Source organism: Stegodyphus dumicola, chromosome 3 (assembly GCF_044657685.1).
Source record: "Stegodyphus dumicola isolate Sdum_Otavi_A_Nest chromosome 3, ASM4465768v1".
NCBI lineage: Eukaryota > Metazoa > Arthropoda > Arachnida > Araneae > Eresidae > Stegodyphus > Stegodyphus dumicola.
This window is the reverse complement of record NC_140770.1, coordinates 255,358,628-255,427,575: the sequence shown is the minus strand read 5'-3', so window position 1 is coordinate 255,427,575 and position 68,948 is coordinate 255,358,628. Positions and strand designations below refer to the sequence as shown.

At 33.6% G+C, this 68,948-nt stretch overlaps 1 long non-coding RNA gene and 3 other non-coding genes across 4 annotated transcripts; 3 read left to right on the top strand and 1 right to left on the bottom strand.

The window, feature by feature from the left end:
• Window positions 1-29,032: 29,032 nt before the first annotated feature.
• On the bottom strand, window positions 29,033-39,866 carry LOC118198269 (uncharacterized). Its single transcript, XR_015040062.1, has 3 exons — window positions 39,291-39,866; window positions 29,739-30,029; window positions 29,033-29,656 (listed from the first exon to the last, which is right to left on the bottom strand). It is a non-coding gene; the product is annotated as an uncharacterized LOC118198269 (long non-coding RNA).
• Window positions 30,952-31,023, top strand: TRNAE-CUC (transfer RNA glutamic acid (anticodon CUC)). The gene has a single exon. It is a non-coding gene; the product is annotated as a tRNA-Glu (tRNA).
• An 18,124-nt stretch (window positions 39,867-57,990) lies between the features above and the next one.
• Window positions 57,991-58,062, top strand: TRNAE-CUC (transfer RNA glutamic acid (anticodon CUC)). The gene has a single exon. It is a non-coding gene; the product is annotated as a tRNA-Glu (tRNA).
• A 2,155-nt stretch (window positions 58,063-60,217) lies between these two features.
• TRNAE-CUC (transfer RNA glutamic acid (anticodon CUC)) lies at window positions 60,218-60,289 on the top strand. The gene has a single exon. It is a non-coding gene; the product is annotated as a tRNA-Glu (tRNA).
• The last annotated feature ends 8,659 nt before the right edge of the window (window positions 60,290-68,948 follow it).

The following is a 68,948-nucleotide window of genomic DNA, read 5'->3' as shown; positions in this document are numbered from 1 at the left end:
ATACGATTTTATAGCGAAACGTACAGTAAATTCTAAGTATACAATATTCATACCCTTATTTTTTTATAACACGACAAGCATATATTTTAACATAGTTAAATAAAATAAGAATATATTCTATATCAGTGAGCTCGACCATATATAGGAGCTAAAAATATGCGAAGATACGAGGGGGAGAACTTTCCTTCTTATACTTGCAACTTATGGCAACGTTAGTGGCAAAATAAAAGCAGACAAAAAGACACCAAAATATTATGACCTCCTCATTCTGTTTCACCTTTACAAAAGGAGGCTAAAAATTTCACCTTAAATTAATAACCTCATTATCATAACTCGGCATAAATCTTAAAACACAGCACTTAAATTCCATGTAAACTGAAAAGAAAAAAATGTCATTTCTTTTGTTCCCGAGATTTGCAAACCTCATTTCTAAGCAAAGGAGCATGGTTGTTTTTGACCCCATTTTTGGGAGCTTTTTGTTCCTGCTTAAGCAGCTACTAAATGCAGAATCGAAAAGCATTCTAACGGGCCAAGGTTGCGGGAGTCCATAGAGTTCCACTTTTATTTCCTGTCTCCATGGTAATAATAATGTCGCCCGTATTTATTTGTTTATTGTTCGTCGTCAAGGTTTCTGCCATTGGTGGAGAATTTCAACTTTTTTTTTTTTTTTTTTTCTGTCGCCGTCGTCGTAAGATAATTTTATTTTAATGACATCGTAAAGCGATGTGTTTTTGGTATCTTTATTGATCTCCGGAAAAAAAGAAGTGTCTCATAAATTTTCGAAAGCAGAGATTAAGTTGATATCACAAAATTGGTCTAGTTTAAATTCGATAATGTAAATGAATTTCGGAAACGTTTATTTCTATTTTAGAAAATTAAAAAAAAAAAAAAAAATTGATAGTAATTAAAAAAAATAGAAATTTAAAATTTAAAAATTTTAGTTTACACTTTAACATCTCAAAGATTTTTCACTATTAAAGTTTCGAACAAAATTTTAAAATATAAAATTGATAAGATTTAAAAAAAACCCTGCAACCAGATCTTTGTGTACAGATTTTAATTTAATACCTGAAATAGTTTTAAGCCAACCAGTTACGCTGGGACTACTAACAAATAAATAAACAAATAAATGAAAATAAAATTAGCAAAGACATTTATAAATTATTTATTAGAAATCAAAGACATTTATAAGGTATTTCTGCCGCTTTCTTGGCATGCCTTCGTGGTGTGGTAGTCTGCACGCTCAGCGCATAATTGAGAGGTCCGCGGTTCGATTCCCGGCGAAGGCGTTGCTAATTTTTCATCTTGCCTGCTTCCATAATACCTAATGTCTCTACACATTGATCATTAAAATAAAATCATTAAAATAAATTTTAAATAAGCTGCTCAAAATGCCAAAATATAATGACAGAAAGAAAAAATTATCTTTACAAATTTGATCATAAAAAAATCTAGTATTTATTTAAGCTATTCAAATTAGCAAAATCTAATGGCAGAAAAAACTATTTGCTAAGATAGCTTTTAATCGTCACGTGTAAGCTTGACCTCATATTTAATAAAGATAAGGCGTTATAAGGTATTTTCTCCCTTCTTTTCTGCATGCCTTCGTGGTAGCACATGGTAGCACACTCGGCGCGTATTCGAGAGGTCGAGGTTTCTAGTCCCGACGAGGGTACTACTCATTTTTTACGTCTCCCCTTCTAAAAAAAAATCCGTCTTGAATATGAGCATGCCACTTTAAAGGATAAACCCGAAGAATATCTTGAAAGGAAATTATAAAATCATAAAATAGTAAACCTAGTAAGTATTTATATCAAAAACAGTAAACCTAAGAATAGCCGAGACTGTGCGAGCTCACACTATCGAAGAAAACCTTAGATTGCCAGCAGCTAAAGATATCTTTTTAACATTATTCAACGATAAATCGGCTATTGAACTTAATAATGCTTCGTTATCAAATGATACAGTAAATCGACGAATTCATGAAATGGCAAATTTCATAAAAGAGACACTTATTCAAAAAATAAAAACACACTGAGTATTTTGCATTGCAATTGGATGGAAGTACTGTAACTAATGGTAAACAATGTAACTAAAAGTATGTAAACTAATAACCGAACTTTGTTCAGTTATTAGTTTACATACGTTTCGAAGAAGATAACGAATTGCCTAAGAGTATTTATTTTTTTATTCTCTTCAGGAAAGAGCGACTGCAAATGAAATTTTCAAAGTAGTTGACAATTTTATGTTTGAAAATGATATTCCTTGGAATAATTGCAATGCCGTGTGCAGTTACGGAGCTCGGGCTTTAACAGGAAAATATTCCGGTGTTATTTCTCAAGCAGAATGTCGCACATGAAACTAAATTTACTGACTGCTCTATTCATCGTGAAGCTTCAGTAAGCAAAACAATCTCGAAGACCTGAAAATCATTTTGAATTAAGCTGTGAAAATTGTTAACTGTATTAAAAGCCGAGCTTTATATTCAAGAATATTTACGATTTTATGCCAAGAGATGGGCAGTGAACATGAAACGCTTTTGTTACGTTTCGAAGGTAGTTATCCAGAGGCAAAGTTTTAATTCGTCTTTTTGAACTTCGATCAGAAATTCAAATTTTCCTCTGTGATTCAAAATTTGAATTGCAAAAATTTTTATTTAGTGAATTATGGTTGGCGCGTTTAGCATATTTAGCTCATATTTTTAGAAAGCTAAAGCAATTAAATTTAGGGTTAAATGGACAAAGCGTTAATGTTTTTTTACCATTAGAGAAAAAAATAAATGCAATAGTAAAAAAAAAAAAAAAAAACTCGAGCTAATAGTCAAAGAATTGGATAATAAATAACATTCGAAGCTTTTTCCACTTTTATAAAGTTTCTAACTGAAAATAATTTGAAAATATAAGAAAAATTAGCATCCGACATTAAAAATCACTGTTTTTCGTTGATAAGTAATTTCTATGTGTATTTTCCCGAGGATTATGGAAAAGAAAATTGGATTAGAAATTCATTTTGTTCAAAGCGTACCTGAAATTTTATCTCGTGAAGTAAAAGAACAATTGATAGAAATTTCCTATTATCGAACTCTAACTGAAGGTTTAAGAAATTAACTCACTTGCACACTTTTGGCTGAACCGAAAAAAAGGATTTAAAGGCATTTCAAATAAAGCTATTAAATTTTTATTGCCTTTGGCACAACCTATTTCTGTGAACAAAAATTTTCTTCCATGTTATATTTGAAAAGTAAGTAAAGAATAAAATTAAAAGTGGATCCAGAATTAATGTATTATAACTTCAGTTTTGATAATTAAAACGGTAACCAATTTTTATTCTAATTTTTTTCTATTTGTGGATATTTAATACGAAAAGTTAATAGGTTGCGCAAATACATATATAATATTTCCATTGAGAAATTTAATAATAATCCTTGTAAAATGTAGTGGTGGTAGTAAAGTTTTTCATTTTTTGTTTAGGTGGTACGCCTTAGTTAAAAGGCTGAGAACCGCTGGCATATTGTTACGAAATGTCCACCCCGCGGTAAGATAGCTTCCCCGCAAAGCAGGTTTAAGGTTGCCAGTAAATGGTAAGGATTTGGCAAGAAATCGCACATTTGACAACATTTGGTGTCAAAATTGGCGATATGCCATAGATGGATGGAGAACCTTCTGGAACGAAGTCTTAGCGGTTTGCCCAGAACGTTCTCGAACGCAAGCCAAAGGCTATATAAACCCTACTGGTACGAGGAGAATCAGAAGCTAGTCGAGTCAGTTAAGAGTCGGTGAGCGAGTGTCTCAAAGTCTAGTGCCAAGCTGGTCGTCGAATGCATCGAGAGAGTCTCTTAGTGCACCACGAGTTAGTGCATCATCGAGTTTCATCTTAGAGTGGGTTAAGCTCCGAGAACGACCGAAACGAGTCGGGAGCTGTATTATAGTGTACCGTCGAGTACATTGCGAGTTGTATCGTGGAGAGTACGTAGAGTTCCGAGAATGATCGAGGAGAGTCGGGAGCTATACTCTGGTGCTTTGCCGTGAAGCTGTCTTCACCGTTATAGTCTGATAGCCTGAAGGCTGTGTCGCTGATTGTTTCAGCGTGTTTACAGTAGTTGTTCGACGACTGTAAATGTTATTTTGGAGCTTCCCTGAGTAATACTGGCTAATAAATTGTGTTTCGATACTTCATTAAGTGTCGTCGTTATTCATTTCAATTCGACGAATCCGTACGTGAAGAAAAACGTAACAATATCATAAAATACATTTTACAATAATTATGTGGTTCCGCCGCTAAAAATTCATAGGTGAAAAATAAATTTTTCATTTTTGGATTAACAGAATTCTGAAAATCATTACTTCTAGCTCATAAATAAAAACGATATGTTGAAACTTTTACATTTTTACCCTGGTTTCGCTACGATCATAATCTCAAAATACAATTATGAATACAATTATGAATATATTATGAATGTTTAGTGTGCGCCTTGACACCAAAAATGTATGCAAAAATAATAACTAATTTTGAAGAATTCTATTTCAGCGAAATTTGTAGAAAACATGAATTTAATTAAATTTCCTTTTTTAGAATCATTCCTTCTTGCACAACGAATCTTTCCGAACGGTTCTTTCCTTGGTAGCGAAATCTTTAGAAGTAAAATCTTATGTGTACCAAAGTTTTCTTTTGTTTCCTTGACAGATGTTGGGAATGACAAAAACAGACGACAAATGTCGGGAAAGAGCAACTGACTTAACAACAAGGAAAATACAAACTATCTACAGATCTTACAGAAACAGCCGCCTAGTCTACTTCTTTGAAAAGAATGATATTATATCGCCTTATCAGAGCGGTTTTCGAAAGGGAAGAACAACTGTAGATAACATGCTCCTCTTAGAGACATCTATTCGAAAAGCATTTGTAAGAAGAAGCCACCTTGTCTCGATAGTCTTCGACATTGAAAAAGCTTATGATAAGGCATGGAGATACGGTATACTCCGGGATCTTCACGAGAGTGGCTTGCGCGGCAACCTACCAATTTTCATTCAAAATTTCTTGAACACTAGAACTTTTCAAGTAAGAATTGGCTCTGTTTTTTCGAATGTTTTTGAACAGGAAGAGGGTGTGCCTCAAGGCTGTGTGCTCAGTGTAACCCTGTTTAGTTTAAAAATAAACTCTGTACTAAAAGAACTTCCTCCCACCATCTTGGGATCTCTATATGTTGATGATCTGCAGATTAGCTGTCGAGGGGCAGACATGAGATACGTACAAGATACGTACAGAGGCAATTGCAGATGGCTCTGAATAAGATACAAGAATGGTCAAACAAACAGGGATTTACTTTTTCCAAACAGAAAACTGTGTGTGTTCACTTTTGTAGGAAGCGAGGTCTCCATCCTGAGCCTGAGTTATATCTGAATGGTACAATTATTCCAGTTACGAAGTAAAATTTTTAGGAGTGACGTTCGACCGAAAATTGACTTTCCTTTCTCATGTTTTAAACCTGAGAAAGAAGTGTCTAAAAACACTAAATATTTTAAAAGTGTTGGCAAACACCTCCTGGGGTGCAGAGCGTTGCTCCATGCTTCGCATTTACAGAGCGCTCGTCCGCTCTAAACTGGACTATGCCTCAGTTGTTTATGGATCCGCTCGGCCATCAGTATTGTTAAAACTGGATCCTGTTCACCATCAAGCTCTGCGCATTTGTTCAGGAGCTTTCAGGACCTCTCCCGTCCAGAGGCTGTACGTTGACTGTAACGAACCGTCACTTTATCTGAGACGTGAGCAGATGTCCCTCTTGCAATATTTTAATATTCTATCCCAACCTGAACATCCCAATAAGCTGTGCTTACTCGATGATGCGTGTAACGTTTTATTTGAAACGCGTCCATCCTGCGTTCCTACCTTTCCTTTAAGAGTTTGCCTTGTCATTGAGGAACATTCCCTCTCTGATATGCGCCCCCAAGCAGTACAGAATTTCGAAATTCCACCTTGGGAAAATTCACGGATTCAGCTTCTTGATGTTTTCAAACATCACGTGAAGGCGAGCACTAACGAGATCGTTTACAGACAACTCTTTGCTGAGCACAGGCAGAGATATAGCAGTTATTATCCGATATACACAGATGGATCAAAGTCAAATGATCATGTCGGGATGGCTTTTGTATTTGAAGATTACATTGAGGGCAGATGCCTGCACCATGCTTGCTCAGTCATAACATCTGAATTAACTGCAATATATTATGGTCTTTTGTACATCTCGAAGCTCTGCCACAAAAAGTTCATAGTTTATACAGACTCGTATAGTGCTCTGAAATCTTTGGAAGCTTTTCCCAACACTCAGAATCCTGTGGTAGTGGATGTTCTCAAAATTCATATAAACTTAACGATTCTAGGATATGAAGTCCTGTACTGCTGGGTTCCTGGACATGCTGGAATAAAGAGAAATGAGCTTGCAGATATCGCAGCCAAATCTACTGTTGAAGTGTCTAGTCGCCTTATCCCTTTTAGAGATATCTGCTGTGTCATCAAGGGAAAGGTCCGAAAAAAATGGCAGAAAATTTGGGATGTTCAGCTTCAAAACAAGTTAAGACAAGTAAAACCTAGAATTGAACATTGGGAATCTACCAAAAATCGTAAGGAGGAAGTTCTTTTGACTCGCCTCAGAATTGGTCACACTAGAGTGACACATGGCTACCTTTTAAAAGCTGAGAATGAGCCTGTTTGTTCAAATTGTAATGTTTGTCTATCTGTCCGTCATATTTTAATTGAGTGTCCATATTTTAATAATCTTCGTCAGAAATGTTTTAATGGCTGTGACTTACCTCTCGACTGTTTAATCGGAAGAGAGGTCAATTGTAATTTATTTTATTATTTAAAAGAGATTGGCTTTTATTACCAAATGTAATTTGTTTTGAAGACTAGTGTCTTGAATTTTAATGTGTGCTTTTAACTTGTGTTTATATGACTTCATCCTCTGGATTTGATACATTTGTCTACTTGTTTTTATTTATTGAATTTTAATGTCATCAATTGTAATCATCCCATCTTGTGTTTGACGCGGTATAATCATTTTTGGTTTTTGCGCCATAATCACTCACTCACTCACTCACTCAGATATATATATATATATATTTTTAAATGCAAAAAATATCCCGCAATTACAATACAAAATTTGCTATTATAATACTTCCTTTACTTCTTTCAAAGAAGCAGAAATTTTAAGCACTGTTTAACTAAAGATGTCTGGTATTTTCCGTATAATTTCTGTAGAATTATTATTATTTTTCAAATAAACTGAAATTCTTAGCTATCAAAAAGCAATAACTGTAGAAGAATCTTTGATACAGAAATTTAAATTTGATAATTGATATTTCTGTATTTTTCTCCCTTTGTGTGTAATATTTTTTAGACAGCGCAGCTGTAAAAACAGCAGTTTTAAAATTTCCGTTTAAAATTTTCAACACTGTAAGTGGTTTTTATTTCAGAAATTTATACTCTTCCTAGTACCTGGTGTATATTTGTGTGATGAAGTTATGTCAAGGCAGATCATCTGGTGAAAAAAATTCATTTTATGAATAAACAAGTAAGTAAAAATTTCAAAAGATCTTGTATATTTTTATTTAATGTAAGCTATTATACATGCTTATTTTAATATTAATTATTTGGGAGGGAAGGCATATTACAAAACTGAATTTTAGCGTAGTTATAAAACTGAATTTTAACACAGTGTGTGTAACCGTACACCACAACTTCACAGTTGTGGTGTACGGTTTTTGCGACAAAAGTTTCGCTTTTGTTAGTCCAAACAGAAGAGGAATTAGTCTCGAAACGGCGTTTTGCGTCGGTTCCCAAGAAATGGCGTATAACTTTTTAAATTGCTGCCATCAAATTTTATCACCCTGTATTATATTTAAAGAAATTGAATAATGAAGAATTTGCATTGAATGTATGTATGTTTCCCTCAGTATGAAAAAACGACAGTAGTATTAGAGCCATCAAATTCTGAATAACGAAATCCTCCACCCGAACATGGGCACCTGGAAGCTCGAATTTTGAATTTCAAATCTATGTTATTATCCATTTCATATTTTTTAAAATTTTAATGATTTTTGATTAACAAACTCAACTTTTTCAACGTGAGCAATGGCAACATGCTCACGTTGAAAGAGTTGGGAAGGGGGAGAAAAAGGAAAAAAAAATTATCTCGATTGCGCGAGATTGTCTGATACCAAAATATTAGAGCCCTGCATTATATTTAAAGAAATTAAGTAATGAATAATCGGCATGAATGTATGTATGTATGTTTCTCGCGTTGTGAAGAAACAACGGTACCTAGAGGCATCAAATTCTGAATAACGTAGTCCTCCATTCGATTATGGGCATCATTCTAGAGATATGTTCTTTTTAAATATTTTGTGATATTGCTGTTCAATTGAATTTTATGTTTAAGTGCGAAGAACATGATATTTAATAAATAAAGATAACATACAAAATGTTAAAATACTCCTTTTGGGTGTGAAAGCTTGAATCTGAAAGCTTTCAGATTTTATATTACAACGTTTCTTTATTTTATATTATATTTTTGCATTAAAATTTATTTTTATTTTAATTAATTTTAATTTATTTTTAATTTTAATATTAATAATTCCGCTTTTAATTTTAATGCAAAAATATTAATAATTACGTTTTATTTTATATTACATTTTTGCATTAAATATATATACGATTATATATATATCGTATATTTTTTAATGCAAAAAATATCACGATTTGCATATAAATGGAATACAACAAAAGGAACACAAATGAAAATGGCAACGTGGCTTGAGTAAAGAATTGTTTATAACCATGGTTTCCTGTAAAGCAATTGCATGCGGTTGGCTGCCAGAGTTGGCCACATTTTGAAATTATATTAGCGGACCCATTCAAATCATTATATATAAATATTTTTTTATGCTAATTATTTTAACGGGTGATCTCGCGAGCGGTTATTAATCCTAAATGCCGAAGTTTAAAATTTGTGATATGAAAGTAAATTTTCAAATGAGAAATTTTAATACTTTATTCTAAGTAAAGGATTTAGCAAGTTCCTAAGTTATTGTAAGCAACAAGACGAATTATAGGGTGGACATTTTGTATACAGAATTCCTCGAGTTGGAAACTTTTTTTTTTTTTTTTTCCCCTTCGAACGAGTGCATACATAGACAGCAGATTGTCTTTTGGGTTGTGGCTGCTTTAAGACTCGAGAGAAGATTTAAGGTTATGTAAATAAATAAATAAATAAATAAGAGAAATCTCGATGCTTGCAGCAAAAATGCCATCAGATTGCATTAGGTGGTGTAACCGACCTGATAATTTTCCAGGGCGTAGTTCAGACATTGCTATTTTCTGTTATATTTTATTTAAAGACTAACTCTAATGTATGCGTTGAAGGCAAATTTGTGTAACTTCAAGGAATGACTGGATTTATTGTAAAAGTTTCATAGCATAAGTTGAAGCGTAAAAGAAAGCTTTCAAACTGAAAATTCCCGATTTTAAATGAAGCACCTTAAAAAGGCGTTTACCATTAAAAAAATGTACAAATTTTAAGTGTTTGAAAAAAAAAAAAAAAAAAAAAATACGTCAAAATGTCTGCTGTTGCCATCTCACAAAATTTAATCTTTATTGCTACATAAAACTGAAACTCAACAGGAATTTTACTTTTAAAAAATTTGATTCTGAATTTTCCTTTCGAATGTACAAGGGAGTAAACAGAAAAATCAGTGAAATATAAGAAGCATATATTGCTGTTCGAACAAAAACTTCTTGTTTGTTTAACTTCTTGTTTAACTTCTGAATTAGTATATTAATGTCATTCATGATATAAGACTTAAATGCAAAATGCTATTTAAAAAATGTAAGTTAGGTTTATTGTAATGTGGCAAAGCATACTACATTCATTTGCCTAAGAGGAGGAATGTCTTCGTGAAGGATTTTCTAAGGAAAACTGGCTCACATTCACGTTACACATGAAAAGGTCTGAAAACCAAACGTAATGCCAAACCGTTCACCTGAACTCAAACACAGTTGGAGTTATTAGTATTCAACCGTTTTAACCGCTCGGCCACTGGCAGGGTTACGGCAGAGATGCTCTGTAAGCTTATTTCGCATTATTTATGGGAAAACCTAGCTTAACGTGGTTAATTAATTCAACAATTAACATTCGCTAAACGAAATCGTGTTATAAGAATGCAAAAAAAATGATAACAATAATTATCATTTTTTGATTAATTAGCGCAGCTTTGAAGAGGAAAAAGAGTTCATTTGTTTCGGTTTCTTTAATTATGGCACGTCAAGACTCTCTGAGCTTAGAGATGTCTTCGTAGAAAACTTTCTAAGGAAAAGCGGCTCGTATCCACGTTATACACACGCATAACACACACATACACATACAAAATAAAAAATGTGTGATTAAACATAACTGAATCGCTTTTCGATAACGCTTTTAAGTATGTTGGAAGAGTGTTCGGCTCTTTAATCATGCTAGTTTTATCCAGTTTCTGGTTTTAAGCAGTCCATCAATAAAAGCATTTAACATTGGTAGTTCAACTCATGTTCAAACCTGTTTTTTCATATGTGTAACGAGCTAGATTCTTCTAAAAACTCCTCCATAAAGGCATCCTTTCCCTGAAATAATGCATAGGAATCTCGCAATTTCCTCTACACATTAACCTTTGTATTTACTAAAACTGTCCCGGGACAAATGCCTTACGTTTTGCGAAGTGGCAACACATTTCTTTTAAATTGTTAAGTTTTCTAATCAAGTGTGAAACACAAATATTGTACACCGAGTGGCAACATACTGCTTTTAAAGCGTTGAGTTTTTAGATTAGATTTGAAACATAAATATGTTACATTTTGGAGAACAAGAAAACACTGCTTTTAAATCGCCGAATATGTTAATCGAAATTTCATCAAGTTCTCGAAGAACAGCAGATAACTAAAAAATTCGGCTTTCGGCATAAATTCGAAATTCGAGCTTCGAAGTGCACATATTCCAGTGAAAGACTTCAAAATTTGGTGTCAGCAGGTGCCTGCGTTTTTCCACAGTGCAAGAAAACATGCATGCATGCATATATACATCCATATTCTTCATTATCTGATAAATAAAACAGATAAGTGTGATTGTTTTATAACTTCAAAAGTGACAGGAACTCAGTCAAGTTTCTCGTTTACATAACAAAAGGCAAATAACAACATTAGTAATGAAAAGAACTAATACTAAAACTAAAGTGTTATTCTTTTTACCCGCAAAGTAAACACATTATTGATTCGATATCTTCCCCATCTCTAGCGCATTCGAAAATGTTAATATTATTTTGTAGATTCACCTGTCAGAGTAGATGGCTATCTGTGACGTCAGTCTTTAGATTCGAAAAGAACGCACGTGCACGTAAGGAAAAGTATTTATTTTTAACTCTAGTGTACTTCTTTTCCGAAGAACTCTTTTAAGTCTATAAATAGGAAATATTGATCAAAAGTTTTGCGTCACACTTTGTAGAATAAATATCTCTTAGAAACGCAGAATCTCTTAGAAATTGATTTCTTCCTTCAAAGAAAGCCATTTCTAACGTATACTGTTTCCTTCTAAAAGAAGCAAAAATCGACGTCTGTTAGCATAGTTATTCTGAGATATAAGGTATCTTTTTGGAGGTATATTGGATACCTATCTTAATATTAGATAAATTAATTGATCACAGCTTTCCAGGATTTAATTTCTAAAGTTACAGAGATCTACGAAGGTTCCGGGACTTCAAATTTCAGTCTTAAGGCCGTCAGGAATATTCTAGAGAAATAAATAAAGAATATATAAAAATAATTAATAAATAAAATTAAATAAAATATAAAAAATAATAAAAATTCTGGAAGTTTTCAGATTTCACACTACGCCCAAAAGAGCATTTTTTTTTTTTTTTTTTTTTTTTTTTTCATTTACATACACGTACACATTTTGCCGTTTGGGCTAAAAATATTTTTTAAAAAATGTCTATCTTATACCTTGATTTAAAAAATGATTAAAATAAACTTTATAAAATGATTTTTTGCCGTACATTGTCGACATTGTTCGTTTTGAAATCATTGAGCTTGTTAATAAAAAATTCGTTAAAGTTTTACAGAATTTTAAACACACAATAAGATTATTAAAAACAGCATATCTTTAGAATTTTCGATAGACAATACCGCGCGCTGGCGACAAAAAAAAATTTTATTCCGCGCACTTCTCGCTTTGAAATCGCTGACTTTGCCACTTCTCGCTTTGAAATCGCTGACTTCCTTAATAAAAAATTCTTTAAAGTTTAAAAAAATATGAAATAGATAATAAAACAAATTCGAAATTCAAGTTTCGGGCTTCCAGGTGTCCATATTGGGGTGGAGAACTACGTTATTCATAATTTGATGGATCTAGGTACCGTTGTTTTTTCACAATGCAAAAAACATGCATACATTCATGCAAATTCTTCATTATTAAATTTCTTTACATATAATACAGGATGATAATAATTGCCGGCAACCTTTTTGGAAAAGTGGTTCAGACTTATACTGATTCAATGCAAAATCCCATTTTGAAGCTAAAAAGCTAACGCTCCTATGGGCTAGTTATACTTAAAGCAGCGATTCTCAACCGGTGGTATGCTTACCAATGGCGGTATGCAAGAAAAAAATAGGTGGTACGCAAAGAAACAAAGTATTTTTAACTATTGAATTAAAAAATAAATACTCCAACATCCTGTTCAAGTTTTTTTTTTTTTTTTTTTTTTTTTTTTTTTTGTCTAACACTCGTAAATTTATGCGATCTGAACTTTGTTCAAATCGAAAGCCGCTGTAAAGTATTTGCGTTGCTACGCTACCAACATAATTCCACTAAGAAATGTAAAGAAACCGCGCGCAAGAATATCCGTTCTGACGATATACGCGCTTAAAATGTTTTTCAGTTATTCTGTAAATTTTGGCTAATAAAGTTGGTTGTTCGTTCAAAAATGGCAAGTTTTAAAACTTCATTACACACGTATAAACGAATAAATATTATATATAAAATGTAATATTCTAATATTACACCGCTAACAGACTTCATAATAATACTAATAATGCAAAATAATCCATTTTTATTTTCACAAGTATTCTTTTAGCTATTAAAAATAACAAAAATTTTCATACAGTGTCTCACAAAAGTGATGGGACACTTGTGCTTTACACAAGGAAACTGTAATAAAATTAATTTTTCCTTTTTAAATTCTACTAGGACAATGACCCCAAGCACACTGCTTTGAACGTTAGACCCTGGCTGCTGTATAAGTGTCCTGAAATAATAAAAACACCACCACAATCTCCAGACTTAAATCCCATAGAGAATATTTGGCAAGAATTGGAATCAAGAATTCGAAACACACCATTTCTTCAAAACAGCAATTAAAATCGGTGCTTCAAGAAGAATGGGGTAAAATCACTCAAGAAATCGCAAAAAAATTAGTCGAATCCATCCCAAGAAGATTAAATCATGTTTTAAAAGTAAAAGGAAATCCAACAAAATATTAAAACCTTTTAAAAAGTAAAATTTTTGGATAAATATTTGGTGGAAAGGTAAGCGTCCCATCACTTATGTGAGCCATTTTTTGCTCCGTTCTAAACAATTGTATTTTTATTAAATTAATATTTTAATATTTTGAGAAAATGTATGTTATGTAATAATTGTTACTAAATTTAAGTATGAAACACATCCACAAAAATTTTTACATGTTTTTTTAATTTATTTTATTGCAGTTTCCTTTTGTAAAGCACAAGTGTCCCATAACTTTTGTGAGACACTGTATATGATGTTTTTAAAAGGAGTAATGAAAATGAATGTTGTATTTAATAGGAAATAAAAATAAGTTCCTATACGAATATAATAGTATCTTATTAATTCTTTTAGAGCTGATAGATTTATTAGCATGTCTTCACTTTACGTCGCCATCATTTCTGGGTTCATATTGCTCTATTTTCAATTAGAATAATTTTTTTAAGTTGATTTTCTGTCTCTAACAGCAGGTACAGTGTCTCACAAAAGTGATGGGACACTTGTGCTTTACAAAAGGAAACTGTAGTAAAATAAATTAAGAAAACATGTAAAAATTTTTTGTGGGTGTGTTTCATACTTAAATTTAGTAACAATTATTACATAACATACATTTTCTCAAAATATTCAACTATTAATTTAATAAAAATACAATTGTTTAGAACGGAGCAAAAAATGGCTCACATGAGTGATGGGACACTTACTTTTCCATCAAATAGTATTTTGTCTTCTTGTTGTTTTGTATTCTATTTTTCAACACGATTTGAGAATATCGTCGTTTGTTTTTGAAGAACTCGTAATATATTAAGCGTAAAATTTATATTTGTGAAAAAAAAAATAATAAAACAAACCTAGATTTTCAAAATGGAAAAGTGGCTAGGATTGACTAAGCGGAAAAGCAGTGATTCAAGGGATGGATCCAGGACAATATAGTAGCACTAAGAATATTGAAAACAAAAGAAAAATTGTTTGTAGATAATATTGTTACGAATTTTGTATTTAGATAGCAAGTTTTAGTAGAATTATAATTAAAATTGCGCCCCGTGCAACGCAGCGCGAAGCAAGTTTTGAGAGAAAGCTATGCCGGAAAAGTAAACATACAGGAGCATGCTGAACAAGTATTAATTTAGATGTCAAACAACAAAAATCAGCGTTACATTTGCAAATTTTCGCAGGACTAGTTTCGATGGTTTTATCGGACCAGCATCCTCAGCTGCCAAAGCGCGAAATTATCAATAGATGGCGCCAGTAGCTTGTCCAGCCATTGTTATCGTATTTAATCTAATCACTCTATCTTATCTCGTTCATTTGCTCTTTGGCAGCTGAGGATGATGGTTTTGTAAAAACAATCGAAACTAGTCCTGTGAAATTTTGCAAATACAACGCTGATTTTTGTTGTTTGACACTTAAATGAAACAGATCTCTTTATTTTGTATTGAAATTGAATAAATGTAATTGACCAATATGTTAGCTGTAACCGTAATTCCGTATTCTTTTTGCTTTCCTGAAATCTCGAGAAGTAGAAATTACTAGAAAGATCTCGCGCGGCCTATTAAAAGCTATAAAAAGCCAGAGAGAGAACACCTCAACTCAGTTGTTTAGTTAGCTGCTGTTGTTTTTGCTGCGAGTTCCGCCTGAGATCGGATTAGCTTTTTTCTTTAAATGAGCGGTGCATTACGTTTGTTTCGGCCACCAGAGCTGTCTGCCTGTCTGTGAGATATTATTTCGAAATGCGCAGATCGTATGCGCAGCTCGCATTTTGTTCTTGCAAACGCTAATTGTAACTCTCTCGCTTTGCTGTGTGCTGTGTTGTGTTTAACGGCCGAATAAAGGTTAATCTACAGTCCACTCGCACTGATGTATTCTTATGTTTATTAATTTAAATTTAGGATACCTCTACGCTACATTATTTTGGTCATCCTACGCCGGAGCTTCGAAAAAAAACCCGCGCTTGTGATAAGAATTCTACGGTTTAGAATTCTCAAGAGTTACGCAATGGATACAGTGTTCGAGGTGAGTGCAATAGTTAACGCATTTTAATTGCATTTGACATTTTGTTATTGCTACTATTTTTGTGATTAAAGTATTAGTAAAATCGAGAATTTAGAATATTTTCAAAATGTCAAATATAAAAAAAAAAAAAAAAAAAAAAATAAGAAAGAAAATTTTGAAAACACAGTTAACGAAATTCATCGAGAGAATATATTATGATAACTTGGATAATGCTGAAGCTGAATTAATCTTGGAAAAATGTAAAATCTTTAAGGAAGATTTTAAATCTCTATTTAGAGAAATTTATACAAATTGTGATGATGATAAAATAGACAATTTCGTTGAGGAAGAACAGTCGATTTTAGAGAAAATTGAGGAGGTTCACTTAAAAATTATTCGTAAGTTAAAGATCAACAAGTTCGTAAATGCAAATGGCGATAAACCTGTCATACCTGAATCAATCTCTGAAAGTTTATAAAGTTACCAAAATTATCTTTACCCACATTTAGCGGAAATTTAACAGAATGGATAACATTTAAAGATTTATTTAACGCTAGTGTTCGCAACAATCCAAATCTTTCTGGAGCTCAAAAATTACAATATTTAAAGAGTTCTTTGAAAAATGATGCTTATCGCATTATTCGGTCAATTCCCATAGCTGATCAAAATTTCAGTATTGCTTGGAATTTACTAGAAGAGAGATTTTCTAATAAAAGAGAACAGATATTTGCTTTTATTAAAAGAATTCTTAACGTTTCACAAATACAAACGGAATCTGCATCATCGATATTAAATTTAGTAGATAACGTAGACGAAATAACTCGTTCATTGGAAATATTAGATCAAAGAATAGATCATTTTAGTGATACTTTGTTGATGTATATTATTTTGAAAAAACTTGATGTTTCTACAAAGTTGTGGTGGAAGCGTCAATTAAAAAAAGATGAAATACCAAAGTTGAATGACTTGATAGAATTTTTGAAGAATTACTCTAGAACAGTACACCTTTAATTAGTAAAACGCATAAATCAGATAAACCAGTGTATAATAGGGTTACTTCTCTGATTATTAATTCTACTTGCTTATTTTGTAAAGAAGATAATTTTTTTATACAGGTGTTCTAATTTTTTTAATTTACCAGTGCAAAAACGAATAGAGTTTTTTAAGACTAATAAACTTTGTTTTAATTGCTTGTCTAATGTCCATAAAGTTAAAATGTGTAAGAGTGCAAATACCTGCAAGCATTGTTTTAAGCATCATCATAGCATTTTGCATTTAGAAAGTAATTTCAAACCAAAAAATGCATCTAGATTCCCTTCACCGGAAGCACAAGTGTTTGTTCCGAAATCACAAATTAAACCAGAAAACAGCTTGAGTGAGGTTTCTCCAACCGTTTGTGCAAACAACTACGAAAATAAACATTTTGGAGCTCATGCTAATGATAAACGTAGTCATGTACTTTTGTGTACTGCTTTAATTAAGGTTCAAAACTCAAAAAGTGAATTCATAAATTGTAGATGTTTACTAGATTCAGGTAGCGAAAAATCATTCATTGTCGGAAAACAGCTATCAATTTACGATTGAGCGTAAAGGATTCGAAGATACTAATGTCATGCTTAGGTACTTTCAATACAACTACTACTGGAGAAGTTGAATTGTTGTTTACACCTCATTTCAATACTAATTACAGAATTTCAACATCCGCTTACATAATAGACAAAATTACAGGAAACATTCCAAGTGTAAAATTACCTTTGAATTTATATGAAAGTTTCCAAGATTTAACTTTAGCAGATCCTACATTTCATGAATCGGGAGAAATTGATATTTTGCTTGGAGTTAACGTATTCCTTACTTTAATCAATGGCGAGGTAATTAAAGGGGGCAAAAATCTTCCATTTGCATGTTGTTCTAAGTTAGGATGGGTAATTGCTGGAACTACAAATTTTGAATTCCCAAATCGTAAGCAGGTTTCAGTCAATACGCTAAACGTAAACACGGAGGAATTAGTTAAATCATTTTGGGATTTGGAACAAATTCCCACATCGAAACCCTTAACTAAAGAGGAAAGATTGTGTGAAAACCATTTCGTGGAAAATCACGTCCGTTGTGAAAACGGTCGTTACTCAGTAAAATTGCCATTCAAGCCTAAAAGAAATGAATTGGGTAATTCCAGACCATCAGGCTTTCGCAACTTTCTTAGCCTGGAACAAAAACTAATAAAAACTCCTGAAGTATATCAACAATATAAAGACTTCATGTCCGAATATTTATCACACATGGAAGAATTATCCGATGATAATATAGATAAAGTAAATTTTCATTATTATATACCTCATCATCACGTGCTAAAAGAATCGAGTCTTACCACAAAACTACGCGTCGTTTTCAATGCTAGTGCCAAAACTACATCAGGGATATCGCTTAATGACACGCTAATGAATGGTCCCAAGGTGCAAGACGACTTATTTACTATTCTTTTGAGGTTTAGATGCTATCCCATAGCCATTACTAGCGACTTATTGAAAATGTATCGACAAGTTCAAATTCATGATGAAGATCGCGATTACCAAAAAATATTTTGGAGAGATGATCCATCGAAGCCGATTAAAACTTACAGGTTGTGCACAGTTACGTACGGCACTACTTCAGCTTCATACCTAGCTACTCGCGTACTCAAACAACTAACAATTGACGAAGGAGCTAAATTCCCAAAGGCAGCTGAAATAATATTACACAATTGTTATATTGATGATGTCCTATTTGGTTCAGACACAATAGAGGACGCAGTAGAGTTAATTTCACAACTGAGTGAACTTTTACAAAAAGGTGGCTTTCAATTGCATAAATGGTGTACAAATGATCGCTCGATTTTAGAAACTGCTTTGAATGCTCAGAACGCAAATTCTTCACGTACAGTAGTTGATACTAAATCAATAAAATTATTGGGTTTGGAGTGGTGTCCAACGCAAGACGAGTTTACTTGTCACTTTGGAAATCTTGAAAACAGAGAGCATTCTACTAAAAGAATAATTTTATCTTCTATTTCGAAAATCTTTGATCCACTTGGTTGGTTAGCACCTTTTATAGATGCAGCAAAAATCTTGTTTCAAGATATATGGAAATTACAAATCTCGTGGGATGATCCTTTGCCAGATGAAATCAATCAAAGATGGAAAATCTATTGTGAAGATATCGCAAATCTTGAATGCATTCGTATTCCTAGGAGAGTATTATTGCCCAAATCTACAAATATAGAACTTCATTTTTTCTGTGACGCATCAGAGAAAGCTTATGCCGCAGTGATTTATTTAAGGTCTTCAAATAATTCTTCAGCTTCGGTGCAGCTACTAACATTAAAAACTCGTGTAGCTCCCCTGAAAGTAATTTCTATTCCTCGTTTAGAACTCTGCTCTGCAGTTCTATTAGTGCATTTGGTTCAAGCTGTGCAGAATTCATTGCAAATTTATGTTGACGATATTTATGCATGGAATGATTCAATGATAGTTTTGTCATGGATACAATCAGAACCAACACGCTGGCAAACCTTCGTAGCCAACCGCGTTTCAGAAATTCAATCAGTTTTTACCATCATCGCATTGGAATCACATAAAAGGAAAGGAGAATCCAGCTGATTGCGCATCAAGAGGTGTTTTGCCTTCAGAGCTTTCTACTCATGACTTGTGGTTTACAGGTCCTCAGTGGCTTAATTCAAATAATATTCCATTCTCTATCAACTTACCATTTTCAGAAGAATCTTTAAAGGAACAACGGAAAAATATTTCTTGTTCAATTGGAACAGTCGCTTCGCAAATTCCAGTCCTTAATGAAGTTTCATCATTCTTGAAACTTAAAAGAATCATCGCATGGTGTTTTCGGTTTGCGAATAATTCAGCTAAATCTACCACAACAAGGATTAAAGGTTACCTTAAAACCGAAGAATTGCAATACGCTAGAAATGCAATTGTTAGAGTAGTTCAAATGGAGGAGTTTTTTAATGAATATAATCTTCTGAAAAAGAATCAACCGTTAAACTCAAATAGTAAGATCCTTTCTTTGAACCCCTTTATCGATAAGAATGGACTTATACGCGTCGGAGGAAGATTAAGACAATCCAACATCGCGCAGGACAGAAAATATCCTATTTTGTTGCCCAAGAAACATCACATAACACAGATTATAGTGAATCATTTTCATGAATCCCATCTTCATGCTGGCCCCCTGCTGTTGCTATCAGTAATTAGTAGAATATTGGATAATCCACGCTAGGTCAGTTATAAGACAACAGATTTGGAAATGTGTGAAATGTCATCGTGTACGAGCTAAAACATCTACTCAGATAATGTGTGATTTACCATCGTTTAGAGTCGTTCCGTCAAAGGTTTTCTCCAAAGTTGGAATTGACTACGCCGGACCATTTCAAGTGAAGCCCAGGCAAGGTCGAGGAGTAAAACCAATGAAATGCTACATTTGTGTATTCGTGTGTTTTACTACAAGAGCTATACATATTGAATTAGTAGGCAATCTAACATCAGAATCATTTATTGCCGCTTTTAAGAGCTTTGCATCTCGAAGAGGAAAGCCAATGGAAGTTTCTCCTAGATCAGGTAATATTGTGCGTATCGTGAAGCTCAAAACTGCTAATGGAGTTTTCAAAAGGCCAATTCACAAACTTAGTGTTTTGCCTATCAGTGATTACGTTTTTTTTTTTTTTTTTTCTTTTTTAGTCCAAAGGGATTTGAATCCCGAAGGACTATTAGTTTCGTTTTGGCATTTTGCGTCGAACGGATAAATGTCAGTTCACTTTTCAAACTGTTGCCATAAAATGTTAGAGTCCTGCATTATATTTGAAGAAATTAAATAATGAAAATCTGCGTAAATGTATGTATATTTCTCACATTGTCATAAAATAACGGTACATAGAGTCATCGAATTTTGAATAACGTAATCCTCCAACGAATATGAGCATGTGGAAGACCAAATTTGAAATTTGAAATTTGTTTTATGATCGATTTCCTATTTTTTAAAACTTTGACGAATTTTTGATTAACAAACTCAAGGATTTCAAAGCGAGCAATGGCAACGTTGTGCAGAAAAAACATTTTTATCTCCAGCGCGTGAGTCTCTGTATCGGAAATTCTAAAGATAGGCTCGTTTTAAAACTATTTTGCGATATTGCTGTTGCACTGGATCTTATGGTTTAAGTGCGAGGAACATGATATTTAATAAAGAAAGGTAACACACAAAATGTTAAAAAAACGCCCCTTTGGACGTAATTTAAAATCTGAAACATTTCAGTTTTTTTTTTTTTTTTTTTCTAAAGCATTATAACTTTGTACTTTGCTTTAATTAAGTTCCTGAATTGTATCAAGGCTTCTGTGCATCTGGCTTAAGAACAATTTAGTTTCATTTCATAATTTTATATTATGTTTTCTTGTGAATATTTTAATGATACATTTTTGCATAATTTAATATTGTTATGATATTTACATTTTGTAATATCATAACAATATATACATTTTGTAAAAGCTATTTAGATTTGAAACGATGTTTCAACGCCGGGTGGAGTGTTTCGGCCACCAGAGCTCTCTGCCTGTCTGTGAGATAGTATTTCGAAATACGCAGATCGTATGCGCAGCTCGCATTTTGTTCTTGCATTCTTGCAAACGCTAATTGTAACTCTCTCGCTTTGCTGTGTGCTGTGTTGTGTTCTAAAGTTAAAACTGCCAAATAAAGGTTAATCTACAGTCCACTTGCATTGATGTATTCTTATGTTTATTAATTTAAATTTAAGATACCGCTACGTTACAACGTTCTATTTATTATTTTTAGTATGATGAAGTATAACTACTGATTATTACTGCATGGTATTGTGAACACTTGTATGAATATCTCTGAGGAAAGTTCCAGCGTTCTGTTATATTTCTTTTGATAAGAACAAATTTTATTAACCTTTTATCGGATTTGTGGTATTACGAATCCGTAAGCACGCAACAATGTAATGAAAGTTATTTATCATTTGGGTTTATACTTGGAATGAAATGGACTCTCAACCTCAATGTGTTGTTTGCGGTGACGTATTATAAAAATCAAAGTATGAAACAATCGTTTCTTAAAAGACATCTTGAATATAAGCATACCAGTTTAAAGGATAAATATGAAAAGTATTTGAAGAGGAAATTATCGGAGTTAAAAATAGTAAACAAGTAATGAAAGACACAATAAATACTAATTCAGAATTAACGCCGAATAAATACTAATTCAGAAATGCGGTTTTGCAGCTGAGGATGGTGGTTCGGTAAAACCATCGAAACTAGTCCTGTGAAAACTTTGTAAATATAACGCTGATTTTTGTTGTTTGACTTCTGAATAAGTAATGAAAGGTTTTGTTACTTCAAGTGAAAAAGCTTTGCAAGCTAGTTACCTAGTAAGCCTAAGAATTGCCAAGACTGGGCAGGCTTACACTATTGAAGAAAACCTTTATATTACCAGCAGCTAAAGATATCGTTTAAAATTATTCAACGAAAAAGCGGCTTATAAGTTTAATAATATTCTCTTATCAAATGATACAGTAGGCAATTTACTCAAAAATTAAAACACAGTGAGTATTTTAATTATTAGTCTACATACGTTTCGAAGGAGATAAACGAATTGCCGAAGAGCATTTACCTTGTGAATCTCTTCGTGATAGAGCAACTGCAAAGGAAAATTATCAAAGTAATTGGCAATTTTATGTCTGAGAATGATATTCCTTGGAATGAGGGCATTGCCGTATGCAGCTCGGGTTTAAACAGGAAAATATTCCGGTGCTATTTCTCAAATAAAGATAGTGGCATCTGAAACTAAATTTACTCACTGCTTCATTTATCGTGAAGTTTTGGTAGCCAAAACAATGTCAGAAAACCTGAAAATCGTTTTGAATCAAGCTTTGAAAATTGTTAATTTTATTAAAAGCCGAGCTTTAAATTCAAGAATATTTTTATTAGACGATTTTAATATAAGACGATTAAGACGTCTTATATTAGACGATTAATATAAGACGATTTTTTGTCAAGAGATAGGAAGTGAACATGAAATGCTTTTGTTACATTCCAAAGTAAGGTTATCCAGAGGCAAAGTTTTTAAATCATCTTTTTGAATTTCGATCAGAAATTCAAATTTTAGTCTGTGATTTAAAATTTGAATATTTATTTAGTGGATTATGGTTTGCCCGTTTAGCCTATTTAGCTAATATTTTTGGAACGTTGAATGAATTACATTTAGGATTACAAGGACAGAATGTTAATTTGTTTACCATTAGAGATAAATTAACTGCAATGATAAAAATACTCGAGCTAATAATTAAAGAATTGGATAATAATATTTTAAGCTTTTGACCACTTTTAGAAAGTTTTCTATCCAAAATTAATTTGAAAAAAAAAAAAAAAAAAAAAAAAAAAAAAAAAAAATTAGCATCCGATATTAAAAATCATTGTTTTTCATTGATAAATATTTTGAACATATATTTTCACGAGGATTATGAGAAAGAAAATTGGATAAAAATTCCATTTTGTTCAAATGTATCTGAAATTTTATCTCGTGAAGAAAAAGAACTAGTAATAGAAATTACCTGTGATCGAACTTGCAGAAATAACACTTATTAAATTTTGGTTAAACAAAAAAAGAGTTTAAAGGCATTTCAGATTAAAGCTATTAAATTTTTATTGCCTTTTTGCACAACCTATTTATGCGAACAAGGATTTTCTTATGTTATATTTAAAAAAATAAATATAGAACAAAATTAAAATTAGATCCTAATTTACGGTTAAAAGTAAGTGAAATAAGACCTGACATAAAGAAACTGATCTCTCTTAAACAGGCCCAAATTTCGCACTAAATTTTAGAATTTAAGTATTAAAACTTAAATTTTGATAATTAAAATGGTAACCAGTATTTAGTTTAATATTTTTTATGTGTTCATATTTAATACAAATAGCTAATAGGTTGTGCAAATGGCAACATATATACTATATATATTAATATTTCTATTGAGAAATTTAAAATAATAATCATTGTAAAATGTAGTGGTGGTACTAAAGTTTCTCAATAATGTTACTCGTTAGTCAAACAGTTGAGAACGCTGATTTAAAGAATTATAAATTAAACTAATGCGTCAAAAAAAAAAAAAAAAAAAAGAATTAAATAAAAGAACTTTTTTTAATTAAAAAAGCCAATATTTGAAATTTATAAAGTAATTTATGAACTAAAAAAGGAAAAATAATTTAGCATCTAGTTTCATGGGAACAAGATATTAAATATTTCTCTTTACAAAATTCATCTACAATTTTATGTCAGGAATTAAAACGCTGGACACGCTTGATAAACTTATAAAGATAATGGCTTATATACTTGACAATGCAGTTCGATTGTTGGATTTCGTTACTTAGGCACCAATGCTTTTATTATTCGGGATAAAAACTTGTAGATGAATTTTGTGGAGAGAATTGCTTAACCTCTTATTCCCATTAAATTACAAGGATCACTCCGAAATTTTTTAGGTTTGGTTTTATTTGATTATGGCAAAGCACTCAAGAGCTATCTGCCTATGGGGAGGGATACCTTCATGGAAGACTTTCTAAGGGAAACTGGCTCGTACACACATTACACATCTGAAATTTGTTAAATAGAGCTAAATGGTACAAGTTAAAGTTATGAAAGCTTAAGAGTGTTCAAAGCAGTCCCCTCCAACATCAATGTATTTTTGTAGGCACATTTTTCAAATATTATTAAATGTTTCAAGACGGCCTTTTTGTTGGAGTCGACAAAAAGTATGCTTTTAATTCCACATTAATCTTATTCTCGGAAAGAAAACGACGGCTACGTAAATTTCGTTGTAGGTTAAAAAATAGCTAAAAGTCACACGGAACAAGACCACGAGAATGGGATGGATGTTCTGTCAATTTAATAGAAATTCAACTATGAATCTTACTGAGAGAGAAGATACATACATTATTAAGGTGAAGTGCGAGTCCTTCAATTTTTTCTTCTTAAAGAATCTGCGGAAGATATTTAGTGGTGAACTAGTTAACTGTAACTGTCTTCTGTTCCTCTATCATGATGGCTTTGACCAGTTCTCTACTTCTGAAGAAAACGACATGCATTTCTTCTTCCTTTGCTCGTCTTTTTTTTATGGCGTTGAACAGCTCTGTACATTTGAAAAAAACGACGTTCACTACAATTTCCATTGCTCTTGTCATTTTTTGATGGGTTAGAACAGTCTATACTTCTCATTGTTCGTTATCGTTTTTGATGTCTTTGGGAAGTTATGTACTTTTAAAGAAAACGATTTACATTTTTCATCGTTGTCATTTTTGATAGATTTGAACAGTTCAGTACTTCTAAAGAAAACGGCACACACTAATGTTGAACCAGTTAGCTGTAACTGTCTTCTGTTCCTCTAACTGGCTTTGACCAGTTCTGTACTTCTAAAGAAAATTACATGCATTACTTCTTCCATTGTTCGGTCTCTTCTCTGATAGCTTTGAACAGTTCTGTAGTTCTGAAGAAAACGGCATACTTCTACCACTGTTCTTTATCTTTTTTAATGATTTTAAACAGTTTTGTACTTCTGGAAAAAAAAAAAAAAAAAAGACTTACATTACAATTCCCATTGCTCGTTGTCATTTTTGATGGGATTTGAACAACTCGGTACTTCTAAAGGAAACGACATATATTGCATTCTCTATTACTATTTTTTACTTCCTTGTACGAAGTAAAAAGGAAGGGAAGTATTGAAACCGCAAAAATTTCGGGTATCATATTTCAACGAAAATATTCATTTTGACGGCTATCGAATGCAATTTAACGATGTTTTTGCTTGACATTCGTACGTAAGGACAGAATAAAGGACTCTTTTCCTCCAAAAAAATTATAAAACTGATTTAAAATGAATTGTGAAGAGATGTTTTCGTGGCGTCTGTACTTACGTTCGTATTCCGCATAATTCAAAAACGAGTAGCCTCAGAACGTTGAAATTTTGTACATAGGACTGCTATAACATGTAAATGTGCACCTCCCATTTTGGTTGCAATCGGAGTTACTCGGCTCAGTGAGCTCAGTTTCTTTATTCTTATATGTTCGTAAATTGTGCATTTTTTGCTTTAAAAATGATTGAATTATTTTGTTCTGGTTAGGATTTTTATGCCTTTAGTTAACCTGCATGCAATAATTGTGGAAGTATCAACAATTTAAAAGTTTTTTTTTTAAGTTCGTTAAGCCTAATTTCTGATTATCATGGCAGCCATGTTGTTTACATTTGAAACTTAGTAGAATGGTGGATTCGTTGCCCATCTAGAGAAATTAAGCTTCGCAACAACAAAGTACCGTCTTTTTTTATTATTATGAATTAAATTATGCTTAATTTATTCTGGAATTATCATTTAAGTTATTAGCTTGTTTTTGAGTAGAAAAAGTAATTTTAATTGTAAATTTTTTTTAAAATTGTTTTAACTCTATTTGGTGTTTTACGTTTTCCTATATCTTTCAAATTTTGATGAAAATATTTTGAATTTTAATGTATTTTTGCCTTGCCACGAAGTGAGAACTGAATTAATTAGGGGCGCATGCGCATTAAGTAAGCGACGCTGAATCGTCTGCGAAAAACTGATTCTTTTTTTATTTGTTTAATTTCTTTTATACATTGTTTTAGATTTTATTATAGTATTTGAATAGAGCTTATGGTAATTCTTTAGATGATATAATTTTGGACCATTCTGAGTTATAAAATGTATGTTAATGCTGTTAAGTGAACGTAGCGTCGAAGTGTCGCCATGTTAAATAAATATAGTGGACTTTAAAGAGCGCATTTATTCTATTGTGGTTTATGCGCTATGGACGAAGTAGATTTAATTCAAAATTCGTTAACTGTTAATTCAATATGTTTAAATGAAATGCAGGAAAATTGGTTATAATTTAAGTACAAGGAAGTCATGGGATGTACACATCAGATTTTTTTCTTTAGTTATAGCCTCTTTCTCACGAATGAGAGTAGCTAAAAAGTGATCGACAGCATCCCTTTCTCGGCAGTTAACTAGACCTTTATAAATTTCGGCTTTGGGTCCAATAATAATGTGACAAAGCCGGATGCTATACAGTTAGCAACAGAAGTGGTTGAGGACTTTGAGAGATCTGGCTTCATTAAAATGCATTCAAAATCGGGATAGATGACATAAAAGCCACGTAGCTGAAACTGGGCTTTGGTAAGTTTAGTCATTTTTTTTTAGGCATTTTGACCTTTCGGAGTCACTTGATAGGTCTTTTATATGAGTATCCAGGGTCTATTTTTTCTTGAATCGATGTAAGCAGAAGTCATAATAAAAGGTTGTTTTGATGCATTTAGTGAGTCTCTCAAGAAGACGAAACATGGTTTCAAGAAGATGATGTCTTCTCGTCGTGCGAAATTAATAAGAGGTTGATATGACGTTAACCTAGAAAAGAAAATTGTCATTAAACAAAATAACTGACATATCGTCAAACTTAAAAAAAAAAAAAAAAAAAAAAAAAAAAAAAAAAAAAAAAAAAAGTAGTAACTAAAATAAATACAAAACATTGAAAAATTTCCGTTTCGACGCTTGGCCATCCAAAAAGGCAATATCTCATGGTTTTCACAACCAAGCACATTAATAGATAGGTTGTTCATGTTTTTGAACTTTTCTATCGGGTGAATAGGACTGGGAAAAGACATGTTGATTTCTTCTTCATAGAGCCTTGTGGTGAGATACTCGATGTACATATTCTCCATGACCTTCGGCAGGATGAAGGGTCTCTATGCCACTCCATGTAAGACATTTGTGGTCTTCACTTCGGCTATTTAAAATAGCCTTGTGGTGTAGTGGCCAAATCCGCTAAACAAACCCCTGTTGTAACACACGGTTGAAATGAAATTCTAACTGAAGTTCTAACAGTAATATAAATTTTAATAGAAAAAAAAACAAACTTCATCAGGTGCGGTTTATGACGATGTGAGACTTGCATATATTCCAGAAATTTGTTAAACAGGAATCAACAGTACACACGAAAAGTTCTAGCGCGCACAAATGCCCGTAACCCAGAAAAAAAAGAAGCTGCTAGAAAAGTCCTAGCAGCTCTCGGCCCACCAGCGGCCGAGCGGTAAAGTCGCTGAACACTGGTAGTTCGGTCCGAGGTTCGAATCCCGCGAACGGGCTGGCTGCATGGGCGTTTTCGTGGTTTTCCCCATGTGTAACGTGTATACGAGCCAGTTTCCCTTAGAAAGTCCTCCACGAAAGGCATTCCTCCCCTTAGGCTAGATAGCCCTAGTGTGCTTTGCCATAATTAAATACACCACACCTAGCAGCTCTCAAAAAAGCCATCTGCCTTTCTCACTGGCAAAAACTTTACTAACTCATGGTCAAAGAATCTCTTCTTTGCTCACGGTGTCGTTACCTCCGCTGAATCAAAAGAATCTCTAAGGCTCTAATTCTCTAATTCTTTGGCTGAATCCCAGGGATGGGTACATAACAAAGGCGTCCACATTCCGACCTCGGTGAAAGACTTTATCTCTGGAACCGTTGGAGTGACCTTCGAGGCTGAAACCAGATAATCAAAGGGACCTCGCTACAACAAGATTTCTTCTCTGGGGAGAAAGAGGCACCATTTCGGAATTCGGTCTGCCTGGGCGAAACCAGACAAAGAACATCTATACGACCTTGTCATTGCCTTCTCGCTAACTATGGCTTTTGATAGAGGCGTGTAGGAAGAAGCAGCTAAAGGCTTGTAAGCAGCGATTTTGATCTCGAAGTATTGGATGGAGTTTAGAACTCTTCTTGAACCTGATGTAATAATATCTCCAAGGAATCCAGCACATGTAAAATAAAACATTTCATGAGTAAAAATAATACTAATTTCTATTTTAAGTGTTTTATATAAAATAAATTTGATGTAAAATCAATACCTTTTCAACAGCTGTTTGCATGTCGTCACATAGAGCTACATTAGATCGAAAATACGGTATGCATAATACCGTATTCTACATGTCTCCTCGATTTCCGACACGTTCCTGACCATTTTTACCCAAGCATTTAGATACCATTTAATACCCTGAGGTTGCGTGTCAGCTTCATGGCTTAATTTCTAAAAGTAGGAGTGCTGGAGCCTTATGACAATCACGAATGAGGAACAAGAGTAAATAAATAAACAAAATGACTATTAAAATCATTAATAATTTAAAAATTAAATAGTTAATGAGTATCAAATTAATTAACAATTATTTAATTGATATTGATAATTAATATTTATTAATTATTATTTAACTTGTTAATTATTATTTAATTAATTCACAATTAATTTATTATTATTAAAATAATTGAAGATTAAAGTAACTAAATAATTAAAATTAAATAAAATGTAAAGAGAATTAAAATTCAATAAGCGACTTTTTATATAATTTTATTGCTAAAAATAAAATTTTCTAGATCAAATTTCTACTAAAATAATTGTTCCGTTACATAAAAAAGTGACAGAGCCTTCTTATTTAGGGCTCCGGCTAGAATTAGAGTATGTCCCCAAAACTAAGAAGTACCGGAGCCGAGCTCCGGCGCAATTTAAGCTCTGGTCAGCTTCTAGAATTTTGTTCAAGATTTTTGTTTTTGATGAATTTTAAAAGATTTGCAAGTTCTTGCTAGTGGCTTCATTGAGATAAATGACCTCCGCGTCGAAAATTCAAAGTGAGCGTTCCTGGAGAGCTCGTTTAGGACAGGCTTGAAGGCGGCCGAACTACTCGTTTCACTGTATGGTCCCGGCTTCAGTGTTTTCGAATGAACCTTCATATGACGATCCAGTTTATCTGAGCTTCGAAAGATATTCTGGTGGATGGAACAAATATTTCTGCCTGTCGAATGTTGAACATTAATGTGACGCATTAAATTCCTCCGTTGTCTAAAAGCTTTTATTATATTCAAGACAAGTCAAAGTAAAGGTATCAACAAAACATGAATCCAGCTGCGATGGTCTCAAATCCCCAAAGTCCATAATATCAATCAATTGATCATGCAAAGTTAAGTCTTCATGTTCAAACATGTATTCGGGATCCATCTAAAAATATAAAAGTACAGAAATAAGTATCATCATTCGGAAATTCTCAAACGTATAATTTTTAAAAAAGAAAGCTATTTACATTGCTTTGTGATTGTCATCATTTAAAAGCGCAGGCATAAATTCGGATTTATATTTCACCTGAATAAAAAAATTAATTAAGATGATATGTAAAGTCTTCTTATGGTCATTCTGGTATACATACTAAACAAGAAAAAAAAAAAAAAAAAGAAAGAAAGAAAGAAAGAAAAGCTAAAACAGTAATACTGAAAATTTTAAAATAAATAAATCTACTTGTGGAAAATACGGACGCCGCATATCCTTACAAACCTATTTACGATATTTGCAAGGAAAATCAGCAGTAGACAAATACCTGCAACAGGAAAATAATAATATAAAATAACAATAATAATTTATTTTCATTTTAACATTTCATAAATAAATAAATAAATAATAAAAAAAACTTAAAATTTAAGATTTTATATTATTCTCAAAGGGGCTTTTTTTTTTTAACGTATAGTGTCTTACCTTTATTTATTAAATATCAAGTTCTTCGCATTTACACAAAAAAAATTCAATTCAACAGCAATATCACAAAGTCATTTTAAAAGAGAATGTCTTTAGAATTTCCGATACTTTAGAATTTCGCGCGTTGAAGATTATTTTTATTTTTTTTTATTCGTACTATGCTGTCATGGCTCGCTTTGAAAACGTTGAGTTTCTTAATGAAAAACTCATAAATGCTTTACAAAATATCAAGTAGATAATAAAACCATTTCCAAATTTGGGCTACCGTTGTTTTATCACAATGCAAGAAACATACATACGTTTATGCATATTCTTCATTATTTAATTTCTTTAAATATAACACAAGGTGATAATATTTGGTGGCAACAATTTGAAAAGTGAAACGCCGTTTATAGTGAATCACCACAAAATGCCAAAACGAAATTAACAGCCCTTCTGGGCTTACACCTTTTGATAATAATGATTTTATAAATGACTTGCTTATGATTATAACAGTAGAACACATTTACTGATCCATTTACTGTATCATTAAAGTTTTATAGTATTTACAGTGTATTTTTTATTTCTGTCGCACGTTTAAAAAGTAAAGAATCCTCACGTTAGCCTATCTTCGAGATAGGACGACGGTTGGGGTGTAAACCAACGACTTCATATAACAGTATAATATCTCGTTGGTGTAAACCCTAAATGACGTAAAAAACAAACACGGTGATAAAAACGGTGCTCTATCTAAATTAAAGATATATATCGAAGCAGCTGTCTTCGAGTGCCACGTGGTCTAGTGGTTAGGATACCTGGCTCTCACCCAGGAGGCCCGGGTTCAATTCCCGGCGTGGGAAAGCTTTCTTTTAGCATTAAAATAGTTATTATAAAAAAGAAAAATATACTATAATGGTTAAATGATGAGCCCAGCTGACGTCATGTCGCGGGTTCAGCTTGTAATTAATAATAATAATTTTTTTTCGTACAGTGTTGCCATTTCTGGCTTTGAAATCGTTGAGTTTGTTAATCAAAAATTCATTCAAGTTTTACAAAATATGAAATAGACAATAAAAAATTCCAAATTTGGGCTTGGAGATGCCCATATTCAAGTGGAGGACTACGTTATTCGAAATTTGGTGTGTCTAGGTACCGTTGTGTTTTCACAATACGAGTACCATACATACATTCGTGCAGATTCTTCATTGTTTAATTTCTTTAAATATAACACAGGGTGATAATATTTGATGGCAACAATTTGAAAAGTGACCGACATTTAAAGTTTTCAACGCAAAATGCCAAAACGAAATTACTTTAGGCTAAAAAAAAAATTCGCCTGACGTGATCATGCATCAGCGCTTGGCAAATTGTTATCTACTCGTATAATATAGTATAAAGAAGAAAGTCTATGTGGTTTGTTCGCTAAATAACTCCACTACTATAGCTATCGCCACTAAACTTTCTACAATTCTTTTTTGGCCCCTGGAAAAGGTCAAAGTAGCTAAAATCAGAGGTATTAATTAAAAACTCGGAAAAATTATCATTTTCTCCCTCATTTCTCCGAGTGGCAACAATCTCGTGCGTTGGAGATAAAAATGCTTTATTTTCGAAAACTGTTGTTACAGCTCGTTTTCAAATCGTAGAGTTTGATAATAAAACATTTGTAAGTTTTACAAAATCTATTTATATATAACGAAGAATGTCTGTTTATGTGTGTGCTTGTTCCTTCGTTCATGTTATTGATTTCTGATCCATTATGATCCATTTTTTTACCTCATTTAATCGACTAGAATTGAATATAGTTGAAATATTGGATGGAACTTGAGCTTTTACGACCATTTAACTACAAAGACGAAAATCATTAAAAACTGCAAACCATTGCTGCTGATATAATTAGTTTATTTTCTGTCGAAACTTTTTATGTAGGTTCCATATCGCATCAACCTGAAATATGTACGACTCATGAATCGTACTTTTTGCATCGCTACTAGAGAAGGATTACAACGGTATCGTTCTATCTGTTGTTAGATACATTCATTACTCTCAATCTAGTTTAACTGGCATCGGGTGCTTCCTCTAGTTATTAAATTATGAAGGATAAGAATGTATGCTTGTATTTTAGGTATGAATGTATGTTCCTCACATTGCTAAAAACGGAGGCCCCCTAGAGCCATTAAACTTTGAGAGTCTCGAAGCTAAATTTGAAATTCCGAATTCATTTTCTCACTATTTTATTTTACGTTTTTTACGGCCTTAGTGAAATTTTGAATAATTAACTCAGGGAATAAAATATTTTTATCTTAGATACGGCAGTGTTTTGGAAATCCACAAAGCGTCAGGTATTTACTTTTTCTTTCAAGTTTAACTCGTCTGTTACTGATTTACAAACTAAGTGATTTAAGAGCAATAAACGCATATCCTTACCTTTATTATTACTAATTTCTAGTTGGACCTGTAGGCAACAATTATTATTGGTCATAATAACTACAACTACTTCTACTAAATAATAACTACGCGCTACAAAGAATAATAAAGATGTTATATATGAAAAAAATTGATTCTTCCTTTTGTTTTTTGCCTTTTAAATAATTATAAAAAAAAAACTTTGCAAGCAACTACATTCTTGGTCACCTCGGAATTATTGATAAAGATGTCAGAAAGTGAAGAATCGGCGATTAAAGAAGAAATAGCACGGGTAAGTGTGAAAAACGAACTTTGCAAGCAACTACAGACCCGGGATTTCACGGCCGTGAAATCGCACTATCCGGAATCATTAAAATCATTACATATGTTTTCTTCTTCGTAACTATTTTAGGTGATTGGTTGTGGAAGTGGTAGTGCTATTAAAAGCTCATGGATCTTCAAACCTTGAACTACTAAATAATTTTAACTCGATAATTTGTGCGTTCGGTGTACAAATTAACAGAAACTGACTTTTTTTTTTTTTTTTAAATGATTATTTTCTATGTCCACAAACTCCATTTGATGGTTTCTGGTCAAATGTTTTCGATATCAACAAAAAGCGCTTTTTAGTCATAACTACGTCATAAAAACATCTTAGCATCAGCTACCGTTTAGGAAAAAAAAGTTAATGCTTTTGAACCAAGCACATTAGCGGATCAAACACAAACGAAAACTTCTCTCTCACGGCAGTCATGGACCCCAGTGTGGGCTGCCGCTGATATGGATGATTCCACATATTCCATGAGTCACGCATTCTGCAGTTCAAGATCTTCGGGAGCTCATTATCAAGGGCACTGTGTGGGTGAGAGTCAGAATCAGTTACCCTCACGTCAAACGAATTTAGATCCAGATGGAAAGACCATATTTTCGGAACACATGGCTACATAAAATTATACCTCGATATATTTTTAGCATATTCTTAAAACATATAGCCCCAATAGCGTTGGAAATAATACGAAGCCATAAAATGTATTTTATAAGACGTTATTTGAATATCCCTCCCTTGGAAATATCAGTTGTTTAGTTATTCCATTTATACCTCTATGTTATTATTAGTAATTATTGAATTAATCATAATTTTCAATAATTATTATTATAATAATCAAAGCATTTTTGAATCACCAGTTTTAACGCGTGTTATGATCTTTAATTAATCATCCATAAGGCTTGGAGAACTCTATTTCACGCGTACCAAAGACAATATATTACAAGTTAAAAAAAAGTAATGGTTCAAGCATGGAGCTGTTTAAAAACGATATACCTGGGACGAATCCAATTTTTCTCTAATTCAGATTCAAGTGCTAAACGATAATAATACATACAAAATAAACTCCAGACATAAAGAAATAACTAAATAAAATGTTACCGTATTTCCTTGCGCATCCCACCCCCAGCTTTTTAGCGTCAGATTCTGGAAATTAAAAAAATATTCACGTAAATATATCTTTCCCTTATGCGTTCAGAGAACTAGTAGCCCTAGATTTTAAAATGGATGCATGCTCATAATGATTGTTTTTGTCTTACTAACAAAGACAAACCCTCGAAAACTACCTGCGAAGGTCCCGTCGAATCTTTCTCCTCTAACTATTGAACTTTAATGCCAGCCTAGTACAGAATCCCCCCCAGTCGCAGCGAAGCAAACACGAACTGACATTCAGTCTACAATTTCATGTAGTCAGCTGCATATTCACTTTCTATAATTACTTATGGAGGATTTGAGGTTTAAGGAGTACCAGAGACAACAATAAGAACCAGCGAAATTAAAGTTACAAGGAAATAAAAATGGAGATATCTTATTACATATTTATAATGTTCATACTAAAATGTATTTTCATTGGAATGTAGGTTTATTTTAAAGAAATAATATTGTGATTGTTACATGTAGTTTGTTCACAATTACTTTTCATTTGTTACGTTTTAACAGTAACCGCATCCTTCGGAAACTAAATTATTCGCATAATTTTCCTCTCTCGATTCTCGTGATGGTAAACAAGCTACGGACCTACAGCATAACCAGTTTTCTTTTGTAATCTCGATTTTTTATCCGCTCTATACAATGTAATATAAATAAAATGTATCTTCGGTACCGACTGCATGTATCTGATGGCAGTAGTGAGTACTGGAGGGGGGGAGATCCAATATCAGTGTGTTCTCTTAACCGTCAAGCCAGATGCTCCAGAATTGAAGGGTAAATGAAATTCAACTGTAATCGCGTAGAAGTGAAAGTAAATGATTGATCCTTGAAACCTAAAAGAAAAACAGAGACGATCTGAAGAAAATGAAAGCGGAAATGATAAATGACCTTGTATTTGCAGTTCTAATGGATTGTGAAGGACATTTACTATATTTCAAACAGGACGCTTTCGTGTAAATGTGAAGTGGAAAGAACACCCCAGTGTAACAATTTTAGAGGAAAATTAGGCTTCCAGTTATACAATTAAGATATTTTATTTAAACTAGATACATATTAGTAAAAAATTCATTGATTCTGGAAAGAAGCATATAGAAAATTAAAAAATAAATAAATAAATAACTGGAATCCAAAAAGGTTAAATATCTGAAAGAAAATTTCTTTCAAGAACCAAAAACTAAAGATACCAAGAACTAAAAACATACACAATATACCAAAAACCAAAACTGCCTTAATTAATTTCGTTAATTTTTTTAATAAAAATATGAAATGGATTTCATGTGAAATAGCAAAATAGGGAATAGTTTTCAAATATCTTCAGCTTTAAACCTAATGTTAATTATTCAATGTTAATTAAGCCGATAATTCGCCCCCGATAGACCCCGTGTACGTTGCCGTAACGTCATTTACATTGCCAAATAAGCATTCTCACACCTGCTATTCCTAGTATCTTCGTCTGCCATATTATGCCACATTATATTTTTGTACTGCTTGCGCAAATTAGTTTAAAGCAAATATTTTTTAGTTATCTTAGAGGGGTTGATACTTTCAAAACGAGCGAAAAATTTTATGAGATTAACGTAATGGCCGCGTCAACTTTTTCCAACATAATCATAATCTTTCCTTTATTTAGCAAAAGCAAAGTTATAAATATTTGTTGTTATGCTGATGATACCGCAAACAGCCCATAAAATAATTTGTATAATTTACTGGTTTGGGAAAGTCCATCATGTAGAAGAGGTAGAAGATAGAGCCTAAGTCAGAACCCTGTGGAACTCCAACTGCGATGTCACGTAAATCTGATCATGCTTTACCAATAGCAACTGTAAATTTCCTATTTGTAAGGAAGGACATAATTATAGGTATGATTTCTCTGTGGGAATCAAATTGATTACTTTGTAAATTAGACTCTCACGCCTAATTTATGCTTTTGACACATCCAACATGAGTAAGACAACATGAAGAAACCGCGCCAACAAACTCAACAAGTCTTTCTACGCAAACAAGACCATGAAATAATTTGTGATGATACCTTGGCATCAAATAGCAAACGCAAAGCATGCAATCCGAAAGCTCCCAAGAGTTCATGCCAATAACTGAAAACTCGTATACAAAGTGTAGAATATTCATCAATCCCGATAAAGCTCAGCTGTTAATTACTTGTAAGAAACGCGTGAATATTTTACGTAAAAAGAAACCTGATTCTTTTTGATGAAATTATTCCAAAAGTTCGCAAAGCCAAATATCTTCGTATCACTTTCAATAGCAAAGTTAATTGGAAGGATCACATTCAGAATGTTGAGAATAAAGCAACAAAAGTCATCAATTGCCTTTTTCCAATTATTGGAATGATTCAAATTATGCTTTGGAAAGAATCGTCTTATTTATATATCAGCTGTGTGTCCAGTCCTTACCTATGTTTCACCGGCTTGGACTACTGTTACCAAAAATGACTTGCTCAAACTCCAACAAGTGCAAAGTAAATATCTGAGCATCAATACTAACGTACACTCCTACATGCGCAAAGACTACACGAGGACCTCAACATTGAAACTATCGATAAGTTTCTTAACAAAATAAATAGCAATTTCTACAGAAAAGCTACTATTTGTAACCATCTGGCGAATTTTAACTCGTTTCAATAAGATATTCTACAAGAAGACAGAGAATTACGCCCTTATGCTACACATCTCCTTAGAGATTTAAAATTTTCCAACGTAAACCCTACACATGCACTCCTGTTATTTGTATATATTGTATATAGTTATTTTTCTGTCTCTATCCGAATTTTTTATTTGTATTTTGTGTATCCTTTTTTTTTATCTCTACTATGACGTTAATCTCATATTCCAACCCATTAGGACTCCCAGGTTTGATCTCTCAAATCTAGGAGAAAATGTTCTCCTCACTTCCATATTTATTAAATTTTCTCTTCTCGGAATCTCACGTGATGTTTTACTACGTGAAGTGCCTTTTATCGAAACATTTTTATTGAGCCGGACACATTGCAAAATTCGCAATATCGCGGCATAATGTTACCGATACGGATACTTTTTGACAACTGTTATCGCGTGACCGCATGTTTACCCGTCGCCAGATTCTATTAAACCATTTCCAAACAAATAATTCGTACTTTTACACATGTTACTCAGTTTCTTGTTGCTATAATATTTTGAATCAAGTCAAATGTTGCTAGAAACATCCATTAATAATCCTGGAAGTAGTAGATATCCAGAATTATTAAGATAATTCAAGAATCAATTTCCAGAAAGCACAGTGGACTTGCTTGGAAGTTCTGGCAGATTTCACTGGAAAACAACTGTTTGAAACAAGAGCAGTGCACTCAAGACCACAGGATAATACCGGTACTGGATACTGCGGAATTCATATGAATCTAGCTCTTTTATGAAAACTTCAATAAATCATCTGTGAAAATAATTTTCCTGCAGTATTGAGTAAAAATGTATAACGTTGTTTTAGACCAGGATTAAAAAAATTTGAAGGACGGAAAAATCGTAAAGTTTCCAGTTTTTCGACTGTCTCAACCCTAGGTATATTTGCAAACAGATTGTTGGTTTTTTGTGAATGCTGTCTTTTTTTAGCCCCAGAAGTTAGTCTGGATTATCACATCTATGTCTCAATCGCTTTCCAAATAAAAAGACGTTGCCGACAAATGTTATCGCCATGTATTATTTTTAGAGAAGTAATACAGTGTGAATACAAAAAAATATATGGCAAACTTCATATTCCATCGGTAATTCTAAAGATATACTGTTTTTAAATACTTTGTGTTTCGACTCTTGAATTTTATGAATGCTGTTGAGTATTAATGGCATAAAAGCGAAGAAAGTGATATTTAATAAATAAAGTTAAAAAAGATTTTAAAAAAAAGTTATGTTAGCAGGATTGAGCCCAAGAGCAAACTGGTAAATTGCGAATTCAATGAGGGCAGGAAAACATTTAACAAAGAGGAGACTGCACAACTACATATTATATCAATTCCATGTACAAAACTTCAAAGTTCTGAGGCTACTCTTTTTTGAGTTACGCAAGATACACACATACGTACGTACGTACGTCCAAAGACATCACGAAAGAATCTCTTCTGAATTCATTTGAAATCCATTTTACAATCCGTTTTGGGAAAAAGAGTTCTTTATTGTGTCCGTAGGTGTATTGTGTAACATCTCTCAAATGGATTCAAGAGCGGTCCAAATGGATATTTTCGTTGAAATATGATACCTGAAATTTTTCGCGATTACAATACTTTCTTTACTTCGTAAAGGAAGGGGAAAAAAAATTAAAAAGATTAAAATTTTGATTAAATAACCTATCTGTGCAAACAAATCTCTACGTAATAAACTGTCATACAAAAGCGTTAATATGGTCAATATTTTTAAAGTACTTTGAATAACTACATATTTATATAATATGCCTGGGATGTTTTCCTTTCAATTTATCATTTCCTTCTTGCCTTTAAATGACAAAATACTATAAACAAACATGTGTAATAGGTGCGGATATTTTGTTTATTGCTTTAAATTCAGAAATAAAATGTTTTACAGTTTATTTTGAAAAAAAAAAAAAAAAATTAAAAGAAAAGTAAAGTAAACATATTCGTCACATAACGCTGTCTTTCCAGTGAAAGTGTTTTTATATATTGAATAAAAAAAAAAAAAAAAAAAAAAAACAGTTGTTATAGTAAAATGCAAAAGGTGAAGTTAAGGAAATTTTGCACTATATTTCTTTGCGCTTCGTCATGACCTTGAAAACTTAGTCGTAAGTCTTACTGACAACGAAGGAAATGGTAGAGAAAACGATCACTGTAAAATAATAAAAATTACAACTCAGCTTTTCAAACAAGCGTTTGTTGTTATTGCACGATTTCACGAACAAACATTTATTTGAATCGAACGCAGATGTCGCTGCATCTGTAACTGCCAGAACAGAAAACCATTATGATTTAACAGCTGTTGTCTCGCTAAGTTTCATATAACTTAACCTCTTGGTTGAAAAACAAAAAAATTATTTAATTTTTGATATGTTTACAAAAAATCGTATGTTTAAGTAAATGAAACACTTTAGAAATCAATTTAATATAATCTTATATATGAACCATTTTTAAGATAAACTATTTTTCGTAATTAAAGCAATAATTAATTTGCTTCTTTAAGTACCGGAATGAACTAAGTGATTAATTTTTTTTTTTTTTTTTTTTTTTTTTTTAGAGGAGGACAAACTGTTTTTACTTACTCTTAGCGTAATCAAGGACTAGATGTCTTAGGCAATTTCTCCTAATCTCTTCTGTATATGAATTCCATCATATGCATTCTGTTATTCTATTCGTATTTATTATTAACGTGTCTGAAGTGTTAGAGGAGACAGCAGTTCACTAGCTTGCATTCGATATCGGTATAGGCCCTGTACCTGGTGTGATAGTTTGGGCAGCCATTGCGTACACGATACGCACATCTCTAGTTCGGATTCGACGGCAATTTGAATACAGATGGGTGCATTTCTGACATCTTACGTCCAGTTTTTGAACCCTATCTTCGAGGCCTCCAAACGCTATATTCCAACAAGATGATGCAAGACCACATGTTGCACGTCGTGCTGTGACCTTCCTCGATACACAGGGTATTCGACTGCTGTCCTAGCTTGCACGATATCCAGGTCTGTCACCCATTGAAAACAACTGGTCATGGGCGGCTGGTGAGAGACAGGCCCGCCACTCCTCTCCAGCTAATACGGTTGACAGAGTGTGGCGTAGATCTTGAAGCTGCATGGAATGATTGCCCATTTCTGTCATCCAAGCCCAATTTGACTCCTGCCTGATGGGGTAAGGGCCGTTTTAGTTGTCAGGGGTGGCAAATGTTTCTACTAATTTCGCCCCCTGTAAACCTCCAAAATGCTTACAAATTTAATCATTTTGTCTTCATGCTATACTATTTACATGCAATAAATATCTTTTTTGTATTTGCTTTCTTTCATGGTGTTGCAAATTTAACGGCCAGCAGTGTATATCTTAACGTAATATTTAAAGCAGATTAATACGTTATAGTAAAGGCAATTAAAAAATTATTCCATTTTCATTAAATATTATTGACATAAAATTAATGTAATTTATTCATTAATAGCATTAACTCGTGCTCTGGGTGTCACCCACCCTTTTATTATTCTTAAATTAGAATTAGTGTTTTCTGTGCGCATGCACCTTTTTTACGCAATTTGTCCAAAGAAACAAATTGTCCGTTAATGTCATTTATTTTGTTTCTGTATTTTATTTTGTTTTTGTTGTTGAAAATGATTTTTCACTTCAATACGTTGCTCCGAATTATTTGCATTAAAATGTGTTTGAGAAACATTTGCATGAATCTGCAACCAAAAATTCAGGAGATGCTTAAATTTAGATTTTAGTATCGAATTCGTTCGTTACGTCGATAAGTTGTTCTCTTCCGTCATTAGCAAGTCTTCTGATTTATCGTAGTTACTAGAACGGATTTTTTTATCCATTCACTTACTTATTTTTCTCTTCTGAAACATATTCTCGTATAACTTTGTTCGATTGAAAAAGGTGCTCCATAATATAATTTTAATACTGCGGTCTAAATGTTATTCTTTTTCCGTTACAAAATTATGTTTAGTTTTGAAAAACATTACACATCATTCTCTGTGATATATATCATATGGCGAATTTTTAGTGAAAAGAGGCGTTACCCCAGAAGGATTCTTAGTCTCGAAACGGCATTTTGCTTCGAATCACTATACACGGCTGCAGTTTTCAAACTCAAAATATTTAAAGATCCGAGGATATTTAAAGAATCTGCAGAATGAATGTATGTTTCTCTAACTGCGAAAAGACAACGGTACCTAGAGCCATCAAATTTTGAAGCCTCCACCCGAATATGGGCACCTGGAAGCCCGAATCTTGAATTTTTATTTGTTTCGTTATCTATTTCATATTTTTAAACTTTAGCGAATTTTTCATTTACAAACTCAACCATTTCAAAGCGAGCAATGGCAACACACTGCACGGAATAAAATATTTTTAACTCCAGCACGCAAGACTGTCAATCGGAAGTTCTAAAGATATGCTGCTTTCAAATATTCTTTGTCCAAATGCTCTCGAACCGTGTATGTATGTGTAAATTAAAAAGCGTCCCTTTGGGCGTAATATAAAATCTGAAAGCTTTCAGATTTTTTTAAAATTTATTTTTATTTTATTTCGTGGACCCCCGGGTTTGACTTGCGGAAACCACGGTTCCATGGAACACAGTTTGGAGACCACTGATTTTCAAAGTTTCATATTTTAGTTAATTTTTTTAATTTAAATGTCGTATTTGTATCAATCCAAAAAAAGACATCCATTTTAAAAGGATTGATACCTTTTTGATAGCTGTTCTTAGGTTTTCTACTTTAGCACCGATCACGCGAGTATTTTCATCCTACGGGAGCTATGGAATAGCTTATATTCGACGGTCATCTCAACCGAAACAAATTTTCGACAGAAGTATTTTGTTTTCCTTATCACCGTATATATCTTTACGAGTATGAATTTTTGCACGTGCTGACACTCGCATCTAAATATAGCAAGAGCTTAAAGTTCAATATCCATTTCAGATGCATGAATGATTTCAAAGAATGAAATAATAAAACAATTGTAACGTCAATTTCTTTCTTACTTGCTTAATTTTTTCCAATGAAGTTGATCAATTACATACGGGGATTGGGATTTAAAAACGTATTTGATCATCAGGATATTTGAATACAGTGGGTTTATTGACAGCAATGATGAAATCTAATTACAAGTTGAAAACATTTGTTGAAAAGAGAGAATATAGATGGCGCTGCTAGGCAGCAGAATGTATGTAATGTTGAAACGAAAAAGAGGAACCGTGTGTCGGTTTATTTGGCAATATGATTTCCAGAGAGGTGGTCCTTCTTATAACAGGACATCTGTAAATATGCATATATAAAAGGTGTAATAAAAGATAAAGAACCCACCTGATGCTTTGTATTCCTGTACGAACCGCCATTGGTTGTAACGCAGTTTTCATAGCATTGCTGTCGTTACGCAGAATTGTAACTGTTTAAGCCAGTAACTCAATGTATTATACATCAGTTTCATATTTTATAATGAAATTCGTGTCTACAATAAGCCCTTGCCGAGGGTGGATTCGCTGAACGGGATTTCGAATATGCGCATTATCTGAATAGTTTCAATTTAATTTATTCAAAGCTAGAATTTCATTCGTATAAGAATCAACATTCATTCATCAACAGTTCTAAATGTACAGCAATTGAAATAGATTTAACAACAGTTTTAAAGGATTTACATCTGTTGGAAACGGTTACAAATACAATGCTTAAAAATTACAAAAACAGTTGGCAGAGAAGGATTTTCAGATATGGAAGAAGTAGAAGTCAAGGAATTAATTGGCAAATGACGAATGAAGAATTGGATAATTTAACAACACCCGCGACAGTCAAAGCGGTGAAAATGAAAAGGATAAAGTGCCTTTAACTTGCAAGAAGTTAAAAGCATTGTTAAAAAAGGCACATGACTTCTTTGATTTTGCAATGGAGATAGATCCAAAAGAAGAAAAAAAAAAAAAAAGAAAGAAAGAAAAGAAAAAGAGGACGCTTTATAAAAGCTCTTTCCTCGAAACATTTAAAGAGCTGCATCAGTGACTGTCCCAAGCAAAAAATTAACAGTCTTTTTTAAAAAGAATTACATCACATGTCTCGTTTTCTCATTTTAATTGCAACAATATTGAGGTTTGCTTAAGTTATAATATTAAAAAATAAATAAATAAACTCAATGGCGCAACAGCCCTTAGTGAGCCATGGCCTGCAGAGCCCTGATATCTCTTTTCTTGACCGTGGGCACTGGGTTGCATGAGTATATACCCTGGACAAGTGGTCAACTTGTCGCAGGACCTCCGGTATTTAGTCCCCAAGCGAACTTAGTATTTTATCGACCCACTCTATGGACGAAAAGCTGAGTCAACCTTGCGCAACCCGGGGATCAAACCCCGGACATGTGGTGCTGCTGTGCGACGCAGCTAGCTACTGCGCCACTTTCTTAGTCCGAATTATAGCTAACGCCTTTTTTCCATAGAAAGTGAACACTGTGGAACGCGATTTCGCCATAATTGCAGTGTATTAATGGCGTAATCTCCAGGTTTGGCAAGGGGTTACTGTATTGTCTATTTCCAAATTAGATCTTAGTTTAACTTGCAACTGAGCCAGAACCAGAACCATTCCTTTATTACAGAAGAGACTTCGCTCATCGTTAAAGGCTGACAGTGAAACCTCTGTTCACGAATTTAATTCACTCCTGAAGACCGTTCAAGCGAAATAGTCGTTAATCAAAACTATTTTTCCCTTAGGAACTAATGTAGAATGCATTATTAATTCCTGAACCACTGATGTTTGCTTATTTAAAATTTAGCATAGTCCACTGCGCACAGTACATTCCTGAGGCATTCCTGAGTTCCTGAGGCTTCCCATTTCATAAAAAAAATTCAGGTACCTGTCTTTCTTGGGAATCTTCTTATAGCTTTGCTTTGTTTGTTAACGTTACTGATTCTGGTTGAGACTAGTTAGACTTCTATTTCGCTCAAAATTTGTCAACGGGATTTGCTGCTGTCTTCATTTTGAAAGGTCTCTAACGTGAGTCATGACTTTGCCACTGAAAATGCTTATGCTGCTGCTCCATCTGGGCAATCTGACTATATGAAATTTTGCTACCGTTTCCATGGTATACAAATTTCGCGAGATCAGAAAGTTAGGAGCGTCATCTTCTCCGTCCTCTTTCTCAGTAGATACTTCGGCTACAATCGCTTTTAGTTGCTCTTTCTGAAGTTGTTCCAGTTCTTAATTATTTAGCTTATCTTTATAGTCTTCTACTAACTCCTGCACGTCTTCATAGCTCACTCCTAAGCCCTTGGTTATGCCGCGAAACATAATATCGTAAGTTAAAAAAAAAAGTTTTTAAAATCTGTGCTTGCAGTACAATCTAGTAATAACTTTCTCCAGGCCGAATTCATGATCCGGTAACTTATTATTACCAGGCTTTGTTAATAAGAGTAAAGTAAGAGAAATATTAAAATGATGCTTCTGTAAGTGTTTGAGATTTAATTCTGTACAATTAATTTCCATAAAAAAAAATCTTTAAAGATCATTTGTTACCGACTTTATTATAATTTGAGTGTTTGTAAGAGACATTTTCTCAGCCACACTATTTCAGGTAATTTGGTAGATTTGTTTTTGATGAGGTAGACCGTGATATGAGATTCCACTGTATATATTTCCGCGTTTGTGCCTGAAGCATGCTTTTAAGTTCATTTTCAAGCAATCGGTGGCCCCAAGATTAGGACTTACACTATTGAAGGAGCAATGAGTCTCATTTTACACTAATAAAGGAGCAATGAGTCGCTCTTCACACTAACAAAGGAGCAATCAGTCTCTTTTAACGGTGCCATCCATTGGCAAACATCACCAAATGTAACTCTTAATAACACCGTTCTAAACAGCAATTTGCTCTCTCTAATAAAGGAGCAATGAGTCGCTCTTCACACTAATAAAGAAGCAACGAGCAATGAGACAATCTTCACACTAATAAAAGAGCAATGAGTCGCTCTTCACACTAATAAAGGAGCAACGAGCAATGAGTCTATCTTTACACTAATAAAGGATCAATGAGTCTCTTTTAAAGGTGCCATCCATTAGCAAACATCGCCAATTGTAACTCTTAATAACACCGTTCTGAACGACAATTTCTATCTCTACCAAATACAATAAATAACTTTACTAGGGAGATAAATCTGCGTGACAGCAACGTCTGTACACTGAAATTTTATTTTCCATCCACTTTGAATAAATATAAAGCAGACTGACATTACTGTTCTTCACATTCTGATTCTGCTCATGTTAGTGAAACTATCATTCGCTTATAGCATATACGGGATCATGTGGTTCTTAATAACCGGTCTAATGATCTTTGTATAGGAACTTAACTACAGTTCGAAATCTATAGGTAGATTTATTGTGAACTTGGAGTAATAGTCCCCCTAAACTGCTAGCATGCATGGCCGAGAACTGATTTCTCTGAAGGAAGGCATTTCTTTTTAGTGTCTGAGCACGAGAAAACAGCAGGACAACACTCATTGAAATCCAAACACGAGTAGTTTCTATTTATTTTAGACGCATTAAAACTGAATTTGTGAATAATTTCATCTAAGGAGGAGCAACATCTTTATAATGAAAAAGATTTTATGAAAGGATATACTGGCAACATTTCTGGACCGAAAGAAAAAGACGATTTCAATGATACGTTTTTCGAATTATAAAGCGAAAGAATCAATACAGTAGTTAACTACAGCAAATTTTGGTGAGCCATTTCATTACTAAAAGATGACTTAGAGCAGTATCTTAAGCTCCTTTACTTGCTTTAGATAATGAAACAATGCGCAGTGTTTTAATATCTTACTTTGTTCATATTGTTATTCTTGAATTCAATTTGTCGTCAATATTTTCATTCTTTTTCAATATACCTTTTTGTTAACTCTGAATGCGATGTTAATCTTGTGACTTTGTTTTTCGGTGGATAGCTTGTCAGTACTTGAGTTTTATACAAGCGTGCATAATAAATCATTTAAATCCCTCTGGATTGATCACGGGGGAGTGGCGCCCCCTCGGATCGCCTCTGGAGGTTGGGACACTTATAAACCGTATAAGGTGGTTGCGAACCGCCAGAACTGGGAGCCCCCTCCTCTCGTATTCTCTTAACTCTGAATAAAATAGTATTTTTTAAATGTGATTAACTTATAGAGTCATTAGGTTATTTTTGAAGTAGGAAACGTGAAAACTGTGCAATGCTCTGGCCAGGACTCGAACGCTGGACCTCTCGAATACGCGTCGAGTATGCTTTTCCAGTGACACAACGAAGGCATGCGGAAAGGAGGAAGAAAATACCTTATGAACTCTAACTCTGTATAAACTATCATAAATTTAAAAAATTTACTTGGAGACATTACCGTACTACTATGGATTCAATTGCTGCAAATTTTGCAGGAACGTACTCACAACAAACTATATTTTTAATAAATAATAAATTCATTTTAATGTAGCAAATTTTTGACATGAAATTTATATGGTTTACTGTTTTGCGTTGTAAACCATTACGACGTTTTAGCAACATTTTCGTCCTTTAATATTTATGATTAAAAAAAAAAAAAAAAAAAAAAATTAGTTAAATTTTCAGTGTGACTAAAAGAATATTTTCGCTTGAGGTAATACTTTAAATACTCAGAATTCAATATTATTCTATTGTTGTTACATGCAATTTATTGTTACGTTAGCAGAGAAAATCTTAGTGCATTATAAAATGAATGCACAAAGTTAATGTTGATTTGTTTGATAATCAATATTTACAGAGATCTTGTAAGGATCTTAAGTTTTACTAACGTTTATTTTATTTTAAATCTTTACTATCACTTCTTATTTTCTACTTCCGGCCAGAATTATAAGCGTGAAGGTTTTTATGCAAAGTTTGTCTGGCGAACGCCAAGTATTTAAGTTGTGACCTTTTGCCAAGCGAGAGAGAGGAAGCAGTGAGTCAACGCAGGCCGTTTACCTTAGAAGTTACGCAGTTGCTGTTTGCCTTCCAGGCCAGAGGTTTTAATCCTCTTGATAAATTAAACGTATTGTAGTGTTCACAGTGTCTGTGCTACATACGCTTCCTGTTATTATAAGGCCAATCTTCCACGTGTATTATTCTAAAGTTAAATTAGAGTTTAGTTTTATTCTTATACTTTTACGTTAGACCCCAAGTGGCGGGTCAGTGTATTCCGAAGTACGGAAGTTATTGTATATAGAGAAAAATAAAGGGTTTTTTATACCCTTCGTCTGTATCCTGTCTACTTACCACAATTAGTGAACATAGCTTTAGTAAGCTCTCTGTTCCGAGTCAGGTCCTTGTATGTTCCCGAAGAAGGTTAGAAGGAACATTGAACCTGATAATCTCAAGATGAAATACGTCGATAATGCTATAGTAATAATTGTCCTTAGATTTATAAAGACATGAAAGCCATAGTTCTGAGCCTGTTAATGGTTAATGAAATTAGGATATTTTAAATGATAAATACTCAACTTCTCAGAAGACCATTTACTTTCTTTCAGTAGAGGGTTTTTGATCTATTGGCAATGTCATTAGATGTTCGCTGTATTATACATTGTGCATACAGAAATTATATCTAAGGTATTTGATGGTGATTTATATCAAATAATTTTATCGATTTACTGGCATTAGAATTTACTGTCTTTAGAATACACAAATACTAAGCGTGTCTAATACGCTGTATAGTCTTTCACAGAGGAAAACCTTTCTGGTGTATGCGTACACGCGTACATAAGTTGTTAGACATTAAGCATTTTCATCGTACATTGATGAATTACAAAAATTTCCAGTCCTCATTTTTGCCTCCGAAATTTTCGTATTTAATAGTCCAAAGGGGCATTGTCTCTGAAGGACTATTGTTTTCGTTTTGCCATTTTGCGTTGGTTCACTATAAATGTCCGTTTCAGTTTTCAAACTGTTGCCACCAAATGTTAATGTCCCGCATTACATTTGAAGAAATTAAATAATGAAAAATCTGAATAAATGTATGTATATTTCTCGCATTGTGATAAAACAACGGTACATAGAGCCATCGAATTTTGAATGACGGAATCCTACTGCGAATATGGGCATGTCGAAACCCAAATTCGAAATTTGGAATTTGTTTTATTACCGATTTCATTTTTGTAAATCTTTAACGAGTTTTTGATTAACAAACTCAGGGATTTCAAAGCAAGCAATGGCAACGTTATACAGATTAAAAAGAAAAAAAAAAAAAAAACATTTTTATCTCCGGCGCGTGAGACAGCGTATCGGAAATTCTAAAGATATGCTCAATTTAAAACTATTTTGCAATATTGCTCTTGAACTGAATTTTATGGTTAAAGTGCGAACAACATGATATTTAATAAATAAAGGTAACAGACAAAATGTTAAAAAAAGCCTCTTTGGACGTAATTTAAAATCTGAAACCTTTCAGATTTTTTCTTTTTTAAAAAAACTTTTTTTCTAAATTTTATTGTTTAAATTGAATTAAGCCTAACGAGGAAGCTAAATAATGAAATTATACCTTATGTAGAATAAGCCTAACGTGCAACTAAGCCTAATATAGAATTCTGAAGAAATAGCCAGCATTCTGCACAATTCTTTATTAATGTTACGAATCCAACAATTTTGATTGAGGCCATGTCATCGAAAAATGTGTAGCTTTGTCCCAATAGATTCTAATATTTTGTTGGCCTAGCTGCAAAAACAACCTGAAACAATATCACGGAAGTGGGTCTTTCGCACTGTTATTAGGGACAGATCTATGAGAGCAACCACTACAGTTAGAAGAATACCTCTTTAAAATGCACATTCTTTCAAAATACCAGTTCAGCGATTGACGTTTGCAGCTGATACTCACACCATCTTTCAATGTTCATGCTAAAAACTTCGAAAACTTCTGCAAACTAGAAGTGACCTCCGACAGCTTTAATCGGAATGCTTCATATTCCTGTAATATAAGAAAAGGAAAGACAGCTAACGTTTCGATCCTGGATCAATTCCAAAACTTAGAAATTGGACAAACTGAAATTCAAATGAAAGCATACCTCCTTTTGCTCTAAAAGAACTTCATTTTCCACCAGTAGTCATTGATAATATTCATAATTGAAATAAATTCTTAAAATAAAACCTGAAGTAGCTGAATCAAAAAATAGCGCTAAGAGCAATAGTGTGGGTTTGTTTTCGAGTTTCAGCTGATCTAGCAGGTACTAAGCGACTCCTTAAATTCATAAACTTCCTAAAAGAAAAAAAAAAAAAAAAAAAGCCTAGGATTTATCATAATATCGGTTAAGATAAAGTCCAAATAAGGAAGAAGATATGTAAAAGTGACTTGTTCAGCTTTGCACTGTTACAAATGTAAGAGAGCAAGTTTGTTCACCCGGATCCGATTTTCGCAGGGAAACCGTCTCCCATGATCGTCAAGCTCACAACTTGACGACTTCTCTGAAGATAAGATGAAAATCGGCGCATATATATATTATATATACGGTACGAACAAACAGCGGCGAAAATTGACGTCTTTCATTTTGAATATACTCCCCTTACGCAGAAAGGAACAAAGAAATCTCGAATTTCACTGTGCTTGTTTGTTCGAAAGTTTAAAGTTAAATTGAGTATTAAAATTTGGTTCAACGTAATTGTTTCAGCTGCCAGAAATCTCATTATAACTCCCCTATTGCAGATCCAGAGTATATTGGATGCTGCGAAAATAATAGCTCAAAGCAGTGTAAAATACCTAATAAACTAACCAAAAATGTTCTCACTGCGATGAAACTCACTCCTTGAATTGCACAGGATGTCTTTTGCTTATATGCTACATCAGCCACATCCAGTTCAACACCAGGAATTACTTAGCATAGGTAGTTTATAGACGAAAAAATCGTCACACACTGACAGACATCATTGTAAAAAATAGTAAAAACGTGTCACGGGAAGCCTAATTCGTGCTTATTCACCGAAAACTCACTACCAATGTCTATCATAAGAAAAACCTCTCGCCAGTGTTAGTCTACAGCTGTCTGCTGCCGTAGAAACGAACTTTGACCCATTTTCCGTAGGGATGTCTTGACGAATAAAAACTCTTTTCCCCTCAGCCAACAGTCACCAAAAACAAAATAACAATAAAGCAACTCTTGGCTCGCCCGTATTTAAAATATACTAGCTCTGTTAGTATAGCGACCACCACCCGCCAGACACGGTGGCGGGGCTGTTCTTCTCGTAGACAGACAGTATATAAGTTGGCGGGAGGTTAAAAATAGTTGTTACCATTTGCGCGTGGTTACGTGTATTTAAGAATTCCAGCCGTTTATTATTTTAGAACTACATCTCCAAGCTCCCCATGAAGTATTCGAAGGTATAAGGTATGGCTTTCATTTTAGTTTCGAAAATCAAGCTCAGAGAAGGAAAATATAATTAAAAATACACTAAGATGTTTGTCGTAACGATGATAAATATCATTTACCTAGTTTAATACTTTAGAATTTGAATCACTGTTTCCATATTTTTGTTTTATTTTGCAGACAAATTCAGTTCAATAACCGCTCACGGCCTTCGTTAAGACCTTTGAAAATGATAAATATTGCCGAGAACATAATCTAATGGACGCCAATAGTAACCAATAATTATGTTCATTAACATTGACTAACCTGCACAAAAGATCGAAGTCGCCTACCACAGCGAATGTTCATTTTAAGAGATTTCACTGCGTCAAGCCAATATAATCATACTTACTTCTTTACTTAATGCCAGTGAAAGCAAAAAGAACTCAAATCTGGAGTTGAATTAGTTATTGATTTCAAATCAGTGCAACGCTTGTACCTGTACGAGTTTGTGACCATTTAATTTTGACTTTAAAAACAAAAGAAAAAAAATATAAAAATTTACAAATGAGGCAGGTCAGATATTGAGCGACTATTGGTAGCGAACCCACGCGCAGTCGCTATCCCGTACAATTATTTAAGGCCGAACTATTGTTCTTACGAGCAATTATCGAATATAAAATAAATAACTGTTTGATTTTTCGCTTTGAAAGTTTTTTATCTGTAACCAAATAGTTTAAAAAATAATTGATGGGTGACAGGTGCTCATTTGAGGGCCCTTTTCATGTAGTGCCTTAGGCGGTGGCCTCCTACGCTGCTGTGATAATCCAGTTTTGCTCAGCAAGGTTTATATGATATGTGAACGTTTTCATTGCTTTTTACAAACGTGCTTCTTGGGTCAAGTACAGCCTACACTCTGAATCCAGATAACAGAGGGTAAATAGGACATAAGAGTCTTGGGGCGATTACCTATAACGTAGACTTCTAAAACTTCATTCAGAATTTTTTTGGAAGGGAGTTGAGGGATATCTAAGCCTGTCTTGTGTTAAATCTGCGCAAAATTTAGCATAAATGAAATAATATTATAAATATAATATAGTTTAATAATAATAGCACGAATAAAGTTTGCCTGAAAGTATTTAGATTGATATAATAGGAGCTCTTCGCACATTTTTTAGACGATTTTCATTGTATTTATGGAAATATTTTTAGTCGAAAGGAGCTTCGTCTCTAAAGAACTATTATTTTCGATTTGCGATTTTGCATTGGTTCACTATAAATGTCCGTTTCACTTTTCAGACTGTTACCACCAAATGTTAGAATCCTGCATTATATTTGAAGAAATTATATAATGAAAAATCTGCATAAATGTATGTATATTTCTCGCATTGTGATAAAACAACGATACATAGAGCCGGGCATGTGCAGGCCCAAATTTGAAATTTGGAATTTGTTTTATTATCAGTTTCATAATTTGGAAAATTTTAACGAATTTTTGATTAGCAACTCAAGGATTTCAAAGCGAGCAACGGCAACGTTGTACAGAAAAAACATTTTTGCCTCCAGCGCGCGAGTCTATGTGTCGGAAATTCTTTAAAACTATTTAGCGATATTGCTGTTGAACTGAATTTTATGGTTTAAATGCGAATAACGTGATGTTTAATAAATAAATATAGCATACAAAATGTTAAAAAAAAAAACCGGCCCTTTGGACGTAATTTAAAATCTGAAACCTTTCAAAGTTTTTTTATCTAATTTTTTAATATTACAAATATACAATATTGGAAAAGTTATTTTACCCCATTGCTCTTGAAAAGTTTCTCAAAGTTCAAGAAGGGTTCCAGGTCGACATTTGGACAATTCGCTTTTTAAAAGTCTAGAAGGGCAAAAATCCATGGGTGTTACATCAAAAGATTTAGTAGAAATGTGAGTAAAGGGTACGACCTTAATCGACACCACCGAGGGTGTCGGTGGTGTCGCCTTAATCCCCATTTCTCGTTCTTCTTCTTTTTTTTTAAGCCCAAAGGTGCAATTTGCGCAGAAAGGCTATTAGTTTCGTTTTGGCATTTTGCGTTGATTCACTATATAAACGGCGTATCACTTTTTTAATTCTTGCCACCAAATGTTAGAGACCTTCTTTATATTTAAAGAAATTAAATAATGAAAAATGTGCATTAATGTATATATATTTCTCGCATTGTGATAAAATAACGATACCTAGAGCTATCCAGTTTTGAATAACATAGATCTCCACTGGCATGTGGGCATCTGGAAGCTCACATTTGGAATTTCGAATTTGCTTTATTATCTATTTCATATTCTGAAAAGCAATTATGAGTTTTTGATTAAGAAACTCAACGATATCAAAGAGAGCAATGGCAACAATGTAAAGAAAAAAAAAAAAAAAAAAATTTCTTTTTATCTCCAGCGCGCGAAACTCTGTGCCGGAAATTTTAAAGATTGAAATAAAATCTAAATATGCTCTTTTAAATATATTAAGGTATTGCTGTTGAACTGGATTTTATGGTTTTAAGTGCGAGGAATATGATATTTAATAAATAAAGGTAACATGCAAAACGTTTAAAAAAACGTAATGTAAAATCTGAATTCTTTCAGATTTTATTTACTCATTTATTTATTTATTTTAGGAAACTAACAATGGTCTTTGACATATGGTGGCTTGTTTTATTTTGATGCCGTTCTACTGGTTGATATCACTGTGGGTAAAGATAAGGTATTTCTTATTGAAAACTTAGATATAAAATATGTTTCTGATAATATGCGGAGTTGATCTTAACATTTTTCTCTACTCTCTTTATTTTTAATTTGCCGTGATATGAATAATAGCAACGGTCATAAAACCCTTTGGAAAACATTCTTAGATTCTTTGAACCATGTTTTAAGATTTTGTACACTTCTTTTATGATAATAAATGGATCTGGTTTTACTGCGCTCATTTAAATGCATCCAGGAATCATCTATTGTGTCAAGACTTTTCCATTTTTGTCCGGATAAATGTTTCTCATAAAAAAATTTTGCGTTCGGCTGTTTTTCGCGGGAAACAAATAAAGCACATTATGTTTTTTTCGCCTCTTTAAGATTTAAATCAGTATTAATCACTTTGTTTACAGCTGACATTGAACATTTTAATTATCATGCGACTGTTTCTTGACTTAACGGATTTTCTTTTAGTATTAAAGATCTTACCTTTGAAACATTCGAAACATTCCGTTTTTTTTCCCCTTTGGGTATACATTTGGAGCAATTTTTTCACTTGAAGCCAAGCTTTGATGATTTTTTCTCCTCCCTTTCTTATTGACAATATTACGTATCGTAGTTTTAGATATCAAAAATAAAATCAAAATAAGTAAATAATATAAAATTTTAAAATAAAATAAAATTTTTAGATATACAAAATCTTAAAAAATTTAACTGTTGCTTGAATAGTTTTTGTAAGATTGTATCGATAAAATGAACAAGATAGAAGAGTTTTAACTGTGTACTTCATTTACTAAAAGGCGTATTTTTAAAAAGAGTAAGTTAATTCCATTTTTTTTTTTTTTTCGCTAAACGAAGATTTCTTTTTTTTTTTTTTTTTTTTTTTTTTTTTTAAACTGTAGCTTTAAGAGGAAAAGAAAGGGAGGGAGGACTGCTGATGTTGGACCGCTGCTGATCGTCAATATCAAAGTGTAGATCGTCAGTATAGTAAGTTTAAATATATATTAAGTGCTCGGACGCGTAGAAAGATAACCAAATACTTTCCGTAATTTAAAAAAATGGGAAAACGGCAGAACTTTTCCTTAATACCATTAAAATTACGTTACGAATACGAATAAAATTATAAGCATTATAATTTCGCGCCAAAATTCAATTGTAAAGTTCCACGCAAACCCCCACCTCGCCCAGTTTAAGAGTTCTCCAAACGACATAATGACGTTTGATAAACGACTTCCTGTTTATTCTGTTATGCGTCACTGATATTACTATTTGGAAACAAACGAAATCTAAATATAGAATATAAATTGTTTTGAATGAACTCGATTACACAACGCTTACTGTATTTAAATGTCTGGCTAGTTCATTTCATATTCCATGGAATATTTACTCCGTGCGCATATTTCACAAGTGCAAATCAGCGTAGCCACTGAGGGAGGAGTTTCGAAAATGGACCAATGAGCTTCTATTGCTCTTGTGACGCTAAATCTTCGTGCATGTGAGCGTATGTTGTTTACGTTTTAATTTGTATTTGTTGCAAAGTTATAAATGTATGGCGTAATAGTACAAAATTCCGTAGTGCTTTCGTTTTATGAGTTTAATTAATCGCTGACATTTCACTTTCACGATTTTTATCACACATTAACATTTGGATTGATGTTCACTGCATATTATCGCTTTTGAGGAAATGACTCAAGGTACAATTAGCCTCGAATATTATGCATTTACTAACACCTGTGGATTAAAAGAATTCAAGTGTAAAGTTTTATTTTAATTGAGCTGAGAAAGGCGGGAAGTGTTACAATGAATCTAGTGTTTTCTTATTTGAATGCTTGCATTCTTTTGATTTTTAAAGTGTAAGATTCAGAATACATATTGCATATGACTTGAGTATATCCATTGTTAACATTAAAAGTTATATGTGAATAAATTGAATATATTCGTTGTGAATAAACTGAATATATTCGTTGTGAATAAATTGAATATATTCGTTGTGAATAAAATAAATTTATTCTGTATGATGAGTATTTCTTGTGCAGACAAAACATAAGAGTGAGCAGTTATTAAACGTGAAATTTAACACACTAAATATATACAAATGAAAAATTAGGAAAGTTCACTTTGAATAGGATTCTGCATTGGCTATTATTATAGAACAGCTTTTTCATATAGACTGCAATAAAAGTGCTGACTTCTATTTACATATATTATTGGTGTAAATATTTTTCTCATATGCTTAGTTTTATGTAAAGATAGCATTTGGGTTCAGATGTTTATGACATATTTCTTTCGTCATCTTATTTACCACTTATTAAGTAATATTTCAGACTGATAGTTTTGCTGAGAGTCCAACGTGTGTTTTGTTTATTTAAAATTCTTTCAGGCAGGTAGTGAAATCTTCGCAATTGCCTATAGGTATTTGATCTAACTTCGCAATGAAAATTTTCAAAAGAAATCGACGATGCTTTAATTATTTTATTACAGAAAATTGCGTGGCAGAATATTTTCAACCATCTTGTTTAAATCTTAAAGCACACGAAAGATCATGTAACATGATAGAAATATTACTGGATGCCCATTCGCCCATCCTAAAAGCCACTCCCTCGGTGGCTACGCAGATGTGCACTTGTGAAATATGCACTCCGTGCAAGCGAATTGCGCCCACCTTCAACTGCTATAAATTTAGATTACTATTTTTTCTTTGTTTTCTGCATATAATTCAGTTTAATATTTTTTTTAGTCCAAAGGGGCAATTTACGTAGAAGGACTATTATGGCATTTTCGTTAAATCAGTGTAAATGTCGGTTCACTTTTCAAATGTCGGTGCCACTGAGTTTTCAAAGTAGAGCTCTGGATTATATTTAAAGAAATTAAATAATGAATGCATGTTTGTTTCTCGCATTGTGAAAAAACGACGGCACCTAGAGCCGTGAAATTTTGAAATACGTACGTTTCTACCCGAATATAGGCATATGGAAGCCCAAATTTGGAATCTGGAATTTGTTTTAATCTCTATTTCATATTTTGTAAAACTTTAACGAATTTTTGATTAACAAACTCAACGATTTCAGAGCGAGCAAATGGCAACACTGTACGGAAAAAAGATACATTATTTTAATATCTAGCGCGCGAGACTGCGTATCGGAAATTCTAAAGATATGCTTATTTTAAAATTACTTTGCGATATTGCTGTTGCACTGAATTTCATGATTTAAGTGCGAAGAACATGATATTCAATAAATAAAGGTAACACATAAAACGTTAAAAAATGCCTTTTTCGGCGTAATGCAAAATCTGAAAGCTTTCAGATTTATATATATATATTGTTTTGTTTTTTGTTTTCTGCATAGAATAAAATTTTCTGCTTTTTTTTTTTTTTTTTTTTTTAATAATATCGCAGTAGCACTGTACAGTACACTCACTGCACTGTACAGTACACTCACTGTATTTAAGCTTTCATTTCATTATTAAAGTTTTATTTATTATTTAAACTTTTCATTTTCGAATTTAAAAAAAATACAGAAATGTATAAATCTTTGAACTTGTTAATCAAAAATTGGTTAACGTTTTACAAATACGCAACAAATAATAAAACAAATTCAAAATTTGGGCTTCCAAGTGCTCATGTTCGTGAGGAGGATTAGCTATTCAAAATTTGATGGCTTTAGATTCCGTCGTTTTCTCACAATGCGAGGAACATACATGTCTACATACAGATCCTTCATTATTTAATTTCTTAAAAAATAATGCATGAATCGATGCAAAACCGCGTTTCGAGACTAATAGCTCCTTTGAGGCTAAAAAGAAAAAAAAAAAACATAGGTACTAATTTATTTATTTATCATTATTATAATTTTGAGGTGTTAGATGGCAATCCGAAACTTTTCGGACTACAATTGTTTGCTATTTTAAATTGTTATGATTATTTTTAAAAAATATTCAACATAATAAATTTTGATACTTGCGTACTATCGCAACCATATTGGCGATTTTTTATGTATGAAAATGTAAAAGTTACTTAGCATCTGCAAGTTGGTAGTTTTCGCGCCTTCTTTTTCAGAAAGATTCTCAAACTGTCAATATTTATAGTAAGTTTGGTAAAGAAGATCATAGGAAACCATACTTTAACAATCTAAAATACAAATTTGAATTTTTAAATAAGGATTATGTCATACATTAAAAAATAAAACACTTACATTCACCTTCAAATCTTTCTGTTATTATTATTATCATTTTGCGATATTCTTCTTCCGAAGCACACAGTGATCTGTTTTCACTTAAAAAAAAAAATATCAGAGAATTGCGGTGACTCGATTTCGTGCAATCTTCGGCAGCACTGGTTACCTAGAAAACGCATTTCCTCGTTGTGCCCTTTAGGAAATTTTCGGCAAAATTCGGTAAAACTCCTGAAATTTTACCCTAGTTTCTTCTATTGCTAGCGCATTTCACAAACTCATATTTTAAAACTACGTTTAAGGTAAAAAACATCCCGATTTGTGTATAAAAAACCGTTGGAACTTGGACTACAACAAAGTAGAAGGCATACGATTGGTTTGGTTTATTGAGATTATGGCAAAACACACTAGGGCTATCTGCCTAAGGGAAGAGATGACTTCCTGGAGGACTTTCTGAGGGAAACCGCCTCGTATAGACGTGTCACACGGGGAAAACCACGAAAACGCCGCCGGCCCGTTCGCGGGATTCGAACCTCAGACCGCTCTACCGCTGGTGGGCCTAGTAGGCATACGAAAATGGCGGTGTTGCTTTGATATGATTGTTATGATCATGATTGCCGGAAGAATGGTTATGGACATGTTTAGTTTAGGACACTTTCTGAAAATTTGGCTGTTATGGTTGCGATAGTACGTAAGTACCGAAATTTTTTATAATGTGGAAAAATTTACTTTACGGTATCCAAAGACTGAGTTCAACGATGAAGGAATGAATTATTTTTCTTATAATTTCACGTATATTTAATTATATAGCCAATATTTCATAAAATGTTTGAATTTCATACTATTTAAGCCCTGAAAAATCCTGCCATTCAATGCAAATGCATGTCCACAATGCCGATAGATCCGGCTGTGTTTACTGAGCCCTTTACTGTATGATTAAAGTTTTACAGTATATGTATTTTATTTCTGATATGCCTGTACAACTTACGGAGTTTTTATGCGTTAGATAACGAAGCAGTTACTGACAGAGCGGTTCCTTATCTAATAAGAACTACGTGAAGGCAGCTTTTCCTGAGTCCCACGTGGTCTAGTGGTTAGGATACCTGGCTCTCACCCAGGAGGCCCGGGTTCAATTACCGGCGTGGGAAGGTTTGTTTCTTTTTCGACTTATAAACCGTCCAAAGTAATTATTATAAGAAAATAGAAATATATAATAGTTTTAATGAACTCGGCTAGTGCCATTTTAAGGGTTCGGATAGTAATCAGTAATAATTTTAGAGTTACGTTTTTTGATTTTAAATCGCTGACAAATTTTTAAAAATTATATCATAAAATATCTTCACTTTGCCGAGTGGCAACATGCTTCTTTTAAATCATGAAGTTTTTTTGGTTTTATCTGAAACATAATATACCTTACAATTTGCCGAGTGGCGACATACTTATTTTAAATTGCAGAGTTTGTTAATCAAGATGTCACTGAATGCTAGCAAAAAGAAAAAACAAAGTTGAAATTCAAAATTCGGGCTTGTTTAAAATTTGGGGGGCTTTAGATGACACGGTGTTTACACAGCATAAGAAAAAAAAAAAAAAAAAAAATACATGCTTACATACATAAAGATTATTCACTATTTAAATATACAGACTGTACGCTTTTAAGCACTTTCAGTATTTAAGAAATTTGATTATAACAGCTCAAGAAAATTTAAAATAAATCCTCTTGTGTCAAAACGTATTGCGAAAATAAACCGGTTTATTACTTATTTTGATAAATTTTATTAAAATGTATTTGCTTTTCGGTAAAACAAATTAGATCTGAACAGCGCAGTTAAATCTAAAAGCTGATTTAAAAAGTGATATTCCCCCCTTTTTTATAAATTTAATAATGATTTCGTAATTTTCAAGTACCTCGGTCAGTTTTAAGGATTGCGTTTGTCACTAAAATGAAGTAACTTATCTGTCGTTTTGAGTTGGATTCAAGCTCTAAGATTTGGATTAAGATTTAATGATGGATACGTCTAGAAATAAAAAACAATTTTCATATATTTGCGGAAAAATATTTAGTTACTCAAAAGTTACTATTTAATTTTAACGTAAAAGTAAGGTAAAAGTAAAAAAAAAACGTAAAAGTCAAATTAAGTAATCCTACAATGTAATATTATCTTCCTGTGAAATTGCTGTTCTCAGAAAAGTTAAATGTTAAAAAAACATTGAAAATGCATCAGTGTTCTGTTTATTTTATTTGAAAATTTAAAAAAAAATCTCATTCATTATAATTTTACTCATAAAAATCTAATCTACTTGTATTTTAGTTTGTTTTTGTTAATAACAAGCAACACAGATAATTTATATATATATATGTATATTAATAAGCAATGAAAAATGTATATAATGTATCTTCCTTGCACTGTGGAAAAACGACGACATCTAACAGCACGCTCCAATTTTAAACGCATGTAGTCGTGCATCTTGGTTAGGTTAGGTTATTTAATTACGGCAAAGCCTCAAGGGCTATCTGCCTAAGGGGAGGGATGCCTTCGTGGAGGACTTTCTAAGGGAAACTGGCTCGCATACACGTTACACATGGGGAAAACCACGAAAACACCCATGCAGCCAGCCCGTTCGCGGGATTCGAACCTCGGAGCGAACTACCTGTATTCAGCGACTTTACCGCTCGGCCGCTGGTGGGCAGTCGTGCATCTTGAAACCCGAATTTTGAATTTAATTTTTTACTCCAAAGGGGCAATTTCCCAGAAGGGCTATTAATTTCGTTTTGGTATTTTGCGTTAAATCACTATCAAACGGCGTTTCCCTTTTCAAATTGTTGCCACCAAATATTAGAGACCTGCATTATATTTAAAAGTGATTAAATAATGGAGAATCTGCATGAACGTATGTATATTTCTCGTATTGTGAAAAAACAGAGACATCCAATTTTGAATAACGTCGTCCTGCACTCGAATATGGACATTCGGAAGTCCAAATATGGAATTTCTTTTATTATCTATTTCATATTTTGTAAAAATTTAATGATTTTTTTTTATTAAGAATATCCAAAGACTGGGTTCAACAATAAAGGCGTGGATTACTTCTCTTATAATTTAATTTTCGTTAAATGCTTGAATTTCATGCTATTAAATCCTGCCGTTCCATGCAAATACATGTCTACAAAACTGTTTCTGTTATACGTGTACAACTTAAGCGAATTCTGTAGATTTAGTATCTTCCACGATAGACTATGCGTTAGATAGCTAAGGTTAAATGGCAGATTTATAATAAGAACTATTCAAGGAATCTTTACCTGAGTCCCACGTTGTCTAGTGGTTAGGATACCTGGCTCTCACCCAGGAGGCCCGGGTTCAATTCTCGGCGTGGGAAGGCATGTTTCTTTTTCGAATTATTAACCATCTAAATTACATAATTATAAGAAACCGAAAAATATAATAGCTTTAACGAATTCAGCCACTGACATTTTACGGTTTCAGTTAGTAAATAATTATAACAGTGATAAGGAATTCCATTTGTTGCTTTTAAATCATTTACTTGGTGAATCCAGTAACAAAAAGATTAAATTTGAAAATAAATAAATATCTTATCTTTTGCTGAACGGCAAAATATTGGCGCGTAGAATGTAAAAAATTTGTATTTCCATTAACGGTCAGTGACAACATATTTTTTTTTTTTTTTTTTAAATCTCTAAATTCATTGAAAAACTGTGACACATTTATTTGACAGCTCTTATGCTTTGCAGAGTGTCAGCACATTTTTTTTTAATCGCCGAGATTGTTAATCAATTTCGAAAAATACATATATATTAATAAAATCTGACAGTTTCAGATTTTACATTGCGCCCAAAGGAACTTTTTTTAACATTTTGTGTGTTACCTTTATTCATTAAATATCACGTTCCTCGCACTTAAACCGTGAAATTCGCTTCAACAGCAATATCGCGAAATAATTTGAAAGTGGCCATATCTTTAGAATTTCCGATCTCTCGCGCTGAAAAAAAGATATTTTTAGTCCAAAGGGATTTGAATCCCGAAGGACCATTAGTTTCGTTTTGGCATTTTGCGTCGGACTCATAAATGTCGGTTCACTTTTCAAAATGTTGCCACAAAATGTTAGAGTCCTGCATTATATTTGAAGAAATTAAATAATGAAAAATCTGCATAAATGTATGTATATTTCTCGTATTGTGATAAAACAACGGTACAGAGTCATCGAATTTTGAATAACGTAATCCTCCAACGAATATGAGCATGTGGAAGACCAAATTTGAAATTTGAAATTTGTTTTATGATCGATTTCCTATTTTTTAAAACTTTGACGAATTTTTGATTAACAAACTCAAGGATTTCAAAGCGAGCAATGGCAACGTTGTGCAGAAAAAACATTTTTATCTCCAGCGCGTGAGTCTCTGTATCGGAAATTCTAAAGATAGGCTCGTTTTAAAACTATTTTGCGATATTGCTGTTGCACTGGATCTTATGGTTTAAGTGCGAGGAACATGATATTTAATAAAGAAAGGTAACACACAAAATGTTAAAAAACGCCCCTTTGGACGTAATTTAAAATCTGAAACATTTCAGTTTTTTTTTTTTTTTTTTTTTTTTTTTTTTTTTTCGTACAGTGTCGCCATTGCTCGTTTTGAAATCGTTGAGTTTGTTAATCAGAAATTCATTAAAGTGTTACAAAATATGAAATCGGATATAAAACAAATTCCAAATTATTGTTTCCAGATGCCCATATTCCGTGGAAGATTACGTTATTCAAAATTGGATGGCTCTAGGTACCGTTGTTATATCACAATGAGAGAAACACATACGTTTATGCAGATTCTTCATTCTTTAAATATAACGCAGGGCGATTAAAATTTGATGGCAACACTTTGAAAAGTGAACCGACATTTAAAGTGAACCAATGCAAAAAGAAATTAAGAGCCCTTCTGGGTTAACTCCCTTTGGGCTAATATATAAAGTGAATAAACAAGCAATAGATCCGATACTACATCCCGGAATTTCGAAATAATGCACTACTGGCCATCCAAAATGCAGTACGAAGAAGGACAAGAGATATCAAAAGACGAGAAAATCAGTAATTAGTGTTGCCTTCATGTTTGGCAATAACCGCTGCTACACACCTCAGATTGAAAGAAAGATGCTTTGGATTATTGTTACGAAACGGCAGCCCATGCTGCCTATATACGTAGCCATATTTCATCTGGTGTTCCCACGGTTGCAGCATGCCGGGCTAGGCGTTCTTCAGTCATCAATCAGATATGTTCGATGGGCGATGGATCTGCAGAACGGGTAAGCAGGGTAACAATGGTGGACTAAGGAGAAAGTTTGAACATTGTGTGTAACATGCGGCCGTGCATTATGCTGTTGAAAGGTGGTGGCAGGCAGGCCCTGAATATAAAGAACAGGTTTGCAAACCTCAGAGATATAGCGTTGGCTGGTAAGTGTACCGATAGTGCGTACTAGGGAGTGCGGGAGTGGAATCCGACATTAGCCCACACCATAACGCAGGACCAATATGCATAACACAACAGTCCAGCATCCTCTTTCCACGATATCTCTAATCCGACCATCGTGGCAATGCAGGCAGAAGCGTGATTCGTCCGAAAACACAATGTAATGGCATTCGTATGTCCATCTGTGCCGTTCAGTGCACCATTACAAATGCGAACGCTTTTTGTTTAAAGTTTAATGTAAGCAATGGACGCCTATTGGACAATCCATTGTACTGTAAATGTCGTCGAATTGTTCGCGCAGAAACCGATTGTTCTGTTACAAACTGCATTCCTTGTGATATGGTTGTGGATGTGGCATTGCGTTCCATGTGCACAATATGCCTGCCTTCTCGTTGAGTGGTGTGACAAGGCGGTTGCAATTGCTCTTGTCCGTCAGTCGCTCCCGCCTGCATCCACCGATTCACTTATTAGCATGACTTTTGCTTGGTTACGTCAGATGCGATGTCAGATTTCCCGGAAGGATAAACCGCAATATCTATGCAACGATTCTTTCTGCCTCAGTCAAAATCAGAAACATGCTCGAATGATGCTCGTGTTTTTTTACAAGACACACTAAAGCTTCACATGCAGAAATTTCATGAGAAAACAATTCACTTTACTCAAAACGGCAATCTTTCCTCCCTTTATAAACGGATTGTAAAGAGCTTTGCAATCACCCACGATCTGCGCGTGCAACTGAAATCGTAATCATTTTCATATTAGGAGCTTCTGTTAAAACGTCCTTGTCCTGTGCTTGCCAAGTAATTAAATTACTTATTATGAGTGCTGCTCACCATTTGTTCAAGTTAACAAACCTTTTGCAATTTTGCGTGATTTGGATTACCGAGAAGATGTAGACGAATGTGTTGGGGTTTTCCGCATTTTTCAAAAAAAGAATTACAACTGAAGTTGAAAGTTGGGAATCCAGTTCACCCTAATTTGAGCAAACCAGAATTGGAATTCATCGTTTTAATAGATATAGTACATCTGATGAATGACCAGTTTAAAGATAATAGATACACGAACCAGTTCGAGAAGACATCTCCTATTATTGCTGAATTCAGTTCTAAAAAGATAAATGAGAAACTTAAGAAAGCCAGTGCCACGTCGCCTGTCGCCCATCTGATTCAAAATTCTACAAACCGCAGACAACAATGGAAAAGAACGGATTCCTCCAAGCAAGGTTGCTAAGATGACTCCTGCTCAGACCATTTCCATCGATACTAAGAATGTTCCAAGCAAGACTCCGCAAAGGAAGTTCATACAGCTTCAACGATGAATAATTTTGAAGTTTTTGGGTGCAGTTCTCTCTTCTGAGGAAATTATGGAAATTACGTAAAGATGAATCATCATCTAAGGAAGAAAATCACACAGGCGTTATTCACGATACTGTAATTGGTCATAAGAAAAAAAAAAAAAAAGAGTGCTTCAGATCATTTCCCCCAGACCGAAGTAACTTGGAAAGAAATTAGAAGCTGCGTTTCCAGACACGGCGGATATGGCTATACCAGCGTTTTGACCAGATACAAGGCCACTATCATCTTTAATTTCGCCTCAAACCGACAACGTGCACTTACTATCTTTCTGAAATAAGAAACACAGTTCAACGCTTTCTGACGGAAAAAAGATACTCCGATCAAAATTGTGGTCCGAAGATTAATTATGATTACTCTAACTTTGAAGACGCTAAAAAGGAATTATGGTGAAAGTTACCCAGTAATGAGAGTTACGTAGTTTATCAGAAAATCCCAAGGAACTGAAGTGAAGCTCACAGTATTTTTCGTGTCCCTGACGAAGAATGATGCCGGAAGAAGCATTTACAAAACGAAGACTATTCTTAACCTGAAGGTTAATGCTAGAAGTTTTAGATTTAACACCGCAGCACTATGATGCGTTTCCTTTGCCAAAGTTTTGTTCACAGACAGCTATTTGGTAACAACGTACGGAGATGTATTAAAAGTAGCAACAATCATTTGACCTACACTTGCAATTTTCCAAAAGACGAAAATCCGACTTGTATTCGATGTAATCAAAGTAACGTGGCTTCCTTTAGGGGTTGCGAATTATATCTGAAGTTTTTCAAAAGAAACATCGATGATTAGCAAGCTCCAGAGTTGCTTAAAAAACCTGCCAAGAAAGTTGCTAAACGTAAGATTGAATCCCCCGACATGACAGACTCTAAGCAAGATTCAACAGCCCCTGCAATGGCATCGAAACATGGATCTGTGGCCCCTGCAATGGTATCGAAACATGGACTTGTGGCCCCTGCAATGGCATTGAAACATGGACTTGTGATGGAAAAATTCGCTTATCCCCTCATCAAACTGCTGTACTTCGCTGAGCGCTTCAAAAAAAGGAAATTACTGACGGAAAATTCTAGCTGGTACTTTATATAATGGAACTTTTTAATGGAATGGAAATTTAATTTCCCTGCTACCTCTAATAATATTTACGTTTGCGCAAGATAAGTGGAGCCACAGTTATTAGTAGTTCACCTCTTCAAGGTAAGCTTTTTAATATATTCTCAGTTTTGTTTCTCATGCCTATGATGTTTTAGGTCCCCTCTTTTTCAGGGTGAGATAGTAATATTCTTCATAAAGGATCATTAAATGGGCTTATTTTGTTATTGAACCGGACACGTCGCGCTTAACACGGTCTTCTCGACATAACTAGTTTCGACTCAACTGTGAGAGAAGACTTTTTCGATCTGATTCGAGTTTCAAAATCTGCGTCATTCTCCATGGGCACATGTACAAAAGAAATGTTATTGCGAATGAAAATCAATACTGTCTGGTGTCTTTGTCTCCGACAGTTCAATTGCGCTAAGGTGCTGCTTAAGATGGAGAAATTCTGCAAATAACACTTTCTTTCCTTTCAAGCTGGTCTTTGGAGCTACTCTGTACCGTTCTTCATCTGCGCCGGCTATGAATCGGCCGTTGTGAGAAGTCTTCTCCGCTCTCACTTCTCCGCTCTATGAATTTATCAAAGTAAGAAGTCTTCATTCTAATCGGATTATCACCTCTTTACCATCTCCATTCTTTTCGTATAGGACGCTCGAGATCAGCCGGCATAACTTGTTCCTAGTTTTAACAACAGCAATTTTCTTTTTAAATTTTTCATCGGAGGGCGTCTTCATGCGGATGTGGCATCTACCAAAAGTTGTGGTTGAAGATAACTCAAAGTTCATCAATCTGCCGAGACAAGTAATTAGTTCTCTTTTATACACACAACCCCAAACAACTGATTACGATCGTTTTTACGAGAACCCCCTGCCGCTAATATGCAAGAAATTAAGACAGTAGAGAAATACAAAAAAGTAAAACATAAAATTAGCAAAGCAACAATCTTGTGTTTGACGTAGATTTTAGTAAAGACACTTTCGATTTCGAGGTTGGATTTCTGCCTGTTGGCCCGCGGAAGGTATTTCATTTCCCTTCTACCACCCAAAGGAGGGCATTCCACTATCCGACACCTTGGGAATGCGCCCTCTAGAAGTTACAGGCTTCCCCCAAACTGGAAAACATCTATTATTGTACCCCTGCTTAAGCCGGGCAAACCGGCCACTGTGTCTAAACATTACAAACCCATTGAATTCACTAGTATTCTTTGTAAAATTGTGGAACGTATTATACATTTACGATCCATGGATGAGCTTGTAAAGAATAAGAATTTGAACTTCTATCAAACTGCATGCAGAAGCGTCACGCCACAAAAGATCAACTTTTTTTTTATGTCAATCGGTTATTGATGGCTTTCAGGAAAGATCACTGCTGTCTTCCTGGATATTAAATCAGCATTCGATACTGTATGGCGACAAAAACTTATTGAAATAGTATACGAACATGGTATAAGAGTTAATGCTCTAATCTGTATCGCAGACTTCTTGAAAGATAGGAAGTTTAGAGTAAGGTGCAATGGAGCTTTCTCTAAAGACAGAAGAACATGGGCAGGTGCCCCTCAGGGCTCAGTTCTCAGCCCCCTGTTATTCGTTTGTATGTTAACAATATTCATCAATTCCTGGAAGGGGACACCATAGTTCCTTGTTACGCAGGCGATATAGCAATCTGGCACACAAGCAAAGACATAGAAAAGTCTGCGAGATCATTAAACCAATCCTTTGGAAGAATTTTGGCTTGGTTGAGAGATCTAAAATTAAAGATAAACCCACTCAAAACAAGCTACGCAATTTTCTCGACAGATCGAAAACGCAGAAAATCTTTTCAACCTACCATATTAATGGATCGCTTGCCAGTTACTAAGGCAGATAAACCAAAATATCTGGAAGTTACCTTAGATGTTGAACTACGCTTCACTACACAATTGGAAAACTGCTGCAATAAAACACTAAAAAAGCTTCGAATTCTGAAAAGCTTATATGGCACGAATTGGGGGACCATTCGGAAAACATTAAGATCTACTTACATTGCGTTGATAAGACCGAACATTGAATATGCGACATCTATTTGGGCACGCGCTTCTGAGACCGCATTGAGGAAACTTGACAAGATACAGGCAAGACCAGCCAAAATAATACCTGGAGTTGTTTCATCTACCAGCAACATGCAGAATAAGAGTGCGCACTTCCGACTCTTTTATAGAGAAGGAAATATATCACGCTCAAGTTTACAAACAAGGCCAGGAGCCGAGACGTGGGGCACATCTCCAGAAGGTCTTTTGGAAACTGAAACAACAGGTTAAAGATTTAAGAAGTCTGAAATATGACAATGAGATCAGAGAAAATATTGCTCTCAAATATGACACCTACACTGTCCTTCAAGACACTGTCCTCTTACATCCACATTAACACGAAAATAAATCTCGATCTGGTGGCACATTGTACAAGAAAGGAAACTGAAGCTGTTATCAAGGCAAAAGATACTCGAACAATTGAATTTTTTAGGTGCTGATTTGATACAAAATTTACATAGATGGTTCATCAGATGAGACAATCGACAGGGTGGAGCCGATATTCACACCACTATACCAAATGGGGCAACTATACTCCAAAGCCATGGAGCAGGCAACATCGCTTCACGTCACATGTGAATTAAGAGCAATCGAGGAGACCCTGAGAATTTACATGGACTTAAATGATAATGATAAAGCCAGAGGACTTGCAATTTAATGTGACTCTAAGGCTACTTTAGAGACAATACTGAAAGGACATTCAAGACTCACCTAGGATGTACATTAACACCTAGAAACAATCAACCACATGGGAAAGACATGCACTATGCAATGGATACCTGCACATGCGAACAGGCTGCCTTGTTTCAATCGATTCCAACATATGTTAAAACGAGGCTAAAAAGGCAAGAAATCTTAACATATCAATCCCCATCACTCTTAAAGATGCTAATACCATTGCCAGGTATAGACTCAGAGAGAAATCTATTAAGAAAGACTATCATATATGTGAGATTGATGCAAACAGAAAAATTACAAAGACCATTACTAGATTGAGAACCCGCCATTTTAGGGGAATGAAAATTAATGAAGATGGTACCAGATCACACAGAACTTGTAGAAACTGCCCCGACACGGAGATTTCTCCAGAACACATCCTCACCTGTGATATACTGATACTGATATTTTTTATAAGAATGATACTGATATGTTTTATTAGAAAAAAAATCACATCTGTTCTGAAAGTTATCTATGTCACTGATCATTTCAAAATTTAAGTTAAAAAATTCCATTCAAAAATAAAGATTTAATTGAATGTTTTTAATCTCGAAGGATTAATTAATTGTATACATATTATATAAAATTCTATGCGTATGACCTCTGGAAAAATTTTTGATAGAATTTCGAATTTGTGTCCAGATCTCTATAGAATATCTACACGTATTTCTATAAAATCTCTACATATAACTCTATAAAAGTTATCTCTAAATTTTGTAGGATTCTATGGAAAATCTCTGACTTGGTTTATAGAATACTGCGCCATAATTCTAAAGGGTTTTAAAAAATAGCAGAGCTTTTTTTTTTTTATTTTTTTTATTTTTTTATTTTATTTTAGCTCAAAGGGGCAACTTGCCCAGAAGGACTATTAGTTTCGTTTTGGCATTTTGCGTCGTCCACTATAAAACGGCGTTTCACTTTTCAAATTATTGCCAACAAACATTAGAGCCCTGTGTTATATTTAAAGAAATTAAATAATGAAAAATCTGCATGAATGTATGTATGTTTCTTGCATTGTAAAAAAATAAGGGTACCTAGACATCAAATCCTGAATAACGTAGTCCTCCATTCGAATGTGGGCATCTGGAAGCCCAAATTTGGAATTTGTTTTATTATCTATTTCGTATTTTGTACAGCAACTATGAGTTTTTTAAGAAACTCAACGATTTCAAAGCGAGCAATGGCAACACTGTACTTTGAAAGTTAAATAGAGTGACGTTGTTACATATGGTGTAACAACAGCCATCTGATTGGTTCATAAAGTTCTGATGCATTGCGTACGAAGGAAAAATGACAGAATAGTTATATGTTGAATTATTTACAGCATGCACAGTCCAAAAT